General features: G+C 40.3%; 1 protein-coding gene across 1 annotated transcript; it reads right to left on the bottom strand.

Moving 5' to 3' along the window:
• Positions 1-29,641: 29,641 nt before the first annotated feature.
• tshz1 (teashirt zinc finger homeobox 1) lies at positions 29,642-59,388 on the bottom strand. The gene is made up of 3 exons (XM_065948238.1): positions 59,177-59,388; positions 58,343-59,042; positions 29,642-34,239 (listed from the first exon to the last, which is right to left on the bottom strand). Exons 2-3 carry the CDS (start codon positions 58,380-58,382, stop codon positions 30,881-30,883), a joined length of 3,399 nt encoding a protein of 1,132 aa, XP_065804310.1. The 5' UTR covers positions 58,383-59,042; positions 59,177-59,388; the 3' UTR covers positions 29,642-30,880.
• Positions 59,389-72,089: the final 12,701 nt, after the last annotated feature.

Below are 72,089 nucleotides of genomic sequence, written 5' to 3'. Positions count from 1 at the left end.
AAACTTCTGTCCACATGTAAATGCTCTCAGCCTTTCTCTTTGTCTCACTCTCTCTTCCACGTCTGCAAATACATTTTGGCATTTGGCAGTAGCTCAGTCTGTGGGGACTTGGGTTGGGAATCGGAGGGTCAAGTCCCGGCACAGACCAAGTCCGGAAATTGGCCTGGTAGCTGGAGAGGTGCCAGTCCACTTCCTTGAGCATCGAGGAGACCAGGATTCATGTGCACGTAGACCCGAGTTTATTTAATATGATTTCTGTAAGTTAATACAAACTAGAGGATCTTAAGTCCTGATGATTTTTTTTAAAGGACCCTAAATGTACTGAATCATTTGCTTGTCTCTGTCAAAACTACTTGATAAGGTTTGTCACATCATAACAACATGGTGAACATTCCTGGATTGACACTTCTGTCGTGTTTAAAAGCATGTGTTGGGACTCACATGCTGGTGTGATGACACACCATCAGCTCTGGTTTGAATATTGAGCTAGTCAGCTAAAAAAACAGAACAAATGTACCTGGTAGTGGGATGTTTCTTTTTTTACAACACTGACTGAAGCACAAAAAAAGTGCTTCAAACGGGCTACATGTAATGTCCTACAGAGAGCCACAATCTGCATGGATACACTTCCAGCAAATCAGATTGTTGCATTCTCCACCTAGTCCACTATTTGATTAATGCACTTTCACATATAAAGTATAATCTCCTGAACAGTACATGAAAGTGCAGCAGATCATATTCAGCAGTATCCTGCTCTGTCTTTATGAATTCTGTATTTCTTTAGTCCGTCCTTTAAATAGCCTTGTAAAAAAAAACATTCCATTTTCAGTTTCCAAAATAAATCTCCCCCACGCATAGATGCTCTCACACAGGAATACAGAAGAAATGTGCCATGAAACTTAATCACAAAAGGTCATGTTGGCGAGTGAGGAACAGATTAAATTAGCATAGTATTAGATATGGAAAATGACTTCTGTCAAATCGCACTGTAGCACAATTATAATATGTTAATTACTTATTTCATTAAGGGAGTTGATTGTGGTTCACAGATGAAATCATGCGGGTAGAGACACCTGGAAAGAGGTGATGAAGCTTGAAACCCTCTCTCTCTCTCTCTCTGTCTCGTTACCTTCCCGCGTCCCTCGTCATTGTTTCTCGTCTTCTCTTGGTTTTGGCGTTTCATGAACGTGTTTGTTGCTTGAGTGTGCCAAAGGAAAAAGCTTCAAAGGGGCTCAAGACTTTTCATATGTTCATCAAAGAGAAGATGATGAACTGTGTAAGATCATATGACCAACCCACAATCCTCCTGGTGGGAGCCAAGGAGCAGAGTCAGGGAGGCTGCCAAGGAAAACATCTGAAAATGAGAGCAAAGAAAACATGGACAAAGATTTGTCATTGAGCAGATGGAGTGAGGAGGATCAGATTTGAACAATTGTTTTTTTTTTTAAAAACATGGACTTTCTTTTCAAAAATAGAAAATGTGATCTGCGGGGGTGTGAGTGAGAGAAAATAAAGCAAAAGATGAATGAAAAGCCGAGAAAATGGATAAGATCCAGTTTGAGTCTATCATCCAACTCATGGGGAAAAGATTAACTTAGGAAAATGTGTGTGATGTGTGTGACACTTATATATATATATATATATATATGCATTATGTAAATCATAATTCAAACTTAGCATGGTGAAATTGAAAGAGTGCCCATAAAAAGGATTCAAGCAACAAAAACTTCATATTTATTGTTTGTGATTACTGGATCAATGAAATCATCTATTAAATTAGAAAAAGGGAAAATGTCAAATCAAACCAACAGTCCAAAACAAAAAGGGGCATCAAACTATAAATATATATATCTGCAAACTCTGTCCACAGCAACACATAGCTTACCTTCTGTGTACTACAGAGGTACAGAGAAGGGGCGTTAAACTCACTATTGTTAGGCATCTCAAACAAACCAATGAAAAACAAACAGTAAAAAGTACTTATACCAGGTAGCTTTGTGCATCAGTTTGATGAACTTTGTCTTTCTCACAACAACACTCCCCATGGTTTCACGTGTTTCTTGCAGCTGGTACTCTCATGGTTCCCAAACTTGAAGTGTAAAGAAATTGAAATGTTCAAGTTTGAGTTTTTTTCCATTTTAATTTGTCTTTTTAAATGTTAGGATAGTTCCTTCTTAACCTACAAAACAAGAAAGGTCAGTATATGAGCTGATACAGTGCTTTCATTTAGAGCATAATCTCACAGACTGCCCTGTGAGCAAATAGTGATGCGACTATTCAACAGTAAGGGGACACTCTGTTGCATTGCTGCAGGACTTTAGTATCTTCAATGCTGCTTAATATATGGAGCCAAAGATTGCTTAAGGATTTGTAAACTACATCCACACACCACCAACTTTTCAGCTATAAATCATCTCACAAAGCCTTCATCTTTTGCCATATTGGACTCATTTCTGGCATAATTTATTATCTAATCAGCGGCCAGAAAAGTTTAAGCTGATCTGAACCCTCTTTGCTGATTGAAAGACTGACACGTCTTGTGTGAGTTACTGAAAGGCTGAAGTACTGTGACGATGGCAGCGCTAAATGACACTCGCTCTCTGACGAGTGGCGAATAGAGAGGATTAGCATGAGCCAATGAGCTACAGAATGAATATATGTTCAAACCTCATTTGAAGTGGCATCTGTGACATTGCCATGCCAATTTAGAGGGAATTCAATCTGCCCGCATCAACTCTCGAAAACTGTGATTGGACTTGTGAAGAGACCAATTTGTTTCTAAATGTGAGCAAGTCGGGCCTCTTTGTGATTATGATACGATATCTGTATTTATTCTGGAGCTTCAGCTGTATTCTCGACTCCATCAGCACTCAAATTAGCCTTTCTTATCGAGTATTTGAGTGAAGATTAGAACATAATGCAGTCTATCACTTTGAGAGGCAGGGTTAATGTCTGGGAGGATGTTTGAGAGGTTATCAGCTGTCAGTACAAATTGCTAGAAAGTTGATGAAGTCTGTGTTTCATTTGTGACCGGCTGTTAATCCAATGTACCAGATTTGGATTCTGGGATGAATTATTTTTCAAGGGCCTGCCAGTCCCTTTTTTTGTCATTTTTCATGCGTGTTTATACATTCATTAAATGTGACTGTCACTGTCAGGGTTTGCCCGTCTTTTCTGAATACATGCTGCTTTCCAGAGTTGATCTCGAACTAAAAATGGAATGCAACTCCTTTCCCACAAATGTAGAAAACAAAAGAGGATGAACCATGCAATAACCTATCACACTATTTTAATTGATCCAAACAAACAAATACAAATATAAACCCAGCAAGTAGTGAGAAGCTAATTATCTGATTCGAGCCAGGTGTGTAAGAGGCTGATCACACTTAATTGGCTTCACACTACTTAGACCAAACTGAAGGTGCTTACCCCAACTGAGCAAACTAAGGGTGTGTTCAAATTGTCCCTCCTATCCCCTTTCACTATCCACTTTACCTTAACCCCGGGGAAAACGTCATGAGGTTAAGGAAAGATGTTAGGAGAATTCAGAAAGGACTTAGGAAAAGGAGATCTCGTTGCTCTGACAATCTGACCTCATTTACCACTAGGCCATGTCATTAAATGTGACGGGCCGGCGGAGGTTAATGACGTGAGTCCGCCGTGCTGAAACTACAATGTTCCGAAAATGGACTACAAAAAATGCATCTAAAAAACGTTCCCCTGTGCCTTCTTACCGGTGAAATAATCCTAATTAGTACAAGGTTGGGATTGAAATAAAAGAAATATAGAATACCAGGCTACAAGTAAGAAAAGTGAAACCATCAGCTTCCTGTCCTGACTCTTAAATCAACATCAAAATAAATATGATTGTATGAAATTAATTGTTACATTTATGCAAGATATACACATATATACATGTTTTAAGCATACAAATGTACAACTGCACATAGCGTCCTTAAGTGAATGAAATACGTTGAATAAAAGATCATCTGAGCCCCTTTACGATCATCGCTAATGTTCGTGAACGGTCGGATGCGCGACTCGCTTTAAATGTTGCGGCCGAAAGGAATTGTGGGGCGACATATCTCATCTCCTTTGGTAAAGGATGGTCCAGTGTATCCTAAGCTAAAGGAGGTTTTAAAGGAAGCATTGACACACCTTTCCTTAGCTTTTAGAGAATTCGAACGGCTCTTATCATGGCCGCCACTTAACTGCTTCCAGGTCATTTCACTCAGTTAGGAACCTTCCTAAACAAAAATGACAATTTGAACGCACCCCACACTTAACAATGAGGCTGACTGTGCAGAGAACACCATACCCATAATATGACCTCTTAAAGACAATAAACAAACAGTATTTTTTAAAATATTGCCCATAGGCTTTCCTTTTGACAAAACACATTCCATAATTTAGGCTTGTAAAATTGATTCTGGCTTGTACGACATCTAAAAAACTGAAAAAGCCCACAATGACGAGTAAACTTAAATTAAGGGAGGAGTCAAAGGCATCCAGATGAGTTATTTTCATAAAAACAGACAAATATAAGCCTAATTCCTTCTTCACTTAAAAACACTAATTTCAATGCAGTAAGCTGCATGAAGTCCTGCCTGTGTCTCATGGTTTGGTTATTGTGATGAATGATTATCATCTCTCTTGCTCTCTCAGGATAGCAGAGTATGGGACTGACCAGTTTCTTACACTATTATCTCTCATCTGTTTGTGCAAACGGCACTTTAATGCTTCAGAGGAGACGTGTGTGAATAAAATTAGAATAACTAGATGTGAAAGAGGAGGTGCACTCTAGTGGGGCTGGGTGTTACAACAGAATGTGTTTTGTGTGTGTGTGTGTGTGTGTGTGTGTGTGTGTGGAAGGAGACATGAGTGTGTGTGTGTGTGTGTGTGTGTGTGTGTGTGTGTGTTTACTTGTGTGTTCTGTGTGCAGGAGAGCTTGTGTACGCCCTGTCACATGATAAATGTTCTCTCTCTTATAATCTATGTGCTTCAAAATATGATGTATGTGAGGATGAACTTTGAATTATAACCCAAAGAGTGAATCATTAATCTTCTGACTTTGGAGGGGAGTGGACCAGAGGAATCCATTTTACGTGTTTATGTTTTATGAATAATGCAATATAGTGACTGGCCAGCTGGATCAGGGCAGTCCCATTCAGACGTACACAAGTCGACATAAAAACAAACAGCTCTGTTTGCTGCGAGGAAAAGGAGGTGAATATACGTTAGCATTCACAAGGAAGGTCAAAAGATCCTGAAGGGTGTCATACACCTGACCTCAGGGTGATGAGGATATGACCACGATGATGCTTACTTCCATAGAGCACCATGTGTATTGTTTACTGGAGAATTGTCTGATGTACACGTTGTGATAGCACGTTCAAAGTTTTCTTATACACAGTTGAATAAGTCCATAAAACAAATCAGAGTCAGAGATGATTGTGTGCACAATCATCATAGCAGGAAAAGGTGACAGGTACAGGCAATGACAGGTACAGGCAAACAAACTAAAATAAACTCAGCACTAAGCACTTTATGACTAGGAATACTTGAACCTGACAGCTGCTCTGCACTATTTGCACTTTTCCAAAGCCTTTCTACTGTTTGCTTCTCATGATGTGATTTTTGTTTGTCTTTTCATAATCAGTCTTACTGTCCATCTGTGTGTGCTGTTTTGTCTGTGTGTGCTGCAAATGACAGGAGCTGCTAAACAGTTTTTCGTTGTTTTTATAGCAATGACAATAAAGATGTATTCTATTCTATTCTACTTGTTGGTTCTCTAAGTCTAAGTCCCTTCAGACAGAAATATGCTTTCAAGATCCTCCAGTGTGATCATGAAGAGAGGCTTTTTCAAATTTCATGATCAGCTGGTGGATCACTTTGAATCAGACGGAGACGGACTGAATTGTGAACATTATTGTTGACAAATAAGAGAGCATGATACATTTTCTGCTGAATACGTTTTTTGGATTACTTCTTCAGCTCAATTCTGTGCTATTTGATACTTGATATAGAGTGCTGCAGGGATAAGTTATTTTTGTTGGCCAACTCGAAAGTTAGCATCACATCCATCAACAAAAAGCCAACTGGTTTTTTCTATGGGTTTTCAAATAATTGCTGAAAAACAAGCTCCTTGGTGAAATAAGGTTATAACACTTACATGTTGTGTTCATCAAGATAATCTTTACAAATGAACACTATTTTCACAATTTCTGAAGCATATACACAATTGGCAATAGCAAAATGCTAATTTTATGCTATAAAGGAACTACACCACAGTTGACTGACTTCAACGTCACCAACATGAAGCTTCCAACAAAAAGATGAGTTTCCAAGTTTTGTCGTGATGACGTTTACCGACAAACACTGCAGTCATAGTTAGCAACTTGTTGGCAACGGCACAATTCACAAGTGGGGCACTTCCAAATGTAATTTATATCACAGAAAAAAACGGAATCTCTTGTGTTTACCACTGATGTTATTTTGGGCATGTAACAGAAAACTAATTTAAAAATCCCATAGACTTTGACACAATGGAAGGAGTGCTAAAATACTAATTCATCTCCGGGTTTACTGCGACAAATTGTTATTAAAGATTTGTGTAAAAACCGCAGAAAATAAGTTTAGATACTTTACGCCCATTTGTAATCTTATTTACAAGATGTGCCTTGTTATAGTCATTTATGCGTCTTCTGGATCACTTATTGTGCTCCATAGGGAGGACAAAAAGGGATGCAGAAATGGTCTATTCTGCAATTTTAAACAGTCATTTAGATTCTGAGCTCCCTGTAGTGTCCTCAACTTGAGTGACGAAATGCTTCTCAAAGGGAAACATGGAAACATACCAAGTTAACAGGTGATTACATGAAGACTAAATGTAAAAGGTGATTTAGTCTGAGCTGGATACATGTCCCAGGGCTTCTTTGTGTCCCTGAGGTCTAATTTCAACTTAAATTGCTTCAGTGAAGACTTGCCGAGCTTCTCATTATGCTGCCCCTCCTCTGGCTCAAACATTTAGGAGCCTCCTGACTTGTGCTGTGTTGTAGTCTTAAACGGTAATGCCCTCTTTACCTCCATGTCTGTCAAGACTGCTGAGGAGGTTTTATGAGTCCTACATTCCAGGTTATCATAAAAAAAGACTGGAAGCAAATATGAAGAAATTACCTTTTTTCTTTCAAACATGCCTTCTGTGTTGTTGTAATATATTTCACTCTTTACAGTTTTAATGCAAAACTTTAACTATTCATTTGACTACCTTTACTTTTTTACTGTATGGTAACAATTAATTAAATTATAATTTTTTGCTGGAACGACATTATGGAACTGCTAATTATTTCATTTAGTATAAGAGGTACTGGAAGATAGATTTTGCAACATTTTGACAATTGTCCCCCCGTGTTCCAGTCTTCCACTGGCTGCTAATAGAGCTTTGAATAATATGACCTACTGTGCTGTGATTGGCTTGAACATATTGCCAAAAAGTCTACTTTCCAAGCTTTCTGGCTGTTTTGTGTTTTTCATCCATGGAGAAAGAATTCTCCTCATGAGCCCTGTTAAAGTTAACTTTTTCAGATTTTCAGATGAAGCCAAATCCTTCAAAATCCTGCAGTTTGTCGAATGTCCCCTTGAGGACGTTTTTTTTTTTTTAAACTGCTCGGTTTTGATTTTGAAAATGATACGTGTTATCCATAGTTAGGGACATAGAATAATATAATAAAAATTCATTAAAATCTAAGATCACAATATCAGAATGTAAAGCTACATGTCACTTTTTCTTGTTTGACCTTTCTTTTCTACCATTAAGACTGTGTTAGGAAAAATGATTTTAATGAGTATGAAAACAAAAATTGGCACCTTCACCAACTTCATCATCATGGTTCTACTTTAAGAGATGGCTTTACTGTCGCTCATCATCGTCATACAATCATCCGCCTGCCCTGTTAGATGACTGACAGAAGTGCTCATTAGACAGCTTAAGAGCTTTATATGGCTCTGATAATTATTACCTACTGAGTTCACACTACTGAGAAACAAGATAACACACATGCACACACACGCACACACACACGCAAACGTGCACACACACACACACACACACACACACACACACACACACACACACAGCATTCATCTGAAACAAGATAGAGAAGGATCTAGCTTGCAGGAAGTAAACATTAACAAAGTTGTTACTGCCTCTCACACTTCCTGTGTGCAGCCAGGCAGCCATAGCCAGATGCATCACGCTCACATTACACATGTGAAGCCCGAGTATTTACTCCGGCATGCAGCCACAGAGATTAGTCTAGCTGGAGAGTTGATTTATGGACGACAGAAAGTAATCCCTTCTTGTCCTGCACGCTGTTGTCGTGCCTCTTCCTCTGCCTCCACGCCGAGCTTACACAGTCTGAAAGCCCTTGATACCGTGTTCGCCCTAAGGTGTAATGTTTGATAATATAACTACTGCTTCTGTCACCCGGACCCACCACCACAGCGGAGCCTCCACAACCCCCACAAATACATTACCACCCCACAATGCTTTGAGATTTATGAGCGAGTAGTGGCACAGGAGAGAGAGAGAATCTGCATTGATTGAAAGCCCAAGATAGTCCCATCCAATCCCGCCCCAAAGAACATCAGTTATTTTGCATCCTGACACGGCGATTGATAACTGGTAAATGTGTGCGGGGGATGACGAATGCAGATGGAAAGTGACTCTGACAAAAATGATAACGGCATCGGTCTCGAGGGGGTGACGGAGGTGGAGGCAGGATGCTGCTTAAAATATTTAATAATTGATATGGAGGCAGCAAGATGTTGTTTGACCCTGGAGGAGTGTGAATGTCATCAGAAAATTGCCAAGACTTTGAAGTGAAATACATTAATGATGTGTGTGAGTGTGTGTGCATTTGTGCAGAAATGTGTTAGTGTGAATTTGTAGAGAAGGCCAATAGGTTACAGCCTGCACTGGTCACTATATTCTATCACCTTTACATTCCTCTTTCAACCAATGATAAGCTAACACATGAATTGTGAATATCATGTCTACACTGATTTTACTTGCAACTCCCTGCTTAAGGAACTCTCTGCCTCTTGATATCAGAGAGACAAGCTCTCTCTGTCTAAAACAGAAAATATTTTTTGGGAGTATAATACTTTAACCTAAATGCCAGTTTTAACATTTTATACAATGTATTAATTTTGCTTGACTGTAGATACATTTTCATGATGTCACATTTATTGTGTCTATTGTTGAAAATCCGTAGTTTTGCAAAATCAAATCAGTTGTTGTCAATTTCTATTCTTGATTTTTTTCTGCCTGTTACGTTGTGCCGACTGAATTGATGTCTGTGTAAAAAGTGCAGCAAAGAAAAGGTGAGTTGAGCTTCCATGGTTTTTAGTATCCTAAGGTTCTTAAGGAATTGTTGTTAAGAAATACATTTTTAACATTTGTTAAACTAATAGACAGCTCCTACCTTAACGTGTTGGAAATGACCAACTTTGCTCTTTTTTTTACAGGAGCATTTTCTTATGACAGCTAATAGCTAATAATATAAATATAGAAGAAAAATCAGAATCAAATCAAATGTACCATACAGTATGTAAATACATTGTTGAGTGATTGAAGTCAAAATTCCCTCTGGATAGTTCTCTGCTCTGTGTTCACATGGACAGGAAAGTGCTTCCTTTAGCTTGTTTATGTTTCGCTTCGAGTCTCAAATATGTTTATTTTATTTTCTGCATGTCCAACCATTGGCCCTGCCACTTGGAATAGAGACAGCCCCGCCCACTCAGGGAAGCTGTGTCTAGGGACATAATAAAGGAGTGTCATCGTGAGAGCACAACTGGAGCAGAACCAACAGACGTTCAAAACTGAAGAAAATACTTTCTATGGCTTAAAAACTATTACAACTGAATCAACTTTAAGATGCATATTCATGTTTTCAGGTGTTATTAGCACTCGTCTGCTGCTGTCTCTACCTTACAGAACCCAGCAGGGGAAACAGGACGGGTAGGGGCGGGGAAGAGTGGAGACAGGACGGGAGCGAGGAGCTGAGGGAATGAAGGAGGTGTGTCTGAAGACAGCATTGTTTTGATCTGAAAATCTGCTCTGAAAGTCCCGTAGTGATCCTTTAAATGTTGTGGCAACTTCAAGACTTCAAGAATTCCACAGATTTTTCTGGTCTGCTTTGCCAAGGAATGTTTTTTTTTTAATGCCAGTAAAAGAAACTCATTTAAGTAACCACATCTTCAAAGAAAGGCTTTTTGTGTTTAATAATGAGGCTTCAAAGCAGCGTTTACATAGTTGTAGATGATCTCTCTCAAACATACTGATTAATCTGCTGACATACTCTTATTGATTAAAGAAGCAACAAAAAGTACAAAGCTGTCAGTTAATACTTATCATTTTTGGTTTTGTGTCATCCATGTCTCATAGAAGTACTCTTAATATACAATTTGCAACATCAAAATCATTTGAAGCTAATGTCATGCTATTTGAGTTGCGTGAATGACCGTATAAACATCTCTGGAAAGTATTTTTTCATAGACTAGGGTTAGGGTTATGCACCATGTTAGACGTTGGCGTCTGCTTTTTAAGGAAACTATTCAACCTTCTGTAACAGTACTATTTCAGCTCTAGTTGCAGCATCAAATAGATTCCTAACCCACTCCATGTAATACTATAATACGGTGCTGTGCTTTGGATTAGAGCAGCAGTCAAATGTCTCATGTTAAAACATCTGAACTCGTCTCCATATGGTAAGACAACTCCCCTGTGGTGGTGCACTGTGGGAAGCTGGACAGCTCCAGCCCCATAAACCCCACAAACCGTCAGCTGAACAGCCCTCAAAATCGTTCTACTGTCTAGTTTGGTATTAACACCAATCAGTTTCAAATGTACAGAATGTGAAGCATTTCAATCCTCTTACATTTGTCTGATGTCTGAAAGGAAACAGACAATTAGGATTCTCCAATTAACAAAGTGGAGGATTAAGGATCAGTCCATTATGTAACCACAGGGAGGAAGCAGAGACAGGTAAATGATGAAACAGATATATTTTATAGCTTTAGCAGTATGAGGGGAAATACATCTTGAAACTTCTTTTGCTTGTAGTTCATCATAGAATAAGTTAATCTTCTTCTGTCTTTCTTAAAAACATAGAAGACAGAAGAATTTAACGCCCAAACAAAAAGTCATTATCACCGTCTTACATGGTAAGCCTCGAGGATAAATATATGCTAAAAGGGGAAACTGTGATCAATCTTTGCCTGCATTGCGTCTAACAAAGGCCAGACTTTCATCTAGATATGAGGAACTTCAGTTGCCTGACCTTCAGCCTCATTGATGGATTACTGATCAGGCCTGCAGGGCACAGGTCGAGGGAAGCAAAGGGTAAGGGCTTCACATGTAAAAGTCTAATAGAGGCTGCAAAGAGACACGAAATACAAATAATTTACAAAGACAAAAAAATGTTAAAATTACAAAAAATAAAACAGCTACAACACAAACTAACAACAAAAAGGCCAAAAAAAGACTTTATAAACAACTCCAAAGCGTCACAAGATGACAGCTGTGTGATGAAAATAAACGACAACACAATTCACCTTTTGTAATACAACTTAACTTCAAAGAAACACAAAATGACTACAAAGAGGAGTAAAGCTATAAAACATTTTATTATAAGATTTTAAAAAACGACAACAAATATCAAAGCTACCCTTAATGGCTGAGAGAAAAGGAAAACAACCATGAAGAAAAAAAAAACTGTGAAACTACACACAACCACAAAGAAACACTTCAAGGCGACAATAAGACACAATAGCCGTCAGCTACAAAAAGAAGATACAAAAAGATACAAAAAGAAGCATACAAGCAACAAAAGAGACAAAACTACACTACCTACACTAACTAAAAAACCTACACTAACTGAAAAAGCAACAAAAAGACAAAAGAGACAAAACTACAAAGAAGTCACACTACGGGAAGATGCATCCTAACTTCAAAGAAATGCACAATGTCTATCAACCGAGGCAAAACAGTAACAACCACGGAGAGAAGTAAAACAGCAACTAAGAGATGCATAAAGGACACAAAGGGGTGCAAAGCAAATACCAAAAATGCACAACAATCCAACATTCTCTGTGTTTTAATTCAGGAGAAATGAAGGGGTTTTACATGTCTGCGTCTAGGGGCAGATTGTCTTATAATTTGCACATACTCAGCTCCATGCTCAGCTGAATGATGGAATGAACACTGCACATGCAGGTTCCTAACGTAAGGAGAGGCGGGAGCGATCGTCTTGTCCTCCCTTGGGAATGAAAGAACAGGTGCGGGATGATACAAACACCATCACTTTAATAAATGATCTCCTCCACAAAGCTGCGCTAAAATTCAGATTAAAGCTGGACTGATGTTCCTCAGAAGTTAGTTCAAGCTTTCTTTTTTTCTTTAATATGTTTGACGACGCCTACACCTCCATGCAGGGGAAGGTGAAGAGACTGAAGGAGCAAAGGAGAGAGAGCCGACAGGAGCAGGATGTGAAGAGACATTAAAACATTTCAAATGAAAGGTGCGTCAGAAGAGCTTGTCAGTGCATTACCGCCAAGATTAAAGGGGTCTCGGTGTCTTCTGTCGGGTTCAAGGGAGACTGCACGAGGATTTGGCTCAGACTCTTAAATACCTCTGTCGCCTGATATTCAAACAAACACTTCCACAATAATTACAAGTTGACTTTTCTTCATTGCTACAGGGGAAGGTACTTTTTTTTTTTTTTTAATGAAACTCCCACATTGTCATCATAAGGACCTGGTGCTGTTTATTCAAGTCCAAGCGTTTTATAGACCATTATTCTCTGATTAGGGGCACATGGCATCAAAAACATAATGCTAGCATATTTAAAAGCCTTTGGAGTTCAAGGGGAAGAAGGTATTTAGTTCAGGTATTAGTGAGGAAATGAAAGTGCCATTGGTTGTCATCAGGAAATAGGCAGCCATGCCAAAGTTCTCTCTTGAAGGTTTCCAGCTTATAGCGTTGACATTCTGTGCTCCGTTTGCAGTTTTGAGCTCTTATAGGACTAATACACTTACATACACTCACAAATCACAAATCTTCCAATAGTTACTATTGGTTTAACACATCCTCGTTTTATTTTTTTTTATCACAGAACATCGTTTATCCATCCCTGACCTTTGTATACACTAGAGCAGACCCAACCAAAATCTCAAAAAGGTGGTGAATTTTGAAACAATGACAGTTCAAAAATATAAGGAATAATTCAAAACAAATACAACAAAGGTAAAACTTGCTGCAATTTAAAAAAAAAGAAAAAACCTAAAAAAAAATGCATAAACAAAAACATTAACCATAAATGAACACAACAAAAAAACCTGCATATTCCGCCATCACAACTGAAGTCCTCCAGGCCTGTAGGGGGGGACTACATTTTTAGTGAGATGTATTTTTTCATTAAAAAAGTAATTTATAAAGGAGAATTGGGCCTATGAGAAGAAAAGGTTTTAAGACTATTACGATCCAGTCTTCCCGAAATCAGATATTTAATCGTATGAATTTTGTACAAGATATTTTAAGTTCTAGTGTTGTACATTAGTCAGTGGTTCTTGGCCCTTTTTCATTTTACGCTTCAGTAGCATCCAACAAACTGGCAAGCAGTAAATTTATTCTGTCCTATTCCATCTTAGTAGCTTTAACCTGGCTGCAGGTAGAAAACATCCCTGCATTGATCAATTCAGGAGGGAAGTCATTTCAGTGCCTTTACTTTTCACACTTAAGATGTTTAAGAAGAGAAAACACTCACACTGTGTTCTCGTAACCAGTCAGCAGCTCAGCAGGAGGTTGTGGACTCACTGCTGGTGTCCTTAAAGGCACAAGCTGTCAGTACAGACAGGGTGGCTGAACTCTTTAGACGGAGCCTGTCAGACGTCCAAGCAGCTGTGACTGCTGCTGCTGAATGCAAACACGAGCGGCCGTTTGTTTGAACTTGGCAGGCTGAGAGGTGACTGTCAGAACCTGGATGGGAGAAAGAGACGCACACACACAGTACCTTATGGTGGACAAAAAGAGAAATACTGACAAACAATACCAATTTTATGGTGTTTTGATTGCGTCTTGACTTTTGAAGCACAAAGTCAAAACAAACATTTTCATTCTATGTGCTTGTTGAAGCGTTCAGCCACATCACCCTGTCTGAGTCGGCTCCATCTGCTATAGAAAGCTTCAGAATAACTAATAATTGGACCTTAATAGGATTAGAATAACCTCTGATTTGCTTTTGTACATTTCTATACTGCAAATCCCACTTTCTGTAACATCACTATAAACTTGTGATGTATGTTCATGGTTAGGCGATTACAGTTAGGATCATCACAAATCATCACAGGGCGGCTGTGGCTCAGTTGGTAGAGTCGGTCGTTTCTCAACCGGAAAGTTGGGGGTTCGATCCCAAGCTCCTGGAACAACATGTCTGAATTGTTCTTGGGCAAGACACTTCACCTCGTATCACTCCCGCTGCTCTGTCGGCAGCGTATGAATGAGCTTAGTTTCTTCTGATGGTCACTTTACATAAAAACCTGTGCCGTCAATGTGTGAATGAATGTGAATGTGAAAAGCATTTTGAGAAGTCAGAAGACTAGAAAAGCGATATATAACATTTACCATTATTTGGGAAAAACTACATGCCTGATTGTCATCGATTCAGTGGATCCATTTAACATGGGCCGAGAGGAGCTCAGGTAAATGACTCACAAACCAGCACACCTTTAGATCAGATCTGGATCTGATTCCATTCCATAAAAATAAAAAAATAACCAAGAACAACCACAGTGTCTAAATATGAGTGAATTCCTTTTCACCTACAAGTTCACATTTCTGCCTTGTTTTGTTGATATCAGGCCTTTATGATAATGCTATTTCAGTCTTAACCAGGACTTTATTGTATTTTTTAATGAATGAATTTTAGGTACAGTATGTTAAAAAACATTTTAATATAGATAGAAGAAAACATTAGATTTTGTGTAAATATTATATTCTTTTACTTGTTCAACATAAACTTAACCTATTTATAATGTGCATATGCAAACTTGACTTGTTTGAATATTTTGCACACCTTCTAAAATATACTGTCTCTAATAGGAGGTATACTTTATATGATGTGCGGCTTTTGTGTTGCAAAATAGATCATTTATCGTCCACACAGGTTAAAACGTGTGAATTATTACTACCCCTCTCCTACAGATGGCTTATTTCTGCCTCTAATGTATCCTGATGGGAGGCAGCTGAATTATATCTGCTTTGACTTTCTTGTCAGCCACAAGTACACAACACATCCCTGTTATGTTTGAGGTTAATAACGCAGAGTGCATCATGTGGATAAAACAGAACAACATTTCACAGCGAGAGACACTAATTCAAACGCTTTATAATAAAACAGACAACAGAGTATTCCAGATGTCAGCGTTTGGAAAACCTTCCAAAAAACAAATGGACGTATCTTTCCCACAGAAATGAAAAATGGCAGCACATAATAAACCCAGAGTGATGCTAAGCTACTTAATTTAAATTTTGCCCTGGAGAAAGGGGGAAACTGTGCATGCTTTAGTTGACCGGTACAAGGACACACACACATCACAACAATGCAGACAAAAAGGAGCGGGGAATTAGCTTGAAAAACTGAAACAGAAGTGGCTGAAAATTGATTTCAAGTTCTGTCAGTGACGGTGAACACAAAAACACAACATCTCTGCACACACTGCCGCCAGAAAACAAAAAGTGTGCCATTAAAAGTATAATAGGATTAGGGTTTCTGTTTGTTTGTCACGGTGGATCAAGAAAATTACAGTTAAGAGAAGAGCTTAGAGCCACATTGTTATCGCAGTTTCAGAAAAAAAAAAACCGAGGCGCAGACACACAACATTTACATATTCATTTACTGCTTTTGAAATACACCTTTTTTTAATTAGCCTGTGTGTAACAATCGCTTAATATCTGAAAAAACACTTTGACACCGAGAGCTGCGTAAAACACATCCTCGGCTGCCGCACGCTTAACACGGGGTCATCACACAGCGGGGAAGTTACACAACGCTGAGTGATGTCTGAGTGGGAGGAAAAGAAACAGAATGAAGACTAACAATCACTCACAAGGTGGTGGGAGCTCGGTTTGTTGGTTTGTTTGTTTTGAGTGTAAAGAAGAAAAACAAGAAGAAGACAAAAGTGTCAGGACAGGAGGCTGTGTTGTCTGCTCGGTTTGTTTGTTTTCCGCTGGTGGCAGCAGAGCGTGACAGGGACCTCGCCTGACACAGCACCGGACCATCCCGTCTCTTTTTAAGGGTTTTTCTTGTCGTAATTATGCTTCAGGACAAACTTTGCGGGATGGGGGTGTGTGTGTGGAAGGATACATCAAATAAAGATTCAGGACACTGTGTGCTGCTTTAGGCCAGTGGCTCCAAGGAAAAGATGTTTCTAATTATGTGGAGTTGGTCAGGGAGTTTTTTGTTTTTCTTACACCATCTTGATTTAAAGTAAAAGTTCAAATAGTACTCTCAAACATTAATTAGGAGAATATATCAGAAATAGATTTTTATAGTATGTTAGAGTAACAAAGCCTTTTGCAGAGCCCGCAAAAAAAAATACAATGTAAGTTATATTGGTGTAATACTGTAGGTCTCTATTTACCTAAAGAACTAAACTGATGATTCATCGTAGAAAAATATTGTAAGATGGAGTTGAGATTTATTTTTGTGAAGTTTTATTTTCTAGATCTTTATTTTTCTCAGGTTCAGATAATATACATTATTTGATTGAATGCTAATTTCATTTATATTTACAATTTGTACTTTACAAGAGTATCTGTTTGATATGATGCACTTTGCCTTTACGGTTACCCATGGTTACGGTTGGAGGAGCGATATTGCTTTAAGACAAGTAAGGTGTCGCTGTTGTGGTTGTTCAGTCTTGATATGTCATGCTTTGTTACGGACAGACATTAAAAAGTATGAGATGCACAGCAGTGCTTTTACTGACCCACACCTGAAGATATATTTAATGAAGTATGTTTCGTGTTATAGTTAACGACAAGACAACCGAGGATAATCAACATCATCCAAGAAGTGCCGTTACACTATATACTTTCTCTCTGGGGCTTGAAAATCCCAGTTGTTACTCACTGACAACACAACGTAATCAATGAGATCTCCCTGAAACCCCCCACTCCAATCTGCACATGAGCTCAAAGTGGTTGAGGAATACGCTAATTTATTTACACTGTTTTTCATTCTTTCTAGCACCTGGAGCTGAAGACCTCAAACTGAAAAGTTCATTTCTTTGCAATCTCCATCAGACAAAAAAAGAGATGAGGCCTTGTCTATTGGAGGCCAAATTTATGCAGCACATTAACTCTTAATATCCACTTTGCCAAAGATAGATCAAAACAAATACTGTTGAGCGCTGGTTAAATTTAGCTGGTAAAGCGAAGCTTCATATACAAAGACTACAGTCCTCATCTGGTCGCACTCTCCTGATGCTTTTTTGGGGCATGTCACCCCCCTGCTTTCTCTCATAATAATAATCTTGAAAATAAAATTGAACAAATATCTGATTTTATTCTGTTTTTTTTTACTTTTCTTGTGAAGTGTATTCTTTCCCATCTTATCTAGAGTATTTTATTTTCACCTTGAGTGTTTTCTTCTTTAAAAAATCAAGTAGTTTCATTCTGTCTGTTTTTCTTCCAATGTATTACTTCTTCATTCAGGAACACATTTTCCACTTCATTTCTCGTGTGAAAAGAGCCATAGAAAGAAGCACAAGTTGAGGACTTAAAGAATACATTTTTCAGTTTTTATGAAGGTTATGAAGTTATTCTCAGGTTGACGTCACACAAAAGGCAACAAGAAAAGATAACAATGTGTAACAATAGAAGAAAGAGATAGGAAGATGACAAAAGACAAACATCTTTCAAGAAAATGAAGAAAAGAAGACACACAATCCTGCTTCTGCTCTCAGGTTTCATTCCCAGGTGAACTACAGTTTGAGGCTTTACATTTATAACATATCATTATAGCTAACTTGACCAGCCCTTTATTTTATCACAGGTAACTCTGACTTTATGTGCAGTAATATAAGTGTTACACTAAGGTTTCAAGCTTTATTATGTTTTAATTTATCCATAAAAAAGGGAAAGCTGCTCCTAAATCTTGATTTTTAAAAAGCACACTTCTTGTGTTTCCTTCATTGACTAAACCCTCTTTCTGATGATTTGACTAATGTGTTAGGACGTTTCAGTATTGTTTCATTTCAGACATCATTGGGAGCAGGATGACGGCTGTCACTCAGAGCTCTGTGATGTCTGTCAGAGCTGCAGAGTCGCTCTCCAGCTCTACTGACAGTTGGTGTTATAATGATGATCAGCAGTGACAGATGTACAGATAATGAACAGACAGAGCAGCACAAATACATTTACATCATACTGAGTCTCTCTTGTTGTCATCATTGGTTTAGATAACATTCTGTGCTCTGATGAACGACTCTTTACATGTAGCTTAAAGGGGGGAAAAAGCAAATTATATGACGCTGGCTGTGTTGTCTTACAGCTGACAGTACGTCTCCTGCATGTGATTTATGTCCCACTGAGGATGAGGAGGATGAGGAAGTATGTAGAGCTGAAAATGAGCTGTAAGTGACTTTTTGATGCTTCCTGTTGTTACTTAAAAACTGTTAACTTTTGTCTTAAAACACTGTAGCAATACAACTTGTTCTGCTTTAAAGATATAAAATGTGAGATGCTGGTTTGAAGTCTTTTTTTTAATAGTTTTTTATGTTCGTCGTGGAATTAAGCACCATTTTTTAAACCTAATTTTTGGCGTGTTAGGATAAAAGTTGGGACTCGTTTTGGGCCGATCTTTGTACATATCTGAGTAAATATCTGATCAAATAAACCGAGACTGAAGTTTAAAAGCTTCATCAAAACCAATGTTAATCAAAAACATCAGAAAGAATAATTTGCCTTCACCAATTTGTGTCTTAAAATAATTCAAATAAATAGTGTAGCGATCATTTCTTTGCCTCCAATTGTTCACACAGATGACAGCTCGGCTCGTCTGACTGGCAGTTAGACTCAGATGACATGACAGATGTTGTTTCATTTCTCTTCCTTGTTTTCCTCTGTTTGGACAGAGAATTATAATTGGATCGATTGAATGTGATCTCTTCCAACGCTTTCGCTTTTCACTCTGTGTCTGTTTTTTTTTTTAAGCTCTACGTTGCTTTCAAACTGACACTGCGTTTAGGCCATTCTTTCGCAGCTAAGACGAGGACAAATGACCACGTTTGAATGTGATCAATGCTCAAGTCAAAGGGTTTATAAGCCACAGTGGCTTCAAGATTGTCGAAGTGTGTCATAAATACTTCCCTTCCATCAACTGTTAGTTTATAAAAAACTATGGACTCCATTTTTGCTTTTTTGGAAAAGGGTATTCCCTGCATTTCTGTCAGAAACGAAGTCAGTTCACAGCGTACTGTGTAACCAAACCTCTGTTATTCTTAGCGGCCGCTGCGTAGCACTTCCTGACATGTTTGATGTGTTTGCACGTCTCGGTGAGATGTGTGTGTGCATCACACAACTCGGAATGTTTCCCTGTGAGTGTGTGTACAGTAGGGAGGGGGGGGGACATCTTCCCGCAGCGCCGTCTTGTCGCCGTGTTTCTTTCTGACAGGTCTGATCAGAAAGTGATGACAGCCTATGATTGTCAAAACGCCCGTAGCTGAGTGGCAGCTCAGCGTTCGGCTCTGCCTTATTTTCCACCTCCCTTCCCCCCCTGGTTTTTTTGTCACATCTCTTTCCCAGCAGTCGTGGGGTCGGCTTAACTCGGAGTGAAGGTAAGAAGAGACTCGTATGTGCAGCGTGAGGAACTCAATCTCGGCGTGTTGTGTTGAGGCCGTTGTAGATGTCAGGCGTTAATACTCCCACGGCAGTGCAGGAGCGAGCCGGGTAGTGACAGTGTGGGAGTTAAAGCAGGAAATGGAGCTGAGTTTGGTGTGTGTCGAGACAAACAACACACTGCTTTTGCACTGAGTGCTGGACAGGTGTGACAAGAGCAGTGTGGAGATTTACTGGAAAACCAAGAGCCTCGAAAGGTGCACCAGGAGTTACCTTTCACAGTAAAGGTCTTCTTTTATTGTGAAAGGATTGACTGTTTTCAAGATCCCAAGTCAATGAAGGATTTCAAAGGGTCAACGGGTGTCTTTAAAGACTTTATATGTGATTTTTCACACTTAAATGTAATAGAAATCAAGTAAATCCTCTGAAAATAACTGTGAGTCATGACTGTCTACAATGGGTGTAACACCCGAGTCCCACTGTCTGTGATGCTTTCCAAGCCGTATCTTCAGTTTGTTTACATGGACGCGATGGCCGACCGGCTCCTCCCCTCACATATAAAAGTTTTTTAATTGAGGAACTAGAGAAAAGAAGAATAACATACTGTACTCACTGCTTATTTGAATGTGACGTAAGTGTTTCTAGATCACGCTCATTTCAGGTAAATTTACATGCAATGTGAAGATACGAGCAAGAAAGAAAAGCATTATCGCTAGCATTAGCATGCTAACACAACAAAAGGACAAACATAACCCATTTACACATCTGTTTATTCAGTGTGTAAACAGCTGTTTGGGAGTATTTGTCTTGTGAGTCTTATTAAAGTAACTTAGTCCTGAGTCACCAAGCTGCCCCTCCTCTAACACCCTCCTGTCATTTCACAGTCAATTTAGTCCAACTGTGATCAGTATTGTTGGACTATTAATTAAAGACATGTCAAACTCATGCTGGCAACAGCAGCTTAATTTGGGGCTATAACAGCGGTGTGTGAAGCGTGAGAAAAGAAAGATGGAGGCCTTGTTTGACTCTGCAGGGATCGAGGACACAACTTCCCCTCAGTGGAGATGTTAGGCAATGCTAAAGTGACAGACCAACATCCATCCGCCTCCTCAACCTGTCTATTTATATGCATATTCATATTCATGAGCTATTGGACCATGGGCTGTTGGCGATGCATTTAGCGTTATTGGAAAAACGGAATCTCACTCCTTCCCCCTGGCGACTGACAGAGAAAGATTGCAGTGCCCAAGTGACGAAGGACTGGCAGTGCCGGGTGCTAAATCATCGTCCTGACGTGGGCAATGAAAGCAGAATCTCTGCTCCCAACTTGTAAAAATGACTCTACCCTTCACTTTGGGGCATTAAGTGGATTGTTGGTTCTTCTATAAACACATCTCTGAAAGATGTTTAAGTCTTTGAGCAGTTGTTTGAAGTCTGAAGATGCATGGGGGAAACAGATGATGTGATATTTAAGACTCCCTTTCTTCACAAGTCTCTAAAACTTTTACCTCTATGTCTGGATGAGACGATAGTATTTCGCCCTGAGAGCACAGTGTGCATGCATCAGAGAGGATGGCAGTTAACCTTTAAGTCAGCCGGTAATTAAAAAACACACAGAAACAAAGAGGCTCTGTAATTATCGGTGTCGGCTACAAAAAGAAAGCCTCACTTCTGTAGCACTGAGCGCCTACTTATGTCGTTTTTACGGATGCACTCATTGTAAAGACGTTTCAGTAATGAACATTTCTGGTGACATTTTTTTTCTTGTACAAAGTAAACAAAACAATAAAAAGAATGGCTACATGTAGAAGTGAATGTATATTCAAATGTAATTGAGTTTTTAAAGGACAGGGTATCTATATTGTGCAGTGACATTTCCAAACTACAAAATATACGACAAATTTCTGCTATCTATAAAGTTCAACCAATAGTTCATTACACTTAGGATGCAAAAAAAAGCACTGGTCCATCTGTAAAAGTGCATGATGAGAAATGAAAGTGTCTGGCTATTTTTCCTTTACACGTTCCACACAGTAGGAGATTTTCTATGTGGGAAATGTTTTCACCAACGGGAATAGTCCATTTGGTTTTGCACAACTTCACTTAGACTGTCTTCATAATAAGGGCGGGAGAAGTTTAAGGTTTGTTAGTCTGTTTGGTAGATAAAAAAAAAAAATTAAAAGTGCGTTACAAATACATTTTATTATTATTATTGTAATTGTTTTCATTATTATTTTTTATTATTCCCATATACAGCCCTCATCATGCATATTCTGGGTATGAAAGGTATCAAACTCATGGGTCCTGAAGGATAGGATTCCTTCATACGTGTACAGCAACACAATCTCAAATCCTACAGTGATATAAACACGGCCCTGTGCTAGTTTCCCTGTCAGACACGTGTCATGTAGTTCATGACTTAAATGTTGCTTTGCTGCAGCATTAAATCAGACGTGTGTCCCTACTGTGCCTTTAAGTTGAACACAGTCCATTGAAAGTGATTCATCCAAATGCCAGAGTGCACAGGTGAGAGAACGAAAAACAACTGTTGTCTCGAGAAAATGCCATCACAAATCCACTTACTGCCACAGACAACTCATTTCTTAATCATAGCAAGAACATTTTGATTAGAGTTTTATGTGAATTTGAAAAAAAAAACCCATAATTTTACTTTAACAAATATCTAATAGAGACTGTTATGTAAGTCAAAGCTAGAAAAAATATACGCAATCAGTGTTTTTCCAATTAAATGTATACTTTTTTTATCCAAATCAGTTTTGGCCAGAACTAAAGTCTGTACAGAATTGCTAAAATAAAAAAGTTGGATAGATGTTTTATTTCCTAGGTATGCAATTAATCTTAAAAATGTTTAACATTATTTCTAAACCTTTAAAAAGGTATCTTTATTGCCCCAACAGATTCAAGAATATTGAAATATTGTCTATTTCTCATTTATTTCTAATAAACAAGCTTTCTGGGGATATTTATCACTTTACACAGACTCCTCCACTTCTTTCTCTCCATGTCTGTTCCTCCCCCTCCTCTCTCTCTCTCTCTCTCTCGTCCCCTGCACTTCTCCCAGTTCCTCCTTCCCGCCCTGACAGTGGAGCTGCACATAAAGACACTGGTACCTTTGCATAATGCGGATGCTCTTTCTGTAGGTTGAATGAAGCTCCTTCGACATGTGTCAGAAGCTTGCCGTGTAGGTTTGGACTAATGATGGCACAGCGGCCAGCCCACTGCCCCACAGCATATGCCCACTCTCACACACCTATGTGTGTGTGTTTGCGCGTAGGGGGTGGCAGGGGTTCGTCATGCTGATTAAAAGCAAGCCCCCCCCCTCCTCTCCTTCACAAAGCCCCTCAGAAAAAGACAGCAGGGAACATGAACCACTGTCAGGTCGGCCCAGATGAGGACACAGGATCCGTGTCACCTGAATTTACCGGCCTAATATGACAGCCGAGTTGTGATCCCTTGTCTGGGACGTGTCACGTTTGCAGAGTTTTGGTGCTTATTCTCATGCAAATGATGTCAGGTTTGGACAGAATGTGAATGAGACTCGTCACACTGTCCAAGGGTCTAAACCGAAAAAACACATGACAACGGTTTTCTTGCACAGCTCAAGATGAAATGAATACGACATTTGACATTCAAACCTGGCAACCAGATACCCGGAATAGTTCAAAATAATGAGGAATTTGTGAAAGGAACCACAGCAGCATGAGTGTAACCTATTTACCTTTTCTTAGGTCCTAAATAGCACATTTCCAGACTCCAAAAAGAATGCGTGGAGTGCAACAGGCGGGAGAGGGGGGAGGGGGGTAGCTAGCTGGATCGAAAGCTGCCATAGAAAAAAAAAAAACAGTGCTCCCCTTATGAGATAAATAATATTTCTGGAAAAATAAACGTTATATGTAACTGTGAAAAATGTATCTGGCATTGATAAAAACTAAATATAATCATATTTGATATTTAAGTATTGACATTCAAATTGCGACGCAAGTTGACCATTTCATCGTTTGGTATGTTTTTGTAGGTGTTTTGATGCTGCATTCATTCTTCAAGTTAGTGCTGTGAGCTGAAAGCAAGCTTGAGTTTGCAATTAGGCTACGCTGGTAGTCATCTGCTAGCTAGCAGGCAGGCGTGGATTTCTTACAGTGTTCTGGCTTTAACAGACACAGACGACCCTTTCTGCTAACATCACACTGTTCACGTTTTGATGATTCACTTGAATCCACTTTATCAGTGCAATGCAAAGTGTACTCTCAGATAACAGATAGCACTTTTAAGGTTGTATCAGAGGATATCAGTACTGATAGTGGTATTAATACTGGTAAAATTCCGTTTTCACATCTATCACAGGATCTGTTTATGAGTAAAATGTATAATCACAATAAAAGCTTTACTGTAACTTTTTTGAATTATAAAGTAGAAATTAGCAAAAAGAAGGAATCTAAGAAGTCCTTTAAATAATCTTTTTATCCTTGTAGTAAAAACTAAGCAAAGAAACTTTTCTATTATCAAGTGCTTTATTATTGTAAGGCCAGCTTTTCCACTAGATCCCTCCCATTGATTCAATAAATGTTTAACTTATGGTTTCCACTAAAAATGACATACCTGTGTATAAATATCTTAATATTTGAGACACTTTGACACATCAGTGACATTTCCACACATCACGCCTATGTGCTCTGCAGCAATAGAGAAGAGGCTTTGATAGATCCTAAAAGACACTCTATCCATTCAGCATGCTGGCAGCCATCATTATTCTCAAATGAGCGACTTTGTCACTTCTCCATTCTTCAAGAGCCTCTGCCTCGGCCTGATGAATTATGTCTTGTGTATCTTCCAGAAAAAGGCTCGTCCCTGACAGGTACACAACACTTTACACGACGGTTCTGACTGCCTGCAGATCTCAGCGGGGACGAGTGTGTCAACAAGCGATCGGATTGAACTCTCTGTCCATGATGAGATGTCTCGGGTGATTTGAAACCTTCAGCTTCTCGTCAAATCCTACATCGAGGCTTAATGTTTCCACAAAAAAGCTAAGGTGCTATATTGTTTTGCCATCAGAATGGCAGCAGCAGAGGGACACCAGTCTGACATCTCAGGTATATTTATTTATGTGGGAAAGAAGCCTTAATAGCTTGAAACTTCCAACACAATCAAAGCAGAGACATTTCTGCTACTAATTTACAATTTAAACACTCAACAGCAAAAAATAAATAAAATGTGAGAAGGCATGTGAAAGATCAATACATACTGACTGAATAATTTAAGTGTAATAGAAATAAAGATTTAGGTTATGTGTTAGGTACTGAAAAATACTCTCCCAACTTTAATGAAACTTTAACTTTAATTAGTTTGAAGTTGAAAAATGGGCAGAAAAACCCATTATATTCTGAAGGAGTTGCTGATCTGAATACACGAGATGTATGGCCTGATAATAGATGGTTATGCATCTCTAGATAAAAGATTTTACTCAAAATAACGCTTGGGTCAAATATGAAGAATGATGACCTTTCACTTGTTTAAACCTGATGTTGGGGTTTCAGAATGGTCAAACTAAAAAAAGCATTTAAAGGCCTCACACCTCTGGGTTTTTACTCTGGTTCAATAACTGAAGATATAAAAAGATCAGTTAATATGTTAAGAACAACTTTTAAGGGGCGCTAAGGCTTAGTGGTTATATCACATGCAACATGTACGGAGGCTGTAGTCCTCGTTGCAGCGGCTGTGGGTTTAAATCTGACCTCACCCCTTTGCTGCATGTCAACCCCCACTCTCTCCTCTCAACATTTCCTCTCTCTCTTCAGCTATCTTATCCATAAAGGCAAAAAAAAGGTCCCAACATATCTTTGAAAAAAATGAGTATTCTTTCAAGCCTTTTTTAAAGATGTATTTTTGGGCTGATTACGCCTTTTTTTTTGGAGAGACAGGATAGTGGATAGAGTCGGATACTTGGGAGAGAGATAGGTAATGACATGCAGGAAAGGAACCACAGGTCAGATTTGACTTGTGTCCCCCTACATATACCTGCCCTCATTGGCTAATTAGCTACTAAGTTTTATGTTTAAAAAAAATGGTCAACTACTGAAATCAAACCTAGACTTTCTTTCAAGTCTAAAATAAAATAAAAAACAGAAACATGGTTCCTCATGGTTTTTTCCAACAGAAGGAGACATACCAGAGCACCAACGAGGGGAGGCTGTAATGTACAGAACTAAATGTAGTGAAAGGGTGGTGTCTGTTAGAGGCGCACATTTCTGAAACAAATTACCAGCACATATCAGGTCCTCTGACAACTACTTAACTTTAAAACAAAACTCAATCAGTGGTAATAAAAAAAACAGTCATGTAAGCATGCAAAATATCTGTTTCCTCGTTTTAGGCCTGTTTTTGGGCTCTCGATCTGCCAAAAATTATTTTGAAATTCTTACAAAATAGATAATATTATCAATAATGAAATGAAAAGGAAATTATCCAGTTGAAAATACTTGAAATGTAAGTTTGCACATAACAGCTACATTGTAGGTGTCTGCTGCTCATCACACATAAAGATGCACACACTGCTGTGTCTATTCATGCTTTATATCCACTTTAAAGTACATGCATGGAAATTATAATCTGCTGCTAGCCTTTCTAAACTTGATTTACTATAAAAAATAATTGTATGGTTTTTAGGCTGTTGTAATCTTTCGTGTTGTTCTTCTTTTGTTATCAGTGTTTGGATAGACCTATTTGTGTGTTAGTGGCTGTTTGCTACGTTATATGCCTAAACCAACTCCAAGACAGTGGGGGTCCTCAGGGTCTGACACCCTTATTTTGGAGGTCGCGAGCTGAAATGTTTGGGAACCCCTGATGTAACATATTTGTCCATTTTGTGTGTAAAACTGTTTGTGAGCTTTTGTTAGATCTGTCTTGTAGATTCTCCTGTGAGGAGTTTTTTTAATTGTCAAATCTGTTGTATGTTTTTGTAAGTACCTGCTTTAGGACTAAGGTGAATGGAATAGCTTTTGGGCTAATTCTGTCATATTTACACTAATGTGTATTGCTAATATGTCAATTGATGTGCACTGTCCATATTAAATACATTCTATGAATAAATAACATTTCGGAGTAGAGGAATCTCAAAGCATATGTGCTTAGAAAAAATGGTCTTGTCTTATACAGCTGAACAACGGAGGGCTGAAGCATAAGGAAGGACAACAGAGCAGCAGGTTAATTCAGCGACTCCATGCTGTCGGTTTGAGTCCACTTCAAATGCATGTCACAAAGATCACACCTTCCTGTGAATTCTGCTGACATGTAACCCTTCATGCATGAACAGATGTTACAACACAGGAGAACAGCTTACAGTAACTCAAGGCTTTCTGTGTTGATTATTTTAAATGGATAACAGGCTGCATCGCGACGCCTCTTGACATAAACACCCTTTTGTTCCACATCAGATTGGTGCGGTTGTCTCGTGAGTCTCTGCTAACCTGCTTATGGTGATGACATCGAGCCGATTTATCTGTGTTACCTTTAAAGCAAACAAGATTCGAGAGCGAACAAACAAAGCATCAAGTGCCTGACATAGACGCAGCTTTTGTATCCATGGTGACAATGTTAAGATTGTTTAAGAGACCAAGTATTAAAAAGAAAACTGACAGATTCATGTGTTGTCTCATTGATGTAATTTACAAAATCAATTTTAATTTAGACACTGTATGGAGCTAAGAGGGGGTGTGCAGTCATTGTACAGGGGAAAGAGGTATGCACCTAGGACGAAGCCTTGGGGTACACCGGTTTTGAGAATGATGGAGGAAGAGATGTTGTTTCCAAGTCTGACGGTCTGAGGTCTGTTTGTCAGAAAGCCCTTGATCCATAAGAAGAGGAGGTTCCTAGCTGCAGTGCATGTAGTTACCTGACAAGTTTGCTCGGGTTGATCGAGTTGAGAGCAGAACTGAAGACGTCAAATGGCATTCTGACATAAAGTGTTGCGATGTTCTAGGTGGGTGAGGGCTGTGTGTAGTGCAAGTGAGATGGCGGCGTCTGTGTATCTGTTGGTCTTGTATGCAAACTTGTGATTATGATTAACAGAGTCAGGGTAACCAGCCAGTAATCATTCTTGAGACTGCATAATGTATTGGGCACTGGGATGATAGTTGCTGTTTTCAGACAGGTGGGAACTGTCACTAGTTGTCAAGAATGGTTAAAGGTGTTTATGAAGATTGCAGCGAGCTGGTTGGCACTTATGCACGGCCCGGGACCCCATCCGGCCCTGCTGCTTTGTTGCAGTCTGTGCTATGTAGGGCCCTCTTCAACTGATAGGGCTGCAAGATAAGTGGCCAATGCAGTGGCTCTCTGAAACACAGTTCTTGGTAAGTAACAAAAAAGATAACACATTTTTCTATTAATAAATAGTATTGTTAAAATTTTGATCTGCCAATTAGAGCAGCCTCATTGCAAAAATTAACTATACAAGAATGTTTAGGGAGAAAAAAAATGGTCTGAGCATAAATTGTCTTTTGAACTACTTTATAGGCCATTTTCTCGTAGTATGAGTTTTCTCCTAAACGACACAATTATGTATGAAAGTAAAGTAAAATGTCCTTTATATTCCTAACATGAGTCCTTCCTTTCGCTCACAGTACCTTCTATCATGCTCCTGAATGTCGCTGTTTTTTGCGTCTGTGACTTCTATTGTACATGACTCTTTTCTGCATCTCTCACCGTGGATTCTTAAATTTCACAGAGCATGCTGTGAAGCTCTGGAACTCTATTGTTTCTTGGGAAAAGTGCCTCAGGCTAGTGTTCAAGAGCTGCGTGGGGTGGGAGCATGTCGACTTAAATACTGTCAGTGGAGACATGCCACGGCCTCTTTTATCAGGTGTCTCATAGCTGAACTATAAAGCTTAGCTCTATGTTAAACCATAAAGTCAAATCCTGTTTTTTTCATGACAATGTTTTAATCACTTTTTTCCCCCTAAAAGGGATTATGTCTATATTTGAAATTGCTCATACACGTTTACTGGTTTGGCGTTCATCATTGGGTCTGAATTTTAAAAGCTCACATTCATATAACACTTATTTGAAAAGGTGTCATACCAACAAGGTTACATGAAGGGAAAAAAAAATAAAGGTTCAAAGTTGCACACAGAAGCTAAAAGGCAGCACTTAAAAGTTTTACTCGGTTTGGAGCATATTTACTGGATTTGTTAATATTTGGATGTTGCACCGTGCAGTGTTTTTGATGTTAATGCATTTGTTTAGGGTTTTTGCAGCAGGTTTCACACTTCTCCAAACGGAAATTATTGATGCTATTACTACACATTTGTAAACCTTTGACAGATTTGAAAACTCTTAAAAAGCTTCAGTGCTCCAGACAGCCATTTTATATTGATCCGTGGTGGTGGCATTTCCCTGATTTTGTGTTGTGCTAACCTCTTAGCCTCTCTATAAATGTTTATTCATTTGTCACTGCAAAGCAAAACCATACTTTTCTAAAAGCATGAATGGATTATGTCATTACTGTTTGACTTCCAGTTGGACTTATGTTTGTTAAATCAATGTAGATGATGAACTTAAATATGAAATAATGATGAAATAAAATATTTTCTGAAGTATTTCTGCATCACTGCCTCTATTAAATAATAATTGTGCTGTTAATCATAGATATGAGCATAATATTCAATCTTCATTACATCTCTATGGACTTTGCAGTCTTTCTAAATCACTCAAACAACACCAGGTAAGTCCAGGACAATGAGTTTATTTTACAACTGAGGATAAAAGAACGTCATTCTGAATAACTGAGTGAATGATAAAACCTGGATATCTATTTTTTTGTGAGAATTATTGTTTTTTAAATGTTATATACAGTACCATGCATCGGAGAAGATGCCAGTAAAGTTCTGTCATTTTATGTAAAGCACATTGAAGGACCTACTTCTCACTGAAAAAGGACAATGTGGTCCAACAGAATTCTGCAGTTGTATACATTTCTCCATATTTGTCTAGAAAATAACATTATAAAAATGCACACAGTACAAATTATGTTGAACTGTATAGAGCAAGATATGCTGACATACATGATACATACTTGCCATTATTCATACAATAAGTTTTAAACTTCATTAATTTTACAACTGTAGTTTCACAATAATAAAATTGGTAGCCTACAAATGCAAATACTGTACATGTGGACACAACCAGGAAATAATATTTACTAGAGAAACACATATGTTAACCATTTTTAAGATTGTATGTGATTTAATTTCAAATATAAAACAATATCATTGTTAGTACTCAACGTTTCCATGTCGATCAAGGGAATTAAGACTCAAAGGGGTTGTTGTCAATCTTACCATTACATTTCTTCATCAATGTACACTTCTTTAAAGTGCGAAACCATCCCATTTTTTTTTTTTTACTTTTATCCATATACCTTCATATAAACACCAATAGATATCGACAGGGATATCCGTTTTTCACATCATGGTTGAAATTTACGAGACATAATATGCTTTCCTTTTTTTCATTAAAAAAAAAAAACATGCACAAACTGTCTTATAAATAATATGCAGGTTGTGTTGAAATCTTTTTTATCTTAACAAAACCATTCAAAAACAGTGATCAAAATAGGAGCATGGTCCAGTTTTAACACAATGGACGGACATTTCCCAAAGGCTCAGATAAGATGCAGTGCATTAGAAAAGCAACAATCAGTCAGTGACTACATAGTGCCATGGCTGCTGAGCTTATTTGGTAAGTTTCTGTTACCAAAAGTTAACTTTTACAACATAGCTTTAAGCCTCAGCAATGCAGTCCTGTCAGTTGTGGATAACTCAATTATTACAGTATGTGGTATTAAAGCTACCATGTTTTCATTACAACATGTGACACAACAATACCCTATAGAGTCGTGGCACTACCTGTTATGACAGATTGTAGCTTATAGTGCAACAGTAAACTGTCATGCTATCAGCTTTAACTTCATTTTTTGTCAATCTTTTCCACCTCTTTCACAAAGATAAGATGGTCTTCTGGTGACTTTCCATGTGTCTTGCAAAGGTGCAATTTGATTGCATGTTTGCTCAGAAACGTCCGATTGCACAGTTTGCACTGATATATTGAGCCAGTATCTTCTTCAGAAAGTCCAGAGAAAGTGAACGTCTTGTCCTCTATTCTGCTGACTGCTTGCTGCTCTAACAAATCTATTGAAAGCTTAGAGAGGTCCTTCAAGGTAAACCCAAGATGGGTCTCCAAATGGTGAATGTAGGAGGAGGGAGTCCTAAACTGGGAAGCACAGTCACTGCACAAAAACAATGGTTGGCCAGAGTCAAGGTTTTTCAGGAACTTTGTGCTCCCTGTCCGCTTTAACTGATATTTTACATTGGCCAGCCAATGAGAGATAGTGGTCATAGAGAGTCCAGTAAATTTACAGATGTGGACCCGTTCTTGGGGCCCCAAGTCAGTAATCACAAGCTTACCCTCAGGAGTTTCCCTTAGACTAGAGGCAAACTGAGCCTGAAGAATCAGGAGGTGCTGAGGGTTCCAGTTGGACTGTCTGCCTTTCCGTCTCTGGATGGGTGATAACTCCTCCAAACTGTCCTCAAAAGCAAAGCCGTCGATGTCTGATTTTTCAGATACAGAAGACGGGGTCGTAGACTTTGGTGTCAGGTGGCCTGTCAGATTTTTGACCATATCTGAAATATCCATCAAAGCATTCTCCCGCAGAGGAGAAGATGAAGACTGGGAGAAGTTTTTGAAGGCTGGTTTGTTATTGTTCACACTGCCATTGCTGCTTGGTGTTGAGGTACCTTTAAGTTTACATCCATTGGTGTTTCTGGATTTAGTCAAGTCCATTGGCTGATTATCATCATCATCATCGTCGTGGTACTGACTTACAGGCTCTGCTGTCTTCATCTGAGCAGAGTTGTTGTTGATCTTATACAGCATTGCAAATGGGTCTGTGAAGGGTGTTGCCACTTTTGCAGCTTTCCCCAAGTGGTTGTTCATGATAGACTGCAAAGCACTGAGAGGATTGACAAGAGGTTGTTCAGGCAAGTGATCTGTGATAATACTCAGGTTGTTGCAGCCATTGCTTACAGGCCTTTTTGGGGAATTTACTTCACTCTTTATCTGTGCCTCTGATTTAGTCTCTGTCTGCTCTCCTTTGCTTTTGGACACAATCTGGTCCTCTACTGCAGTAATGTTCACTGCCTTTAAGACAGTATCTGACTTGGGTGAAACCTGTTTGTCTTTAGTATTTGGCAATGGAGACTTCGCAGACCTGCGCTTACTGTCTACAATATTTTCTTCTTTTTCATTTTTTATTGAAGTTTTTCCTGTCACTTTCTCAACCAGCTCCTCCATTGCCAGCACGTTACTCTTATGACTTGGAGGTGGAGAAGGGCTGTTTGGTGAATGAATCAGAGTGCCAATGTCAGAGGACAATACCTTCAAACTGTTGCTGCTGAACAAAGGTTGAACCTGTGTACAGGAAGGAAAGGTTGACTTTATAGATCCATGGAGCTGATAGGCGGCATGAATGCTGGGGTATCCACCCCAGGTTGGTGTGCCAGTTTGGGCCTTGCTGATTGCACTTGACACTGTATTCTCTAGAGACTTAAGGATGTCCAAGCCTCCTTTTGGCGCCTCTTCCAAGTCTTCTTCTCTCAGATATTGGTAAGATCTGGTCTTTCCAGTTTTTCCAGCTTTTTCTGAAAGATCTTCTTTCTCTTCCTTGATTTTTTTCACTGGCTCCCTAGCTTCCATGTCATCGTCCTCTGCCACTTTATCTTTATGATCTTCACTTTCCTCCTCGGGGCTAGGAGGCTGCAACGGGGACTCAGGCTGTGACTTCTCATTTGGTGCTGGAAGTCGTGTGGTCGTCGGTGGCAGAGGAATTGACTGAAATTTCTCCTCAACCACAGGATCAAAAACTAACTGCTTACCCTTTTTAGAGGCTGAATGCGTTACTTTGAGAAAGTGTCCTGTGACCATCATATGGGCTGTGAGTTGTTGCAAGGTGTCATGTGAACTTCCACATTCCATACATTTGAGAATTTGTGCCTTTCGTGCCTCAAACTGCCAGGTATAACTGGCACCATTTTGGTAACCATATCGATTGTTTGGAGTGACATAAGGATTAGCCACTTTTTGGTCTTTGGGAGACTCTCCTATAAGTATACCAGGTGTGACAGAATCTGGTGAACTTGGGGATATCATCATGTCTTGAAATGTTCTTTTTTTGGTTGGGGGTATCAGCTTTGAGGCAAGGGCTGGCATTGGTTCTTTGAGAGGCACTTTCTGATAGTGTTTTGTTTTAATCATGTGGACACTTAAGTCTTGAAGAGATTCAAATGAGTGGCCACAGTACATGCATTTAAGAACTTTCTGGGCATCTTCTTTGCCCTCCATCTCCATCAGAGAACGTTTACGTGGCTTGGACCACTTCTTGCTTCGATCATCCTCATTATCCTTATTGTCATCACGGTAGTGACCCGTTTCATTCATATGCACCGTCAGGCCAACCAGAGTGTCATAGGCTCCGCTGCAGTCCTTGCACCTGAACTTGCTGGCACCCGTAAACACCGGGCCATAGAGCTTATTGTTTTGCCTGTAAAGTTGCACTGTGCTGAACAGGCTTGGCTCAGGAAGGAGCTGGTATGGGGTATGCTGCATGGTTTTGGCCAATGCTGCCTGGTGCCAATCATAGGCTAATCCTCCCGTGCTGCCAGAGCTGACACTGGTGCCACTGTTGCTGTTGCTTGATACTGTTCTGGTGGTAGTACTGCTGGTGTTAATATTAGTGGTGGCTGAAGCATTGCTGTTGCTACATCTGCTCTTCACATTGATGTTGCCTGGACTGTGACTTTTCAGAAATCCATTGCTCCCTTTATGATTACTTCCATTTCCATTGCTAGCTGTGAAATTGTTCCCTTGTTTACTTTTAAGCATATCCAGAGCAATGCTGGACCAAGAAGCATCGGAGATCAGGTTTGCATAGACGGCTTTCATTTGTGCCAGACTGTCCTGTAGCGAGAGGCCGTTAATGGACTCTGTGCTGTCCCCTAACTTCTCCTTCATTTTGTCCTGATCACTGAAGGAGGGCGTGGTTTTATGGTCCACCATTTGATCGCTGGTGGTGCTGAGTGGAGATGCATATCCAGCATCTGGGTTAGTGCCATTGCTAAGTGGAGAGTTCTGGCAGCTAAAAGTATCTCCTGCGTCCTCATCATCATTAAGAAGGTAGTCTGCATCTTGACCATCCAGGGACAGGCCATCATCTTGCAGATGTTCCTCTTCATCAATCTTATCCACTTTAAATTCATCATCAGGTCCGTAAGCTGGAAAACATAAAAGAGGGGAAATGGAACATTATACACTTTCATATGAATAGTTTTAATACATGAAAATGAAACCAACTATGCATCCACTACCCTTAGTATATGAAGGTGGCATGTGCAATAATCCTAAAGAGTTTTTCGTCAATAGTCCTCGGAGAGGACACGAGTTTGTAATAATAAAGTGGCAAACATCCATATCTTGACAATGACGGATAGTCCTTCTCACCGTACTGCCTAATGAAGCTATTGAACAATGCAGCTCACCAAGGGTACAGAGCAGAGATGAGCTACAGAAATGTTCCTGCTCAGTTAAAAAACTATAAAACAGCCACATTTTCAAATTACAAAGGAAAATTCATGACAGTACATGATGCCTATTAATCATGTTATGACAAATAAAGACGTTTTTGTCTCCTCAAGGTTGGAAAACCCCCAAAAAAGGAAAATATGCCTAATTTACTGCTCTGTTTAAGATTCAGTTTGATGTTGTCTTCAAAAAATGCTCAGAGTGGTACCAATGATTAAATAAGATTAATTTACTGTCTTGTGCATACATTTCTTATCAGCAATTTCAAACGCAACAGCAGCATACAGCCAAATAGTGCATGCTGGGTGTTTCATTTTCTATTTTGCTGCTATATGGTGGCAATGGATCTATTTCTTCAACATGCCACACATGCTATGGATTCAAAAGTAAGAGATAGTGGAGGAAAATGCCAGCTGTATTTGCCTTGCCAAGCCATGGTTGGCTGGAGTCAACTTGGCATCGGCTGTGGAAGTCCTCACAGCGTGATGCTAGGAAACGGCCAGTGGACATGACAGGCTGTGTTGTTACTGCCTGTGCTCCTCGAGTACCCACAGCTTCAAGTGTGCCATTTTAAAGGAACACAGAAATTGATGGTATCAATGGAAAATGGCTGTCTACTTTTTTGTAACTGTCTTCCAATTCAACAAATCACTTGTTCTGAGAACTTGTGTTAAAATTATTCTTATCTTCAGATTGCAGAGGTTAATAATAGAAAAATTAAGAGCTAGAAACAAAAAGTTGAAACGTTTAAATATTATCCCGGTAGCAGATAAAGAGCGAAATATTACAGATAGGCAGGGAGAGAGAAAAAATAGAGGGTTAAATATGCTAAGGCAGCTCCCTCAATCCATTCCTCGTAAGATGCTTGTCTGACGTGCCAGAATCAGTCTCCAGTGAGGAGGCAGATGTGCTGTCAGCTTCAAACAGCATGTAGCGCTCTATCCCATAATCGGAATGGACATAATACCTGATGTTTGTGAGGTGCCAGTTACTGCTGCCTGGGAAAAGCTGGAGGACCAACAGCTGCAACTCTCTGCCTTGTGTGTGTGTGTGTGTGTGTGTGTGTGTGTGTGTGTTTGAAAGTGTGTGTGTGTGTGTGTGTGTGTGTGTGTGTGTGAGAGACATGCTCAGCCTTTCTGTTTTTAATCAAACTGTTCCTTTGCTAATTTTGCTTTTAATTGTAAGGTTTTCATTAAACACAGGCCACAGTTAAATCACTCACTGGTGTCATCCACTAAATTAGTGGATTTTAACCTTTTGCCAACGCAGCTGCACAGCTTTCTTTCAACCTGTCTTCTTTATCCTTATCGAGATGCAGCCCACTGAATTGAAATAAATGCAAAACTAAACCTATTCAAAGTCAATGTGGTGAGAGGAGTTAAAGACAAAGCAGCTTAGCTGACAAAGTGAGGGAAACCTGACAGCACCACAAACACACACACACATACTCACACGAAGAGCACACTGACACTAAATTCTACTCTTTCCCTGCCATCCTCCGTATATGTTGACTTGACAGGCATCAGTGTCAGGAGTGTGTCAGTGTCGGCCCGAGGTGTCAGTGTCCACACAAACAACCCAGAGAGGAGGGTGGGAGGGGAAAGCAACAACAACAAACACAAGTCAGCCATTTTTTTCGCCCTCCTCCTCCTTCACCATCTGTGTCAGAAAAGCTGCGGGTGCCACTGCCGGCTAATAAGGCAATCAGAGATGGAAAAGATGCTGACACGGCAGCTTTCCAGCGTCACTCAGAACAAAAGAGGAAGAGGAGAGGGAGGGAGAGAGGGGTAGGGAGGGGATTAAAACGGGTGTGGAAGGGGAGGAGGATGGGGGAGAGGTGTCTGTTGTGGTTGTCAGTCAAAAACGTAAGCCCACTTTGTGCTGTCAGGGAGGATAGGAAAAAGAGGGGAAGTTTTAGAAAAGAGAGGAGAAAAGATGTGGAGTCCAACGAACAAGAGGTGTGTGTGTATCTCAGAGAAAAAACATGAAGGAGAAACAAGTTTAACAACTTCCAGCTAACAAAGTGCAGGGTATGCAGACAGAAAAAGCTAATATTATTATTCCTTTTTTTTACATTTTTGATATTTTAGGTGTGTTTACGATCTGTGGCTTATCATTTATTTGTTTGTGGGTTTGTGTGTGTGTGTGTGTGTGTGTGTGATTGTCTCAAGTGTCATGGTGTGTCAGGTGCATGCAGGGATGCAATGTGTGGCTGGCGGGGGGGGGGAGCAAAGCCATCTGCGTTGTGAGAGGAGGCCTGTCACTATTGTTGTGCCCAGAGTCCAGGATTTCCTGCTGCAGACAGGTGACACCACAGTGGGACATTCCCCAGTCACACAGTCACACACACACACACACACACACACACACACACACACACACACACACACACACACACACACACAAGCCCCTCTCCCCCAAACGACAACCCTCCCTGAGGCAGGAAACTGTGTGCGGTCCACACATACATACACACACTACACCTCAATTTGTTTACTGATTTAAAGGGAAAATAATGTCTAAATTGAGAAAACACAGTATTGGCATAAATTTGGATGCAAATTAAAATGTGACCATTGCTAAAGACGTTGAGCAACTCTAGTACACTTGCACTTTTTATTAAGGTTTATTTTTAAGCTCTTTCTGCCTTTATTTAGAGACAGGACAGTGGATACAGCTGTTTTTCTTTAAATAATTAAGGAATATTAAAACTTCCTAACTAAGACTGGATAAACATTTTTTCCTAATAACTCAAAGTAAAGGAAGAAATACATTAAAATCAGATCTAGATGTATTTTAAATTTTGAGTATGAGTATGACTTGTAAAACAAAAAAGCACCAATAATTACAACTTGCTTTAATTTCCATGGCAAATTGAGAAATACTTCATTTGTGTCAGAAAAAACTGACCAGTTCAAAAAGACGATACTGGGAGAGATAACTCAAGTTTTTCCATTGCATAATGAACAAAACTCTCCAGGACTCTACAGTTCACACACAACAAGCGCACACTTTTCCCTACGAACCGTCTTCATTTATTCATGTTGTCTCAGAGAAGAGGGCAATCCTGGCTCTCATTTGCAGTGCTAATGTCCAATTCCGCCAGCTTTCACCCTGCTGATTTACCCTGCATGGCCGAGCGCTGGATTTCGGAGCGGGGGTGACTGGCGAGTTTCCCCCCTCATGCCGTTTAGTGTCCCTTCAAAATGGGAGCTTTGGCGTGGCAGTCTTATTTCTCTCTCCCGTTTCGCTTTGTCACCGACCCCTCCATTCGCTGCCACTCACCTCTGATGACTTTGGACAGGCCTGATCAGTGTGTGTCATTGACCTGTACGCCATGCATGAGTGTGTGTGTGTTTGGGCAGAGAGAAGGCTGTAAATAAAATGACATTATTATTTCCTCTGTCCTATCATGTAGAAAAGCCAATTATGGTAATGCTTAGTATGTCAGGCAATCTCTATCTCTCTGTGCTCTCCCGTCCTCTTCATTCTTGCTCTTTTTTCTCTCTCTCTGGGATAGTCGCGCCTTTGGTTTCATAGGACCTGACACTCTGTTAGGACGACCAACACTGAGGCAAACTGGCGCAGAACAAGAGTCTGTTCTCATCCTTAAGACAAGCTTCGATTGCTATGAGAGGTATCATTTGACTAAATTTCTTACTCATAACACAAAGTATAAGAAAACAGAGATGTGCAATGAACAGGGATAACAATGTGATGAAGTGCCTTAAATGTAAGTCAGAAGTTGCTGAAGTGCACCTCCAAAGACTACAAAGCCGCATACAAATGTGTTGCCAAAGATACAAAGCATTAGCCATAATCCATCCCGCATCTTGCCTGACCAGACGTTTAGGAGCCCACCTCACAGCCCCCTCCCTCCCTCTGCTTTAACCCACATGGAATAGTCCACCATATGGCACAATAGCTCAAGGGCTTCTAATAGCTTATGTGTGGTACAAATCAACCTTCTCGTCCTCTGTGACTCTTCCTGGTTGTGAAAAACAATGCATTCAGTTGTCTACAGTCTGCTCAGCATGCTGGTGGTTACATACGAAAACTGTTTTTTTTTGTTGCTTTTGGATTTCTTTATAAGAGATAAACGACCTTTTCCTAAAGTTTTTGACTGTCCTTCGGGCTTTCACATATGTTCCAACTAATATGCTATTACTCTATATCATATTATGTTAATAGGCTTTCTAAATGGGTCACACAGACTGTGAATTTTTACCTCTGGCTCAGCTTCATTAGGCCACTTAGAAATATAGTGTGCGTAAATCACAAAGACCAAAAGATAGCGTCTCACAGAACACATCAACAATGAGAGAGTGAAAACAATCTGGAGAACTGCAACTATTTATTTGAAAGAAGAATTTTTTCTTTCTTTCTTGCTCTGCCCCTGTTTGTTCCGATTTCCCGTGAGCCAGTTTTGACACGCCATGACAGTGACTGTGGTCTATAAATCACCTTTTCCCTGAACTGTCAGTGCGTGCTTGTTCTGAGATGAAACAACAGCCATTAGCTCATCGCCAGCACGGATTCCAGCCCTCTCTGCTCGACTTCCCTGCCAAACCCCCCCCCCCACACCCAACAATCGAACATTGCTCTTGTGCTGCACACACATTTCAAACCATCTGGTTTGTTTTCAGGCAAAGAACAGATAAAGCATTACTAATGCTAATTAAAGATGATGTGAGTGAGATTTACTCAACCAGTGCCAAGCACTGATTCAATGTAGGCTGCAATAGACAGATGTCATTTATTAAAACAGATTCTTTCAGAGCAAATATTGCCACTTTCTTTTTTTGTCATGGGTACTTAGCCTTTTGAAATTTAGATTAATTTTCTGCATTTTTGTAGAAACCTGATTGTTGAGTACTTTTGGGGACTTCCCACCTTGAAACATTTCAAATGCAAATAAAGTCGTTTCAGTTTTGTTTTGATCATACTTGGCATAAAGTTGATCTACAAAAATTCAGGCAAATAACATGCAAACAAAATAACCTTTCTTCATCAACGCTGTCTTCTGAATTCACCTGCGCTGCCCCTGACAGCAGAGCTTCCTCCGACTAAACAACAGCTGCTCCCATCGCCTAGCAACAACCAGTTGATGGATGACCCCAAAGATGGATAATTACCATAAATCACTGTGGTTGTGTGGAGAAAAGAAGCAGAAAATCATTGAAGGAAAAAAAACAAAAAACAAGCTGAACCACAGTTTAAACTAGTGTGCCTGGTGTTAAGGCTAAATGTGTCTCTCGTGTTTTGAAATGTGGTGCGCTCTAGAATCTTTTGCAGGCAAGACCTGATTGGTGACCCTTAAACTTCAACAAAATGTAAAACTTCTCTGAGGTCATCTATTAAGATCGTGTTTTAGGACTGTTTCTTCCAAGTGGACATTTTTTTGACAGAGTTTATGAATAAGGGCTGTAAAATGAAACCTGATGAAATGAGTCATGGCACAAAACCTGTCCTGAAGGAGCAGCGAGAAAGAAAAACAAAGTGGCCAGAGGAAGGAAGAAAGGAAACAGCCAAGAATGAATGATGGCTACAGTGATGAGTTTAGTGCAGACAAAGCAGATGAAGGAGGTTGGAGGAAAAGAAGCAGGCAGGGGAAGTGTTTACAGCCTATACTTACATTTTTTATTTTTTTGCACTTGGTGTGTCTGACTACGCTTGTACTACAGTGACATAGGTGGATGTAACATATAGGGAGAAGGGAGAGAGATATAAAGCATAAAAAAGGGAAGATGATGAGTGGCCACGAGGCTAAAACAGGGTCACAACCTAACCAGTTCGGTCTAGCCGAGTCTAGTTGCACAATGAGCCATCAATCAACCTTCTCCACGCTGTCAGACCTCCCCTCAATTCACAGAGGCCATCCACTTTGTACACTGCTGAGGAACAAAACATAGAGGAGGAAAAGAGACACAGAGGGAGAGAAAAAAACACACACACACACACACAAAGCTCCTTGAATCAGATCCTTCACTCTTTGTAGGAAGGTAACTAGATATCTACTTATAACAGAAAAGAACATTGTGAAATTTACCCATGGGTCCATTCTCAATATTTTTATTGGAAGACTTGGAGATTTAGCTGGTGAGCTACTGTGAGCTAGCTAAGTAATAACAATTTAGCCAGCCTGTAGCACGATAATGCTAGCCAGTCACAACAGCTTTCAAGGCTCTGCTTTCTCTTCAATGAGCCACTGAATCTCCTTGTCATTTTGTTTTTCAGCATTTTAAAACTTTCAGCTAAAATACGCTTAAAAAAAAGGCAGCACAAAGAAATATTTCCATGCGTGTAGGCAAAATATTTTTTCTGAGTACCTTCAGTGTAACGCTACTGTCAGCTAGCTTAATGTTCACATGTAAGCTAGTCAAGAATATAGCACTGCTCAGTCACAACAGGATTTGTTTCTACTTTCTTTACATTGGACAGTTGACTCTCTTTAGCATTTTACATATTCACAGCCAAAGATGTGCCCACCAGATATTAGCACAGTAAAGGTCTTCACTATGTCTTTGCTCAAGTAGTTGGCTAAGTTAGCCAGCTAACGACAATTCCCTCTACTACACAGCTATAAGTTAATACAGTTTATTCAAAACATATAGGTACACATATACTGTATATACCATATCTTTTAAGAAATATATTCTTTTTTTAATTTTTTTTTTTCTCTCAGACAGACGTTACAGTGCTGGGTTCAACACAGCTAATACTTTACATGAGCCTTGTCCATTTTGAAATTGATTATAGGTTAGCACTGTTGAGATAGCTAGCCATTGGTCAACGGAAGAAATCCAGATTTCAACATTCCCTACATTCAAACTTGACACAAAACATTCGTGTGATTCACTTATCTCCATTAGATAAATTGCAGAAATTCCATTTGATTAAACTTTTTTTTCTGGTATTTCTGTGACCCCCCCCCCCCCCCCCCACCTTTCAAAAGATCTCTTAACAACAACAGTTTGAGTCAAACTAATACATTTGTCTTAGATCAAAACATCATCAACCTTTATTTCTCCTTATCCACTTCCTGGTTAGACATAAACCCAACAACACGAGCCTGAACATAAGAATGCAGAGTACTTTCTGAGAAGAGGACCTCAGAGACTTGACTTGCATCTCTTTCCCAACATAAACACAGACAGACAAAGAAATCAGAACTTTTAAAAAAACCATAAAGTCACTTCAGGGAAATTAATTAGAACCGCAAACCCTCAGGGCAGGAGGCTGCTCAGGACAACCGAGCGTCCCCCGAACATTTTTAGTGCTTTTAACTGCATGTGTCACCAGGGAAATTCCCGCAATTGTGCACCATCAAAGCTGTTATCCCTTATGCATCGCCACATTTTTCTTTCTAATTCTGCCCGCTTAAGTGACGAGTTGGTACTGATGTCTGGTGCTCCATTAAACAAAGTTCTACTGTTTCGTTTCAACACTGGTTTAGGATTTAACGCGTGATGAATAGCATAGGGGCGTAACAAAACATTTCTAACAAAAGCATACGCAGTTAAGAATGTGCCTGTGTGTGTGTGCGTGTGTGCGTGTGTATTTCTTTTTTCTACTTTTCCTGATGACCGTGGCAATACAGTGACAAAAGAAGAAATGATAGGAGGGAGGAGGGATTAGGGGCTGGAAAAGGGTCCCTGGAGTAAGTCAGTAAATTATGTACTGGGGTTCTCAAAGTGGACTAGTATCAGTAGCTATCTCAGCCTAATTGCGTGTGTGTGTGTGTGTGTGTGTGTGTGTGTGTGTGTGTGTGTGTGTGTGTGTGTGTGTGAGAGTATGCATGCCTGCCTGTGTGTGTAAGTGCACAATGGCTGCGAAACGGTCTACACAGTCAGGGGGAGAGGCAGGAAGAAAGGAAGCGATCCTTCAACGGAGCACAATATCAGACTGCGGACAGACAACCAACGGCTGGAAGGTTCTGGAAACGAGAGAAAAAGCTTGCCTCCCTCACATTTCAGCTCTCAAAGTGCCCTCCATCTAACACTCGCACGCACACACACACACACACACACACACACACACACACACACACACACACACACACACACACACAAATGGCACCATAACTCTATATCCGCAATCAATCTCCCCTATGAAGACACATCCATCTTCAGTAATGTTAATGGGAGGCTTTTGTGGGGTTGGAGTGGGGGGGGTAGGACAGGGGTAAAACAGAGGGTATGTGACTGCAGAGCTGACCTCAGAGCAGTGTGAGGTAATACTGTGTGTGTGTGTGTGTGTGTGTGTGTGTGTGTGTGTGTGTGTGTGTGTGTGTGTGTGTTATAGAGACAGACCAAATGAATAAAAGTGAGAAGGGAGCTACATGTTAGTGTGTCTGTCTGCATGTCGGGAGGTCAGGTGTGTGTGGGAGAGACTGATGGCTGTCAGCTTGCATCTGGCAGTGAAAATAAATTAGGCTTATGAAGACAAATGAACAGGCAATGGAAAGAGTAAACGGGGGATGGAGGGGGGGGGTGTGATCAAGACAGAGAGAGAGAAAGGGAAGAGGGAAGGGAAGGAATGAAGAAGAGGAGATATAATGACAGAGAAGAAAAGGGGGTGGGGTGGGGGGGATATTGTGGGGTGCGTTGGCATTGATGTGAAAGGAAGGAGATGGAGTCGCGTTTGCCAACTAAGAGAGAGAGAGTTCCTTTTCGGCAGCCAGTGGCCGTTCATTAAGAAGGACGGGCACACAGACAGGCCTGCTGCTGGCAACAACGAGAAGCTTTGGCTGTTTCTCCTCTGGCTGGGAGGGAAACATATATGTGGGTGTATGTGTGGGTATGTGTATCAGAAAACTGATTGCCAACTTATCTTGTTTGTTTGTTTTGTTAGCACATTTTTAATTCTTTATACGACTTTTTCTTTTCTTTTCTTGCTTTTAAAGCCACAGGGTATCTAGAATATATATCGCATTGTCCCTCGGTTGCGTATCTGTGCTTGTAGTAGTACCTCTCAGTGTGTGTTTCCTCGGATTGTGTGTCGGTGTCAGCCGTGTATCCATTTGTGTTCTATCTCCGCAGATTTGTCAGTGTCTATCCCATGACACACTCCCCTCGTTGCGAGTGGAGGAGAGCTCTCCGGGGGCTTTGTCACGCGGCGGTCTGTTCTTTTCCTGAGGCCTGGCGCCCCTCGTTTGATAAATGACACATGTCATTCTGTCAGCCCCTGCCATCCGGGTTGGGAGGCCCCCTAGCTGATGTATGGCCGCTCAGGCTAAAGGAAATCAGAGTGTTTTGGCAGCGCCCTGAGAACATGGCCTCTTATAAGGGGTTTGTGTCCGCGTGTGTGTGTGTGTTTATGCTCGTCTGTCTGCGATACTGAGTGCATGTTTAATTGTGTGTGTGTGTGTGTGTGTGTGTGTGTGTGTGTGTGTGTGTGTGTGTGCTCATAAGTGCATGTCTGTAGCTCCCTAAGTGTGTAAGTGTGTGTGCATGCTCTCAACCTGTCAGGCGGACGGGCAGAGGGAGACAAATCATCGTCATGGCCACCCCAGCTGTTCCCCAAATTTGGTGCGAGGAGGAGAGCGGAGGGGGAAAAAAATCCTGCCGTTAGAATTTTAAATGGCTGATGCTTCCCAGAAACGGGAATGAGTGAGAGGACAAGTGGCGATAAATAGACATAGACACGCAAACACACACACAAACGGAATCAAAGTCTAACACTGGAATAGGAATTTACCCGATCCCAGCAGGAAGGAACAGACAGCCAGAGTGTTTTCTTGAAAACAAATTCGCACAAAAACACACGTGCCCCAAACATGAACACATGTTTACACAACTGTCATACTTAAAAAAGAAAAGGCTTTTTAAAGGAGACTTCATTTTTGCATGTAAGCAAACATCTTTTGACCTTTACCATCGCTTCAGTAGCCGTAATATGAAAGCTTACATTTGAAAACTGGCAAATTCACTTGTGATACTAATTTAAAAATGTATGCGCTAAACTATCTCCTAGTTGAGCTACACACACTAAACATACGCTTAAATGTTTCCCTGGTGGAGGACAGTCCCACCTGGAGGTTGTGAACTCTATATGACCCCGCTGGATTGGGCGCGGGCCCAACTCCCTCCCCCATCTCCCACGGAAAAGAAGAGGGAGAAGGAGAAAAAAACAGCGTCATTAAGCTGTGAGTGATGAGTGGCAGCCATGGGTGACATCCTCCCCTCTCTCTCTCTCTCTCTCTCTCTCTCTCTCTCTCTCTCTCTCATACACTATCCAACTGCTCTCTCTCTCTCTTCCCCCTGTCTTTTTTTTCATTGCCTTGATACTTTTCTCTGTCCCTCGCTTTATTCACCTCTCTCTCTCTCTCTCCATCCCTCAACCCCTCAAGTCATTTCTCTTTCACTCCTCTGTTGCTTTGCCTCTTTTTTTCCACTCCCTCACTCCCCCACCCTCTTTCCTCCCTGCTTCTTTTTTTGTCTGCTGTCACTCTCTTTTTTCTCCTCTCTTTTTCAACCCTTTATGCGCCTCCTCTCACACACACACACACACACACACACACACACACACACACACACACACACACACACACACACACACACACAATAGCGCCTAACTCAGTGCTGTCTAGCTCCCTGGTCGTGGTCATGTAGACACTGAGCTCCTCCATACATAATAGATCCAAAATATTGAGAGGAGGGGTCATTTTTTTTCACCCGCTCAGGATTGTGAGATCAGCTCTGCTTCCACAGTGGATCCACTGTCTGCTAATACCAAAAATGTCTGACTGTACTTTTAAAATAGTTTGCAGAGTTCCTATGAATATGAGACCTTTGAGGAAAATTATGTTTCAAATGTGTCATTGTTTCTCCTTTAAGGGACATATTGGTAGATTGCTCATTTTTAATGATCAAAGCAACCAATCAGTATCCCTCCAAAAGTGTCTTTTAAAAAAAACCAAGAATATTATTATGACTCAAGCTGTCGTAAATACAGATTTCTATAAAAGAGGGCAAATAAAAAAAATGATTGTCTAACTAGATTTGAAAGTCTTCCAGTCCGTCTCTGTCTGGCTAATATTGAATACTGTTGTAAAGTCACTGGATGAGAGAGTGTAACAAGGTAATTGACTGAACTTAATAAACTTCATGTTGATCCCTGTGAACTATTTAGCTCCTTGATCTTTTTTAGACAAACTTAAACAATCCTGACATGTGCTAACTCCCGGCGACGCGTTGCCTTATTTACAAAAATAAGGAACTCAAACTAAATGAATTATAATCAAACAACTAGCTAACTAACCAACCTAAAATGTGTTTTTTTTTTTTTTTTCATGATACAGTCCATCCAAAGCTTTCCAATCCTACATCACACAAAACCTTCAGTGTCCTCGTCCTCTTGCATAGTGGACTCTTTACACACTGTTTTCTGGCATCTTCAACAACAGCTTTAAGGCTGCACACGTTTCTTACTCTTGTTAATAGAAGAATGATCAAAAAATATTTATACATGAATTGCATTGTGATTCATCAAGCTCCTTAAATATCGTTTTTTTTCACTAAAGAAATGCAAAGTATTTTCACTATAAGTGAATCACTCAGGTTTTGATGTACTAATCTGTACCAAGGTTTAGGTTTGGTATGTGTTTGGAGAATGTCGAGTATGCTTTTAGCTTGTTAGTAGTCATCACTATGGACCTCCATTTTTAAATGTTCATGAAGCACATTTTCCTTTTCCTAAATTCTGTCAGCAGCTTTGGTTAAAACCTGAGAAGTTTACGAACTACTCTCCAACTATGAGGCAGGGCAGGAAAAGAACGAGGTGACAAACTGAGATGATGGAGAAGAAGAACGGATTAGTCAAGACACAAAAAGGAGTACGTCACAGTCACCTAGAAAATGACTCATACAGACTGGGAAGATGGCCACTGGGAATATGGTCATGCTTTGACTTCAGATAAATGAGGCCAGCCCAATTCCACACACACTTGGGGGAATAATATGGCAAGTAGTATGTGTGTGTGCTCCAACCAGTGGTGGAAGAAGATTCAGAATCTTTATGTAAGTTATAGCAACAACACAACAATTACTAAAATGTAGAATTAGAAAAGTTACTACATAAAATGAAAATATACTCAGAGTGTACTAGATCAGAGTTTACAATGTAACATACCCATCTTGTAAACGTAGCATTTTGATGAACTTATAGTCGATTAGCTATTTGGCTATTTGACATATTATGAGCTTTTTATAAAGATAACATGAAGAAGTTAAAGGAATAGTTTAGAAAAAGCATCCCATTCAGTTTCATTCACTGTTGCAATAAATAATATAAATGATATTTCTTTCCCTGGTACAGTCATTTCCTGGAGTCTCAGCTGTTTGCCTGTCGACCTCACAGTGATGACAAACCTGCGGGATAAATATCGCAGGCTAAAAGTGACGTTCTTCCAAAATGTAGTGAATAAGTAGTACTAAGGGGAAGAGGCATGTCTAGATTTCTTATCAACTAGCGCACAGGTTTTATGTAGGTGTATCATCACCTGTATATTGGTTAATTGAAACAACATCACCATGCTGACATAGGTCATTGATGCTTAATCTTTAAAGTCTCAAAAAGAAGTTGCAACACCAAAAATTCGCAGAGGAAATGGTGTCATAAAAAGAAAACACGGCTTCAATGAAATGCCACTAAAAGCTGTTTGCAGTCTGTTGTAGTAGAGCTAAGCAAGTTGGGACAGCGACTATGGCAGCCAATCAGGTATAAGGGAGTCCGAGAGCCACCCCCAGCCTACCTGCCCCCTGTAAATACATCATATTACTTGTGTTAGGTTCCTCAAACTTGTGCTACATTATGTACCACTAATGCTACTTTACATCAATGTTACATACACTGTTGTACAGATATTATCCAATGCCGAAATGTTTTGCAGAGGCAGCCTCGTTATCATGTCGTGTCTAAGAGTCAGACAGGTGAGTGAAAGCAACAGTTGGGTCAGACAGACGGACAGCACAGAGACAGGTGATCAAAAAACAGATGCGCAGGTAGACAGTGAGTCAGACAGACGGAGCAGGTCTGCTTTGACATGGGACTGAGTGACGATCGTGGACGCTGTCAGAGGAGACGTTTGGATGTTGGAGAGGCCTCCCGCTGCTCTCTCTGAGACAGACGACTTAAGAGGGACAGAGCCGAGCTTAGACCCCCTGTGACTGTCACTGTCTGAGACAAGACGGCGGCTCAGGACAAGATTTAGGAGGAATTTTTTTGGGGAGCGGGGGGTTGAATGTGGTGTTGTTTAGTCGAGTGTGATCCCGAGACATTATACCCCCTTTCAACTGCCCATCAAGATGACAACTGTTAAGTGATTACTTTGTGTAACCCCGAGCAAATTGTGGTCAATGGGTGCTTTGATGCTTTTCCCATACAGCTTGCCTTTTTTTTCCACAACTGTGTGTTTAATGGGAATGGAAATGTCTCTCGGAAAATGTGACAGTCATGTGTTTAGACTTCAAAGAAGACGATACAAGACTTAACTAGCCTGTGACCTTTCAGATTTTTACAGTGCAGAAATTGATGTCGCTGAAAAATCAGGCTATTGTGAAAGAAAAGAGGTTATTGAAATATGAGAACAAGACCAGGGAGCCTATTTTTGCTTTCCTTTTCACATGCTGAGTTCATGTTCTTGTAACCAGTTCACTGACTCTTGAGCGTCCGGAGAGAGAGAAAGAGAGAGAGAGCGATAGATGAGAGCTTCGAGACAGGGAGGAGGATGAAAGAAAATATGAGCAGGGTAGAGGAGAATTGAGTCAGTAAGATAGAGATTGATGACAGATAGGAAGATGAGAAAAGGCTTAGAGGGAGAGAGAGAGAGAGAGAGAGAGAGAGAGAGAGAGCGGGCCAGTAATCCCAACAAAAAAAAACCGAGAGATGGTGTGGGAGTAGGTTGAGATAAAGATGAAGAGGTAAGAAGGGGAGAGAGGGAGAGAGATGGTTGTGGCACCACTCCAGACTGCAGCGTGACCTTCCCCAAACGTCCGCTCTCAAGGACAAAGTGTCATCTGGTAACTGTATCTGTTCCCAGATGGCTTATCTGCAGTGAACTAGTGTCCAAAAAAATCATATTCATTGCTTCTCAACACACCTTATCAGACAAATAAACACTCCCTTGGGGGATAGAAATTTCCACCCTCTGACTTTAGTCCACTTGCAGCGTTTGGATATGCTGACTCCAGCTTTTATCAGTCTCCATGTAATAAAAACAAGTACCTTTCTTCTGGTGATAAACGAGAAGGCTAGTGTTAGATACAGCGAAACCACACAGCTTTTCTTAGAGACGTGAAGGGAAAAATTCACTCTCCCTGTAGCTCCTGCTTATTTTGCACATGTTTAATTAATGCTAATGTTCTCCTGGTGTGTACAGGGGGATTAAATGCAAAACACCAACAGGGCGCAGTTATCATGTGTATATGTATATGAGCCCATATCCAGCCTTTACCTTGGGAGCCAAAAAACATTTTTTTTTTAAATATACTAATTTTGTTTGTAAGCCTCGAGCCTTTTGAGAGTAGCCTACCTTTATAGTTTAGCGTGAACAATTGATGCAACTGTTCATTAAAAAGTTTTCATTTTGCTGGTCTGAAGTTAAATAGAGTTTCTGCTGGGATACAAAATTCATCCAAACAAGTGTTGCAGAAGTTGGTGGCAAGTAGTGATTTCTCTTCTCTTGGCAATTTGTGCAGTTTTTATTTTTATTTTCCTTTAAGTGGTAGCTTTTTTAATCATATCTGCATTCTCTTTTAAATCAAAACAAGATTTTTGAGACTTAGTTTTAAAATGGAAAAACATAAAATAGTAAGACATTTTACATTGCGATGACTAGGGATGCAGCAATCCAACCTTTTCACACTTTTTTACCACATTGATGTCATTTCTGATACATCCATTTGGGGTATGTATCATGATTGTTTTCATCATTGGTCTGGGAATATCTGGCTATACAACAAATTAAATAGTAGAACATATTTTCTTTTTAATGATATTAACGAGTAAACCAAATCCTGATCCCATTAGTTAGATCAGCATAGACTTCAATTTTGGAAAAAAAAAGCAGTGTATTGGTAAATAAAATATTATATGTCCATATGTATAAGAGCCTGTGAAGTTAACTTAAACCTACAAAGTAAGAAGAGGTTTGTTTCTGAAATTCTAAATTTGTATGCAGGCTCAAGTTATAGGAATAACGACTGGTGCAGGAGACCAAAATGTCATATCACTATAATCTAAAAAACATCAATCACACACTCTGAGCCACAGATCTGAATGCTGTTTCATTTGGAGGTAAGAGAACAAAATTACTTGACAAATGACATGAATATCAAGTAGAGAAAGAGGTTTCTGCAACAGGATTTGATATAATTTAGAATGCATGGTTTAATTCACCTGAAAAGAGAATTTAATTATTGCTATATTAAACCATTCTACAACATCTAGGAAAACTCCTGAGACAAGGACTGGACAATAGTCATCATATAAGACGTTAATATTTAGCTCTGAGGATAAAACATACCTGGTAACAGTAAAGTCAGAGTTAGTGTGTGTGTGTGTGTGTGTGTGTGTGTGTGTGTGTGTGTGTGTGTGTGTGTGTGTGTGTGTGTGTGTGTCGGCATAATCAGCAGCTAATAACAACACGGTGGGAGTCGCTCCCCACCGTAAATCAATGGGCAAAATAATTGCTAATACACTGGTTATCGATTAGCATGCCCGCCATGCTCTCATTTTCTGGGGCGACCGCGCTAAGCACTAAAGCGGTGACAAGGGTAAAGTGTTATTTCTCAAAAAGGCACACCGACAGACAGCTGGGCATGGGAAAAAAATGACTACAGGGCCTCGGCAGTAATTCTTAATTGACACCTGTCAGAACAATGGCAGCAGTCACAGCTGCTGCGGGAGAATGTCTACCAGAGTCCTGTTCATCTGTCACTTTTAATACCTTTTCTTCACGGGCACTCTTTCTCCCCCTCTGTTGTCTTCTGTTAGCCACAATGCTTCAAGCCCAGATGTTCGAGACAGGCTACCAGGAGCAACACAATGTCTGGGATGGGTAGCACAAGGCCTCACATGGTATGATGACTTGAAAGGGGAAAAGTGCTTCAACGGCGCAAAAAGATCTATTAGGTGAAAAGATGCAAAATTTGAATTGCCCCCCGGGGACAAATAAAGTTTTTTGAATTGAATTGAATTGAAAAGACACCTAGCAATGCTCAAATCAAACACTACAACAAAAATGTGCAGCACAAGAAAAAAACATGTTGCAAAAGGTATGTTTATCCCCACATTAACAGCACTTTTCTGTCGTTGTATTTGTTGTTAAATTTGTAGTTTGTTTTTCTGAAATCTTTTAGGCTGTTGAAGCAAGTTCGCCCCTTTTGGCCACCGTACACCAGTTATTCAGCTCAATAATTTTTTTTGTGTGTCAATGGCTGTTTTTCAGCTTCATCTAAACTGGCTGAGTCGACTGGAACAACAATACGAAGGAGCAAGAAGATTCAATAAGAAGGTGTACCGAGAGTAAAGTTTAACTTCACTGTGCCTCATCTGGAGCGTGATTATTATGATGACTGCAGCAAGTGTTTCCTCTGTGGCCATTTCTAGTACATCGAGTACAGCGCTTAAAAAAGCCTAAAAGGATACTGAGTGATTTCAGAGATGCAAAAAATGTAGAGAAGAACATCTGATCCAGAGGAGAGTCTCTTTGGTTTTGGCTAACTGTGTCTCTCTCCTGTAGTGGCGTCTGTCTCGCACACAGTGCATCAATCATGCAAGGACACACACCTAATGATGTAACAATACACCCGAGTTTGTAACCAAAAAGATATTTATGCTGACATAGACGAGAAAGACTCACAAGCCATCTGTAAGCCAAAAGTAACAAATACAGCAAGCACCAAAACACACATGGAAAGCAGACTGTGGAATAGAGGCAGTCGAGACACGGGCTCCCCTGAGTGCACGCTGACCTCTCAGTGTACCCGGACCTCCCATCTCCATGCCCTAAATCACCATCGGCCATTTTTCTTTTTCTCTTTTCTTTTTGTATCTTTCTCAACACTAAGCCTCATGTGTTCTGTCTTTGACTGTCTGGTTTTAAAACCACGCTTGAACTGTGTGAAGAGTATAAATTATTTTCATATAAATAAAATGTTCATCATCGTCATTTTTTACGCAAATTACGAGACATTTGCAATTTTTAGCTTCTTAAACGTGAGGATTAAATGCTTTTCTTCGTCATGTGTGATGATAAATTCAACGGACTGTCGGTTTTGGATTGTTGAACACTTGAAGCAGCATTTTTGACTGTTTTTTTTTAACTTCCAGCCTACGGAAAAAAAACAAACCAGTGTGTATATTAACTGATTGAAATGAAAGTATGACGACATACTTGTTTTGTGTGTAATAAATACATATGAGTTAAGGATTCAAAGTTGAATAAGTTTCCAGCTAGTGTAGAATCAAAACCTATTATTTCAGTGAACCAGGCTTTTCCCTTCAATCAGCAGGAAAACGATGCCAGTACAGCCTGAAAGCTTCTCATTAATCAGTAACTGGTGCCCTGAACTCCTCATGGACAGTCATTAGGACGACTCTGTGCTTGATCTTGCTCTGATCATTTTTTTACATACCCTCTTTACATCGCGGTTTATGTTATGGATGTTAACAGACACTTAGAAACCTATAGAGACAATAAGCACAAACACACTTTAAAGAGCACGAGGACGCTAGTGAGTTTTATTCCTCTAAATATGACCTTGTTTTCTTTTCCTCGTGTTAAGCCTCCTCGTGTTGTGCTTGAGTGAAAATCCAGGTTTTTCCTGCTCCCTCTGAACCTCGTTAAGCTAGGGGATAGTTTTACCTCGCGCCTGCACGCCTTTACTTCGTCACCTGTCCTCTCTGCGCCTCATTCACACATATTTTCAATCGGACCCTCTCTTTTCCATGAGAGTCAGTCATCGATCTTCATTTGTCACTTAACCTCCACCGAGATGAGGACAAAGAGGACTGTGGTGCGAGTGTGCGTGGTGGTGTGTGTCTTTGATTTGCTGAAGGCCTCCCGGCTCTGACACAACATGCAAATGAACGTGCGGGTGCAGCCGAGTGTGTGCTGTAGCAAATATATCCACTGACTCCTTCAGTCAATGTCACCTGTTAATGACACTTTACATACACAGCCTTATCACCACATCACAATATCTCACACTCACACACACACACACACGCATATGGTTGCTCTAACTCCTGCACTTGCTCTGCGACACACACACTTGCACACACACGCTCTGCTCTCATCTGCAGACTTCAAATAATATCTGGTTTTTTTTCTCACCGTGCAGTTTCAAGTCCCGACAAATGTCATTAAATGCTTTATCAGAAGCATCCTGATAAAAACCAACACAAGTTTCTGAGGTTCTGGCTTCTTAGTTGACAGGTGCCGTGAGCTAAAACTTCCTGAGGAGGAAATACAATGCAAAAAAAACAAACAAACACAACAATAACAACAGCAGAACGTGGCTTAGAACTTTGTTCCTGTTCTGTCAAACAAACCAAAAAAAAAGCTTTAACAAGAAAGATCAGAGCAAAAAATATGAAGAAAATCTTCCACAGTAGACAGAAGCTACATCTACTTTTAGACTTTCAAACACTACCTGCATTGAATTTACACAGGCGTCACACTAAAACCACTCAAAGCCTCGTTATGAGGCTGTTTGTGCACGGTCTGGTGTTAGCTTAGCGTTGGCCACACTGTTAGCAACCTCTGCTGTTGGGTTTACACTGGAACCACTGGGGTGGTGTTTGTGAGAAAGTGGCTAACACCAAGTTGATTATATCAAGGCAGCTTGCACACTAGACACCTCTCTGAATTTGTAAGCATTAATCGGTGCGGCCCTGTCACTGATCCGTCAGCTCTACATGGATAATTAGGGACCGCGGCTAACGATGCCGTCTGGAGAAGGAGAAGCTCAACTTCTACCCACGCACCTTCAAGTCATAATTAAGAGACTCCTTTAAGCATTGAGGTAATGGTAGAGGCAGTAAAGGGTGATGTGTTTAGGAGATGTCACCGGCTCTGTGTGTGCATCCTGTTCAATCAGTTTGGCTTCATTCGGACATGCTGCGAGGTGCTTTAATTAGCCGAGCTAAGCTATACAGACAGATCATTAAAATGCAGCTGGGTAGTTCGTCTACTGGAGTATCATACATGTTAAAGAAAGGAACCGCATCCACAGTCTCTCATTGTCACCGGATTTATGTTAAGAGTGCTAAACTTTTTAATTAGCAGCGTTCATGTGTAAGCGGCTAGCTAGCTGGAAACATTTCTATCAAGAAAGCAGACGAAGGCAAGCTAATTACCATCCTCAGCAATGGAGGAATTCATTTCCAAGTGGTAGATAGCATCGCAGCACGTTCCTTTCTGGTCCTTTATGACTGAACCAACTCTGTCAGCGGGGAATGTTTCCAAACTCTTCCATCTAAAGGCTTTTGAAGGACACATAGACACCTGGCCGCGTCATGAACGCTCTCATACTGCCTTTGAGCAGCGCGTGTTAACTTAAGACTGCCGTGGCCCACTTTGAAATACAAAATTACTCCGGGGCCCATTATACTAATCTTTTTTTTCTTTACACCTATAACTTTCAGTAAGGGTGAAATCATTGGACATGACAAAATGACATTATGGCAAAAAAAGACACAAAAGTTTACTAAACATTATGTCTATGAATAGTCATGGCTCGCCTTACTCATCACTTAAAGGGTTGACTCATGGTAAATCATCATTATTGTGATATTTATTTTATTTTTAAAATTGGTGGAGGGCTTTTTGCGGCCCACCTGCAGTACTCACACGGCCCACCAGGTGGCCGCGGTGCACACTTCGGGAAGCACTGCTCTAGAGGGAGCACCACATAACTCAAACTGCGTAAACACAAAGTATTACTTCAAGATTTGGATAGTTGTAATGTAAACAAACATGGTGACACTCAAGGAGGGTTTTTTAAGGTTAATTGGCTGATCACTTGGACTTCTATCAACTTTTCTAAAAAAAAAAGGTTCCACCATTGTTGTAGCAGCTCTTCGGTGTCTCCGATGTCGTCACATCTGGTTTCAGCACCATACATTACACCATACACCTACACTGCACCTAGCGGCTGTATGCCTATTACATCACGCGTACACATAGAGTTCATTTCTCATGACATGCACAACCAACCACAGGATACGCGAGGCCGATATCATGCGTCCGCGTCGTTAAAAGCAGGTACAACCAGGGCTTTACGGTGACAGTCAAGTGATTCAAACTCCTAATTTAACCTTCAAGCAGTACATTAATATAATCATGTTATTCTCATACACTGGTCTCCTGGTTCATCCCTTCTCTGGATGTGTCGCCCACACTGTGCTTCACCTCTTCCTACATCTATAAAACTCAATATTTACGCAGGGAAAGGTAATAAAGAATGATATTTTTTCTGCATGGAGACCTTTTTAACTTCTGCTGAATAAATCTAACACAGTGTCGCACTGTAATCACACTGACATGTTGAATGATTAGTTGACAGATTCATTACGTAGAGTGACAGTGTTTGATTTAAGATATCGTGGCTGCTGAAGTAAAAGCAGGAGTAGACGTACACACTGCCATTAATTTTTCCAAGAGCAATCAAAACTGTATCCTCAGTATCCGGGCGAATGCAGCAACTATATGGCTTCTATTGTTTACCTTAATATCTAACATCTGCTAATTAAACTATTATCATCTACCTGTTAAGTCTAGAGCATGATGCTTTATTTAAACAGGATCATGTTAGTGATGCTAACAGTTTCATATGATGCACAATGAGGAAAAAAAAGGTTCAGATTTTTTGCAGTAACAATCAAAATTCTTCGATAACTTTTCTAGATGTGGGGGAAATTCTGAGCTTTTAAAATCAGTCATTAAAGCGTCTAAAACTAACAACTGTTTGTGATAAATCAATGAGGCTTAGAAATATTACAAAATGCTTTTCTGAAGTTCCCTCGTCCCAGTGTGATGTCTTCAAATGGTTTGTTTTGTCGGATTATTGGCTAATAAAACAGATAAAAGTAATAAATCTTCACATCTGAAAAAAAAAAGCTTGAAACAAAGAATGTATTTCCTTTTTTAAATCACAAAACATGATGTTTAGAAAAAAAAATTGTTGGCGATCTGTTGACAACTTGTTTCTGCTCTGCTTTGCACCAAAGCAAAACTAGAAATGGAACATCTGTTTTACACTTTACTGTGATCTTTTTTAAATACAATCTATGGCAGATCGACAAACGACACAGATTGGTCAAAGCTGCTGTCTAATACTTTTTGTTACTTTCCACTTCCCCTCATCATATTGACTTTCTTTCTGTCTGTATTGTTAACCTTACATTAATGACACGAGCTGCTATAAGGAATGCACCCACACAACTCCTTTCAGTGAGAGGACAACTTATAGACTGAAAATGACGACAAATGACTGCAGCAAAAGTCTCTGCTGCTTCAAATTGCACCGCACTAAAGTCAACTGCCAAAACTAACAGATGCAGTAATGCTGCTCCAAATGGACTAACACTGATGTATTGTCACTGGTCGTAAAGTAGATAGGGCGCAGCGCCATTACAGGGTCTAAAATCATCACTGTGACTGATGAAACAGAGTCCATTTGAAATGGCATACAAAGAGCCATTGAGATCCCTGACTCTCTCTGTATGTTGTGTTTTATTTTAGTGCGACTACAAAGTGACACATTTCAATACTGTAGCTCTCTGGTGAAGCCCTGTGAAACACAGCTTGTGTTTATAGGTGTTTCAAAGGGGAGAGGATTCAGTGGAGGTGTTAAAAAGTTTTTTTTTTGCATTGACCATATGTCACGTACTGGAAATAATGCAGAGACAAAGCCTGCCAAGCTGGGATTGAGCATTACAGCGTGTGATGTATGTGTCTGTCACAAAAACAGACAATTAAATCAATATTCAAAAGCGGAGCCAGAATGAGGGCACTTTAGAGCTCGGCTGAACGACCGAAACGGGGCTTGAAAACAGGAGGGGAAAAAAAGCAACAGAGTTTTTTACGCCCACTTTGGGGTGGTGGGGTGGTAACCAATATTTTGTGGGCAGAGGTATAAAAAGCGACGGTATTCATTTTGGCTTCTTCAAACACATTTCTCTCCATCCATCACCAAAGCCTCGCGTCAATTAGAAATTACAGCCCCACCGAGTTCAAAGTCTTTCTGTCACAACCTTGATTAAGTCTGCTTAACCTCACATTTCCAACCGCCTGCTTAACATTCTGCAGCTGTTTTATTCGGCTTTGGTCATTACTGCACAAACTTCAAAGAGCTCCTCTCTCTCTTTTTTTTTTTTTCTCCCCCCCCTCGTCATTTTGAAAACGCATGTCAATCACACGCATCTCTCAGGGACATCAAATGGATTCAGTCCAACATGTGATCCTCTCTTGGTGCAGTTCACGTCTGGTCAACTTAGCAACAACATGTGGGTACGGCTGTCAAAATGAAACTCAAATTCTGGTATCGGAAATGTGGGATTTTTTTTGAAGAAAAACTGTTTTGTTGTTGAATGCAAATAAATGTCTGTGTGTTATTAAACATGCACCTGATAAACACAGATGAGTTGTTTAAATTCATCTTTTGGAATTAATTATTATCAATAAATGGAAACTTAGAAGTTACTAAACTTGATGTTGAAATCAGTTGGTATCAAAAACATTCATGAAGTGGTGATTCAGAGGGCAAATTTTAGATAAGACAAGAGGTCTTTACATCTTTTAACGCCTTATTTCCCCCTCATACAGATGTTTTAGTTAGATATTTGTGTATACTGTGTTAGTTTTATGATTACAAACTCTTTCTTTTTCTAACAGCTGACCCCAGAGGTCAGGTCAGGAGCTTAAAGTGACCATCACACTTTACCCTGCACCGTTTTCTCCTAACTTTGTTTCTCTGTGATCTCGCTACGCCCCAGCAACCCCCCCCCCCTCCTTCCTCCCTCCTCCTCTTCCTCCCTTGTTCCCTCCCCCCTTGGGGTATTAATCGCAAAGTATTTATCCCGCTTGAGAACTTTTCTTTCAATTTGTCTTTTTCTTTTGCTCCTCCGCAGGGGCAACAAAAAAAAAAAAAAAGTGACTCCCCCTTTTGAGGGCGTCCAGCTGCCGCGGCGCATGCGTGTCTGCGTGCTGAATGATTTACTGATGTTTATCAGGAGTGAATAGATCAAAGGCGGTCGCATGACAGGCGATCAATCAAGCATCAAATCAAGGATGGCAATCCCGGAGCGGAACACAGGCTCAAAAAATGCGCCACTTTTTCTTTCTTTTTTCTCTTTCCACTGGCACCGAACACATCAAACAGCCTGTTCAAATGAGATAAGATGAGCTTTGTTTGCTGAACTTGGATGCTAGTGGAGGATCAGCTTTAAAGCTTGGAAACTGAAGCGCATTCATTCTACTCACAAGAAGGACTGGCTATGGCATTGCTTCGTTAAAGACAGTGTTGCGATTCAAACATACATGCCTGCAGAAATATACTCATCATGCTCCTTTAGGAAAGGAAACATAGGAAGCAATAAGGTGACATAAGCTAAAATACACAAGAGACACTGTAGTCCTTGTTTTTGAGTCGTGCATTAGGCCTTGACGCTGCTGTGTAAACTTGTCTGCACTGACTGAATCATGTTTGTCCTGACTGCTGTTGGAACAAATAGTGTGTGTGTGTGTGTGTGTGTGTGTGTGTGTTTGGAGTGCAGGGGGGGGCTTACCTACTGACCGCCGCGGTGCTTGCTGCTTTCTCCTCGGCATGCTGCTGCAGGACTTTCCGCTTGACTTTTCATGCAGAGATCACAAATAGCGGCCGAGCCAAAGGAGAGGAAACCGGTGCGACGAGGAGAGGAAATCAAAAGGCAGCAAGCAGTTTCCTCACTTCTTTCAGCGGAATGAGAGAAGGAAAGTGTAGATCCCTCGCAAGGGGTGAGGAAGTCTCTCTCTTTTTTTCTTTTTTGTTGTTGTTGTTGCCTTGTGAGTGGATGTTTAATCTCTATCGATCTTTTTTTTTTTTAGAATCGGCATGTCCCGGTAAGAGAAAAACTAGGTCGGAAGAAAAACGGGGGGCTCGTCCGGGAAGTTGTGCCCGATCACAGAAAGTCATCGCAGGCTGGATCACAAGGGGGGAGGGCGGGGGGGTGTGGGGGGGGGGGAAGCTCCGTGCGGATCTCAGTCTATCGTGGGGGGTAAACACACAGATTCCATCAGAATAGGTTCGCAACCCCCTTTTGGCTATTTCATACCTCTATTCACAGCGAAATGAGACAAACCGGAGAAGCTCTTCTTTTCGTTTTCGGTGTCCAAACTGCGCCGTATAGCCTCTCTCTCTCTCCCTCTCTCTCTCTCTCTCCCTCTCTCTCTCTCTCCGCCCGTCCAGGTGCCACAGCTCCGGCGGTCTCCAACCTTTTGCTATACAGTCTTTATGAAGGAAAAAGAGAGAAGAGAGTGACACGTTAGCCCGGATGCTGTGTGTGTGTGTGTGTGTGTGTGTGTGTGTGTCAATCACCCCACATTTCTCTCTGTAAACACACTCTGAATAAAGAAATACTCACGTTAAGGCTACGCTGACTGCCCGATTGTCAACACGGAACACTTGACGAATTCCTCACAAACTCATCCCAAAACACAGCGAGCAGGCCCGCCCTCTGAGCCAAAAAAAACAAAACTGCACCTTATTGTCTCCTCTATCGAAATGAAATGAAATGTTATTTCATGTAAAGAGCGCTAACGGGCTTTTCCGTGGGTTTCCTCCGCAGTGATATGTGCGCACGTTGGTGTGATGCGCAGACAGCTCCCTCTGATAGACAGACACATCCAGCTGCCTCTCCTTTACTCCACCCCTCCACCAGCGTCACCCTGACACTCAAAGCCCACCTGTCAATCTGCGGCTCCTAATTGTTCGCTGGGACGGCTTTCATTCCTGTGTCCCCATGTTTTTTTTGTGTGTGCCGGAAACAGAATAAATTCAGTGAAGGTTAAGTATTGAGGTGAGGGTAAGAAACAAGTCGTTTTCATCTGCAGTTTAATTTGCAAAGTACAAAAAATGAAGCAATGAACAAAATCTAAATTATAAAGTCTTATTACACTTTGTTGATCCTGCTTCTGAGGATAATCTCTGCTTCAAGCTTGACTGATTATTGGGATTATACAATGAAACATCACTCACTAACAAGCCATTTAAACACTGGCACTTTAAATGGCATTATCAAAATATTTTTTAAAACACAATTTTTCCGCTTTTTGCTTATTTATCAGTCTCATAAAAGATGTTTCACTCGCTAAGACAGTTTTAAAGTGTGCAGTGTCTGATCAGCCTTTTTTTTTACTCTGCTCCAAACTTTTGCTGAAATGTGGATCTTTGCCGTGACCTCTTTAGCGGGACAAAGGAGGCTGCAGATCGATTCGTTACACCTTTTTAGTGAAGGCTTCTGCTGAAGGGGAGGGGCTCTGAATCCACCAGAGGCTCCATTAATAGCCTACACTCCATCCTTAACTATTATCCGGCATAAAGTGTTTATAAAAGGGCTCACAACTGGGCTAATGTTGGCTCCAATCAGACAGCATGATATATCCTTTTTACTGCTGGAGGAGGAAAATGAACAAGAGAGAAGAGAAACGTGTAAAGTTATTTTTTTTATATATATATATCTTGAACAGAAGTGAAGGGCATGAGAGCTGATTCGGTTCAGACTGGATAAGACCAGTTTAGGACCGTGAAACCGGGTCCAATGTCCAGCTACGCTCGGATCATTTACAAGAGACTGGATTACAAACTTTTCTGCAAAAGCCTCGAGACAATCCTGGTTCAACTCAAACTGGTAAGTCTGTCAATTTTAAAAGATCACGAAAAACAAAACGCTCAGCCGGGTGTCTCCTCCTCGTTACGCACTACATTGTGCCTTTTCTTGGCGCTGGGGAGTGTTTGTTGGAGTCCCTGATTGTCTGTAAGAACTGATACACTGCACTGAGAAGGTGTCTGAGGTCGTTGTTATTCGGCAAAAGAAAGACCCAAGTACCGCCCCAACATCTGTCTGTCCCTGTCTGTCAGAGCGGCCTGCGCGCTGATTGATGGAGCCAGCTTACGTCACTAATATTTCCATCCCTGAGGACAGACAGGCAGACAGGAGGAGCTGCATCTCTTAACTTGTTGTTCCTAGTCTTAGAGAGGCTAATGATATTTAATATCTTCAAAAATCTATTTGTATTAAGAATCTCCTTGTTGAGTGCTGGCTATAAATACTATTGTTTTAAAATCAGGGTTTTTGTGATATAATTCTGGTGTAACTTTACAGTGTAGATGTGTTCAGCTCATAGTTTTTAACCAAAAAGAAAACAGACTGAAGCTAGAGTAATGGATGTAAAATGCTTTAGAAGCCTTTTGTTACAGAAGTTATTTTAAAAGTCTCAGTGAAAATGTAAAACACTGCTTATACAGAGCAGAGTAACCTAAAATAATATGATCATTTATTTAAAATAAAATACTTTTTTTTTTTTTTTTTTTGCTTTCGAACTGTTTTCAAGCTGCAGAGCTCAGGGAAACAGTAGAGGTCGATGACTTAAAAAACTAAGAGTGAAATAAACCTGCGATCTGTCACAAACATACAGTTTCAACTAGACAACAGGGAAATATGAATTATCTACATGTTTCTGGTCTTGTTTAGATGGTAAGAAATTTGCTTTTAGCTCCAAAGATTGTAGGTTTGTAGGGGTCACACACACACACGAACACACTGAGCAGACTGAGGACAGAAAAAGAAGCTTGTGCAGGGTCTGAATCTGAACCAGCAGGGGGGGACATGAGGCTCGAGAGGCAGGGGTTGTGACGGTCTCTGTTTGGAAGGATTTCTACACAATGAGTGCATGCTCTAATTTCACTCTTTAAATGACAAAACTAATTGATTTTACAAACAACTCTTTGTATTTGTAGTAAAAGTATTTCTCTTGCGTCAATAGGTTTCTTATGTTTATTTATTTTCTTCTTTGTCCTCAGCTATTTAGGTATCGTATACACACGCTATATGAGAGTCATTAGATGTATATTTGTGACTCCAGACACACACACACACACACACACACGCACACACACACACACACACACACACACACGCACACACACCGTCACAGCCACAGTTCTGGTTTAAATAAAGAATTAGTATAACATTGTACTGAATCTTTGAAACTCTACAGCCGTGACAGGGAATACTATCTTAAGGACAAATCTGATTTATGACCTAATCTATAAATACACTGTGCTCCATTTACATTGACTTCTATCTGTGTGATTTCTGAGCAGTTATTCATGTGCGATGAGGACATTATGATCCAAATTGCTTTGTACAGTAGTCCCAGTCCCCGTGATGCAACCACCCGTGTCCGTGTTCATGTACGACAAAAGCCGAACACACAAACAGTTGTTTCCCCACCCCCCCACCCAGCCCCCCAACATGTACACATGAAGCCCCTCTCCCACATACTGAGGCAGTGTGACAGCATGATGACATGTCAGCCTGTTTCCTTCTCTTCTGGGTGACGATCCTCCCTCAGACGTCATCCATGTAGTCCTCGAGTACATTTACATACATTATTCTCCTTTTCTTTGTCTCTTGTCTGTTTTTTTTTTCTTCCTCCAGGTCTGGCCTTGTTATCTGAAGAGAAGCTGTTCTTAAGATACACGCTGAGTGATAATGTGAGCGGAGTCCTGCAGGGAGTCAAGGCAAGTGAGGGGACTCTGAAAGAACTTCTTCAACCCTTGAACCAAATTATTACAAAAAAATGTGTGACTTTGAGAATCCTGTAAGTTAAAAGAAAACCATCGTGCGGTTCTCTAAGGAGTAAAACTAAATATTGTGGAAGAGTTGGCATCAATTTAAATTCAAATGTAGCGTACCAATGAGGTGAAATAAAGCTCTATGTTTAATAGAGAGAAAGAAACATAATTGGTATTAAGTACATGTGAAATATAAACATGAACCCTCAGAATGCCAACTCTGACTGAGCTCTATTCTCATTTGGATGTATTTTATTTATCATCAAACAAATACAGAATATTTTGTAGAAAAAAAAAAAAATCACAACAATCAAAGTTATCCCTTAAATTTTGTGTGTTCTCATTTTGTTCCAATCCAGACACAAGTTGTAGTGTGTTCCCAGCCAGTCAAACACAAAGTGTGTGTTTTTTAAATGCTGGAGCCACTGTCACTATTGTTATTTATTTGATTATTGTTTTAGTAACTTCTTTTCTTGTTTCTTCCTCTTTGTCTTTATTCTTCTTCATCACTTTTCCTTTTTTTTGTAATTCATTTCCTGCCCTTCCTCCTCCTAAATGATTTCCTTATGGACCTTTATTGTGAAAGAATTTCTTCTAAAATACAATAAAATAATTTATTCGCTGGGGCCAAACATGATAACATGGCTTCCTGTCCTTGTTTGACACACAAGCTGAAAAACACGTTCCTCTGGCAGTGTCTGCAGTAAAGAGGAGCTTATCTTTTTATTGTGAAAGTCCAATGATTACTATAGAGTGTTTTATGCATTCATTTGGTATCACTCGTCAACACGTTTTCTTTAGTTAAATCAAAGCATTTCAGTCATTTTCGAGGGTTTCTTTGGAATATTCTTGGTTAAAAGCAAAGTGGATCAACTAAAGTCATGATGACACAAACCAAAGATTTTAATGCCTACCTCTTAACATTCATGAATTATTAACGCCGTATTGCAGATTTTGGCCTGTGGCTAACCACACCAACTATTTTGCTGCCGTAAACCTCTGATGTCAAAAGGTACGAGCTCCACTGGCAGGAGAGCACCACAAATTTTCTGTAAGTGGTCTGTGGTGCTTAACGTCTCGTGTTTTTGACAGACCGCTTTTAAAAAATATATATATTTAAATGTTAGCTTTGTCTAAACTTATGCTGAAATAAAATGTTTCCTTCAGAGTCATTTAAAAGAAGTTCGATGTGTATGATTATGATAATACCTCTCCTCATAATCTGCAGCCATCTTCAATCAATGCTGGGTCCTATCAGATTCCACACACTCATTGACAGGCGGAATATAAGAATATATCATAAAGAATTAATAAAGAAGAGGCTCTAACTTTGACATGAGCTATATCTCCACATCTATCAGATAAGTCTGCATAATTAAAATGCCAAGAGTGAGTATGCAGAGAGAAAGAGTGAGAGTTTTTTTTTGATATTTTAGAGAGATTTACTTTAGACTTTCAAGAGAGAGAGAAAAAAAAAAGAAGATGTGTTGCTGTAGTTTTGACAATGCAATTAAAGCTTTGTAATCCCTACCTGACGCAGATTTTGTCAGTTTGGACGAAGGATGTGATGAAACGCTGTGCAGCTGAGACGGTTGCAGGTTTATTAAAGGACTCAAGTCTCTCAGGGATCTGGGGGTGTTATTTTATAGCATCGGGAAAAAAAAAACTGAAAGGAGAGACAAAAAAAAAACGTCAGGCTGTTTACATGAGCTGTGAAATAATTGTTAAGCGGAATATATACAGAGTGTCAGAGGGCCGCAAAGAAAGCGTTTAGCCTGTTTTGTTTTTGTATAGCAACAGTGAAGTTAACTGAAGGCTAAACTTTATGTGTGCCTTCCTGTTTCCTCGCGCAGAATCTCCCCCAACCCAACGAAATAAAGTGACATATTTCACGTTTCAAAAATACCAGCCTCCCTGACATGCATGCTCCTTCCCTATCCTCCTCCCTTTTGCCTTTTGTTTTCTCTGACACGTGCACTCCAATTAGCATTTTTCAGCCATTAAGGAGGAGAGAGAAGCAGCCAAATGTTTGTCTCGCAGAGCTCCCTTTTTCTTCCGACAAGACTCCTTTGAGCCCCCCCGATCAGGAGAAATAAATAAATAAAATAGTGAGACAGACTCAATATCATCCTCAATGTTAACATGATCTTCTTCACAGGACAATTACCAACAGCTTTGTGTGGAGAAGTGACGTGACAATGCAGCAGCCGGCGTTCAAGAGAGCTGTTGTCAGTCTGCGTTTTGGAGCAATTAAAATGATTAAAATGAGTTTTTATGAGAGAAACACAAGCTATGAGGATTATAGTTTCTGTCTGTGACATCCTGTAATCTGTTAAACATTTCCATTTGTGTCAATATTTCTATTCCCTGAGATATAGAGATACATGTCCATGCACATAAGGAGCTTCCTTTTTAACCTTTTGAGCTGAAACACAAAAAGTCTCTCGAGGATTACACGCAGAATCAGAATCGTAATGTTCAGTTTTTCCGGTATAACTGCAGCCATAAGTCGAGCTGTTTCGCGATCAGTCCTCTTACATGTCAAATTAGTGCGCCCTAATCTTCAGCTTTAGTCCTAAATTTAAATCTGCGTTTCACAAACTGCTCAGAGATCTCTCACTGCAGGCGTCGGCAGCACAAATCTGTCTCTGCCCATGGTTGCCGTACAGTAATGGCAAAAAAAAAAAAAAGAAGCTCCTAAAAAGGTGCTTTTGTGACATTAAAATGACTTGTGTGCACAGCGCATGTCGATGTGCATAGTTTGAGGCGTATATTTATGAATAGGAACCTTTAATTAGGGCTTGTGTTTCCTCCCTAGTCACATTGAGGGATGGTCCTCCCCGACATTCATTAATGATAATCACCAAGAGCGATGGCATAGCTACAGGCCAAGTCTCGGGGGAGCCGACACTTGAAAAGAAGCATTAAATTACACAGAGGGACTCTTTAATTGCAAAAAGGAAAATATATAGCCATCATTGTTAAATATGATCTTTTGTAAGCCGTTACCGGTTCAAGGATTTGTCTAAGGGTTTTTCTTCCTCCGCAGACTCTTTCAAAGGAATCTGCAGCCACGTTTCTGTGAATAATGCACCATAGGGCCTGTTTAAAAAAAACAAAAAAAACACTTCCTGTTACCCGGATGGTTTTCTTTTTGCAAACCGAGCAAAATGTGTAAAAAAAAAAAAACGGCCAATAATGTGTTTGTAAATTTGTAAATTCAGGTTTTACATGGATTTAAATACAAAGTGTCTATCAAACTGCTGACAACTTAGTTAGTAGCACGAGATATAGAAGAGAACAGATCTCAGAGGGTTTCAAACCAAAATAATACACTGAACCTGCTTATTCTCAATCTGTGTTTAATGTGCAGTTATGTTCAAAATTGTACAGTGATGTTAAAAAAAGGTTGTGTGAGATAGCAGTATCAGATAACATGAGACTGTTTGCCTTACAGGATGTTTCTATGTGGGTCACAGGACCGATGTGAAAGTCTGCAAACACCAGAATGATTCTGTTTAAAGTGAAATCAGACTTTTTTTTATATTTGTTGTTGTTTTTATTTTCTTCCTTCATGTTTGAACAGTTTCTTCACACATAATCTAATATTAAGAATACATTTATTTGGCGTTATTGTCCCTCCTGTCTGGTTGAAAGGTGCTGGTCGTTGTGGTGAGGCGATATGAGTTAAAGAAAGAAACAAATGTTCATCTGCTGTTTGGTAATTCAAGGGTTGAGATAAAAAGAACAAGTTGTGCATGAACACACATGCTTACACACATTTGTACTCACACACACACACACACACACACACACACCCAAACTCCTGACCTAATTGCTCGCTCTCACTCAACTAATTAATCACAGCTGACTTAACATGGTGACAAGGTTTTGTAGGTGACATTCTACAAAAATCTGTCTTTCTGCTTCCTTTCTGGTCTTCCCCCACTTCTACTTTGCTGATTGTACGTTTTTATTATTTTTTTATTAACTCCTCTTTCTATTTTTCTTCTTCTCCTCCCTCCGCGTCTGTCAATCTTTTTCTTTTTCCCTGAGGCCCCCGATTCTTACTTTCACTTTTTCCACATTTCTTTTTACCATACATTCCTGCCTTACTTCCTTTTTTTTTGTTTGAATCCAAATGAAGAGCATAACTTAGCTCACATCTATTTTTACCTGGTGTCTGTGTGTGTGTGTGTGTGTGTGTGTGTGTGTGTGTGTGTGTGTGTGTGTGTGTGTGTGTGTGTGTGTGTGTGTGTTGGGGAGGCTTTGCAGAGGTGAGAGTGGGCATGCTGGGAGAGAAGGAGGGTTAGGGGCGGGGTCACGATGCTCCATTAATCAAAAAGAATGACACTCATGTCGTTGCTGACAACCATCCTGCCAACCGTGTGTCTCTTCCCCTCCTCCTTCATCCCACTCAAACGGGACAAGTTTAGTGATGGGGAGAGGAGGAGGAGGAGGGGGGGGGGAATGAAAGAGAAAGGGGGGGGGAGGGGGGTTATTAATCAAGCATCTCAGATTAATTGTTATGAAGTGTCACCCGTAAATTCTCCATTTGGATTTAATAATCTTGGAGGTAGACTTAACAATCTTTGTCGTGATTTGAGTTTTATTGAAGAGGCTGCAGAGAGAGAGAGAGAGAGAGAGAGAGAGAGAGAGAGAAAGAGAGAGAGAGAGAGAGAGATGCAGTGACACAAATAGCTTCTCAGCGGACAGTCCCTCTCTGTGTGACAGTTATGAAATACAATTATCAGCCAGATCTGCTTAAGAATTCATCAACTGCACCCCTGCCTTCCAAGGAGAGAAGTAGGGGGAAAAAAACCAACATACAAAAGCAAGTCTTAACTGATAAGACTTCTCTTTTCCCCCTCAGCCCTTAAACTATCATTTCAATTCTTCCTGCGGCTCCGACATGTTACGTCGCGGTAAAGGTGCGCTATATTGCTTTGAAAGGCTGCCTCGCTTTATATTAAAGCATAAATCACGAGGTAATCAGGGAATATGGTAAATGACACACCACATGCAAATCAGCCGGATAGTGAGTAGTGTGTTTGAAATGTATTAGCCGTTGCTTTTGCATCAGGGTCAGTAATAGCAGTTAATCTCCCCCACGCAGTGAAAACATACTGTCACCAAATCACACGGCGCCCTGTCAGCGCTCAAAAAGTAACCGAATCATAAAAACGCAAATGATTTCAATCAATTGTCGTCTAATTGCAGTCATATCTTTTGAAAATGAACCAAGAACAGCCACTATGTAGGTTGACAGTATGCATACCATTAGCATAGCTTTGCATATTGCAACAGCATTAATGTTAGTTTTATTGGAGGCTCGGGTTTTTCCTTGTTTCTCTGGCATGTTGGTCTTAAAGGAACAAGGACAAAACAGGCCCACTTGATTGTAATAGAAACGGAAACTATCATTAAGACGGTTTAACAAAATGAGGCCAATTTCTGCCTCAAAGTGGAGCATGTGGCCTGGTTTCTATCTGAGGACAATATTTTGTCTGATCCAGGGAAAAGCTAGCTCCAAAGAAAAGTCGTCTTTGCCGACAAAAGACAGATCTGAGGGATAGAAAATGACTCTGTCTTTGTTCGCAGTAATAATGGGAAGTCTTTATGTGACAATTTTGGGGGGAAAAAAAGCTGTGGGAGCTTGTTAACCATGTGCCTTTAACTTACACGTTCCCCATCCGCCAGATATCATCCTGATCAATGACTCCGCGGCTCCCTGAGAAATGACGTTTAGCCGGAGACGCCGTAAATGTTTTAAGCTATCAACACTGCTTCATCCTCCGTCACTGAACACCGCGGACCATCTTTCACTGACACTACTTGGGTGGCGGCGCCCCGGTTAAGGCCCAGCACATCTTCTCTCATCCGTAAATTGCAGATGTCTGCTTGTGATGTGCAACTTCTGAACGGGTTCCTTCACTTCAAGCTCATCTGTTTTTCGGGGGAGTCTGGCAGTGCTAATTCAGTGAGGATCATGGTGGAGAAATTCCCAAATAATGTTGTGACACTCGAGCACCGCAGGAGGCCGGACTGCAGGCGGCCCACTTCAGTGTGTTTGCATGCTCTGTAATAATGTGATTAAGACGGGAGTAGAGCAACACAAATTACCATCCATCTATCATGTTAACTATTTAGATCTATTACATGAATTACGGTTGTTAATCAGAGGGTGTAATACTTGATTAACAGGGCATAATTAAACATCTCTTTCAAATTCCTCCTGTCATGTGATCTCTCTATCAGCAGAGTGAAAGCAAGGTCGTTTGACAGGAGTGATGTCTGTGAAGGACAGCTACAGTAACACTCATATTAATACATTATATGCTTTATAAAGCAATGAAAAGGTCCATGCTTTTTGTTTAAATGTTGGTTTATGACACTACATTTCTAGGTTTCCTCACATCCTTATTTACTTCACCTACCAACAACATCAAATTGTGTTGTAAGATAATCAACCTATTGCCTTTAATATCAACATCATATGCCTTCAATAAACAATGTGTGACTTAACTCTGTTAGGTTACAATAAGTGGGTGATCGACAGACAAATGTTTCTATTGTTTGAGTCATTATTATGTTTCTATCTACTATCTAAAGAGTTGGAAATTAGCAATAGCTCTAAACTCTCTGTGCAGCATATCAGTTTTATGCTCTGTATTGGAACTATTTTAAATTGAATTCTCCCTATTAAATCAAAGCATTATTACACTTTGTGCATAAATAATGAGGAGAAATGCAAACAACTTGAATCATAATGGAAAATATTAGAAAACATTTTTATGCTTACCAAGGGTAGAAAGGTTGAATGGGTAGGTAATAGAAGATGAAATGCAGATGCAAAATCCAAGTTATAAAAAGGGTATAGGTGGAGTGGGATGTATTTAGTGTCTGCCATGTGGAGACTTCCTCCAATGGCAAATTCAGTTGCACACCTAAAAAAGAAAATCCAAAACGTCTTAAAAAAAGTCTTTTTTTTGTTTGTTTGTCATTGAGCAACTTATAAAAAAACTAAAACTAAATTGTTGTACCCTAAACATCATCTCCAACCTGACTGGTCATGTTTCAAACCTTACCATTCTGAACCAGATTCATGTCTTGTCATAAAGCCACCTCATTTCCTAAGAGATTAGAAGCAGGTGTTTAGGTCACAGAAAAATATGTTGTCCTGCAGATTGGGCGGCGTTATCTACAAGGAATTTACAAAATCAAGTACTTTTATCTAACTTTCAGGATCTATAGTGGCCATGTATGAACTAAGTCTTTGTTGTGACTTTGTTGTCAAGTTCCCTCCCACATGTCAAACTGGTAGTTCACATTATGTTACCAGTATCCCATAGAATAGAAGAATAGAAAATATTTCCACCCAAAAAAACAACATATTAGAGTTAAAACAAGATAAAAAGAGAAACATATGAACTTATAACCACAATAGAAGCTGTAATAAAATGAGCATTAAGTGCTCTACATTTCATTAAAAAGTCTGAGCAGAAATATACAAAGTGTGTGAGGTGTGCTGAGGTGTGCTGAGGTAGCAGGCTTAATATGCCTCTGAAACTGATAACTCCATAAAATGATAAATCACCAAGCGTGCAAGTCAATGCACCAAAACAATAATTTATTAACCCCTTTCAAATGTACTTTTTATCCTAAACAGTGGATAAACAGTGGATATTGCCCGCACTTTTTACTTCTTGCAAGTAGCGCTGCCCACCTCCTCTGGTCACTGGTTAAACTGTAATTGAGGAGTGTTTTCAATCAATCCAGCCCTCCACAAGCTTTACTGAACTGTAGTATATCACAGGTTTCTTTAAATGCATGATGAAGAGCTGATTCAATTCAATTCAATTCAATTCAATTTATTTTTGTATAGCGTCAACTCATAACAAGTGTTATCTCAAGACACTTTACAAAGAGCAGGTAAAAAGACCTTACTCATTGTTATGTTACAAAGAGCAGGTAAAAAGACCTTACTCATTGTTATGTTACAAAAAGCAGGTAAAAGACCTTACTCATTGTTATGTTATGAAAAGCAGGTAAAAGACCTTACTCATTGTTATGTTACAAAAAGCAGGTAAAAGACCTTACTCATTGTTATGTTACAAAAAGCAGGTAAAAGACCTTACTCATTGTTATGTTACAAAAAGCAGGTAAAAGACCTTACTTATTGCTATATTACAAAGATCCGGCCTATAAATCGTGAGCACTTTAGCAAAGCAGCAAAAGTTACAGTGGTAAGAAAAAACTGCCTTATTAAAAGACAGAAATCTTCGGCCGGATCCCCGGCTCATGACGAAACAGCCCTCTCAGGCCTAGACTGCGCCGGGCTTGGAAAGGGATAGGGGGAGAGATGGGATAAGATGCAGGAAGAGGGATAGGGAGCAAGGGGGAGGGGGGAGGCAAACCGTCCAACAATCTGGGGGGGGGGGGGGGGGGGGGGAGTTGTTGAGGGTTAAAAGATGTTAAAAATTGGCAGCGGCAACCTGGTCTGCTTTGCTATGTATCCCAGCACAGCATGCAGTACACATATACTGGTAAGTTCATCTTATACAGCAGATTTGACTGTTCGTGCTGGGTCTGTAGCATTACATACAGCGTCCAACAATTATGGTATTTATTTTATTTTATATTAGTATGGGTAGAGCCAATATTTGAGTGTAGGCGGGGGATCAGGAAGGAACAAACTTGTTTCCCTCATGCACCAATCATGCAGCTTGTAGTAATTTCAAAAGTAGGGTACATTGTTTCTACCAAGAAGAAAATAATTTAATGAATACACAATCCAACTCTCCACCCCACTGTCCCCCTCTGTTCTATACGTCTGCCCCTGTGGTCAAGGACACCCATATCAGTGGACGTCAGGATGGGCCCCATCCATCAGACAGCTCCGGGTAATGGAATCAACCAGTGACAATGATCATCAGCACGGCAAACAATGGCCCATAAACATCCCTTGACAAGTGGTCAAATGCAGGCGAGGCAGGGTGGGGGGTTGGGCGACGAAGGTTTTGAGGGATTGTGTGCGAGCATGTGTGTGTGTGTTGGACCACATGTGTGAGTCAGTCAGAATGGCTGTAACAGGAGGTGAAACTGTACGTCTGAGTAACAGAGAAATGGCGAGGAAGATATCTCCCGGGGGGATAAAGAGAACGTGCTACCTCCCAAAACAAATGTCCCCCATGGGTCAGAATTCAGACATACCTCAGCTCATTTTTAAGAGTTTGCTTCCCCGACACTCTCTTTATCGTCCTTTTTTCCACGCTCCTTTAAGATGAGTTTTATCTCTGTTTTGTTTTATCAGATCTTCTGAAAAACAGGGGCGAAAGATTTATATGTTCCACCTTTACCTGTGTTTTTGAAAACAACGTTTTCATTCAGAGGAGGAAATTGCACAAACTAAAAACTTAGATAAAGACTCCTATTCAGTCCAAACTTAAAATTGCTTGCTCCTGCCAAAACGGTGTGTCCCTCCACAGAATGTCAGTGCAAAATAAAATAAATAATTCGAGAAAAGTTGAGGATTTTAAAAGCAAGCAGGAAGTCGATTTCTCTCTTCTTTATGTGGTAAGTTTCCATGGCGAGAAGTGGTTTTTGGTTTTGTCAAGCTGGGTTTTTCGTCACTCCTCTTTTTTTTTGTCAGCTGGTTTCTGTCTCAACGTCACACACACACACACACACACACACAC

This window comes from Labrus bergylta, chromosome 19 (genome assembly GCF_963930695.1).
Source record: "Labrus bergylta chromosome 19, fLabBer1.1, whole genome shotgun sequence".
Lineage (NCBI taxonomy): Eukaryota > Metazoa > Chordata > Actinopteri > Labriformes > Labridae > Labrus > Labrus bergylta.
Note: the sequence above shows the minus strand (reverse complement) of the source record. Positions and strands in the feature narration are given on the sequence as shown.

What these genes read in the sequence shown, in the direction of transcription:
- tshz1 (XM_065948238.1), bottom strand. Translation starts at nt 58,382, where the DNA reads ATGCCGAGGAGAAAGCAGCAAGCACCGCGGCGGTCAGTAG. An exon ending in AGCACCGCGGCGGTCAGTAG is followed by an intron (nt 34,240 to 58,342) that starts GTAAGCCCCCCC and finishes TATGTTTTCCAG; the next exon opens with CTTACGGACCTGATGATGAA.